Genomic DNA, 68,544 nt, shown 5'->3' on the forward strand with positions numbered 1-68,544 from the left:
AGAGAGTCTTGAAAGATATGAGGCAATTTTGACTCATGCCAAGGAGTATTGAAAAGATATGAGGCAGTTTCGACTCGTGCCAAGGAGTATCCTTTAGCTTCTTTCCTTTAAGATTTCATGAAGGGTTTGCCCCTATGGCTGTGATTATGACACTTCTATCGCTTCTGAGGCGAATTCAGTCTCAAATGCCAAGGTAGAAGTGTTTCTCATTTAAGGGTTGACTTTGTTGACTCCAAAAGATGGGGAGAGCTTGAATGAGGCCAGAAGAAGCTTGGAGGCATGTATATATGACATGCTTACCTTTAAGTTTTTCATCGACTGATGTTATTTTTCCTTTAGTCATTTTTTTTTTTTTGTTGCAAGACTGATGTTGTTTCTTTCCTCAACTCTTGATAATTGGATGCTTCTTATTTTTTGTGCTTGACTTTTAGCAAACTCGTACATCTTTGCTTTGACTTGTCGAATGATTGTCTTGATAAACCACTCTTGCAACATGAATTGGATTTTTTTTTGTTATGACTGAACTTAGATAATTTGATTTCTAAGCTGCCTACGTACTCCTATCAAGGAGATCAAGTCAAACGTAGTTCAAATGTTTTTTTTTAATAAAGTAGAGCCGTTCACAGTTTAAACTCATGCGGGCCAGGAGCGTCTATGATTTGGGCCCACCCATAGACAAAGCGGGATGCATTAGCAGTTTAACCACATGCTGCATTTTTGGTGGATCAGTCATTCATCACATCTTCATGACTTGTGTTGATACTCCAAGTTTAGGGGTGGTAAAGCTTTAGGAACCTTCCATTAATCGGACCGATCTTCAAACCATCTTCACTAATCAGCTTGTAAGCCCCACCGGTATAAACTTCTAGAATCACGTAGGGACCATCCCACCTTGAAGTGAACTTGTGACCAGTTTTTCTCGTGACGATGATGGGCCTGCGAACAGCTAGGACTTTGTCCCCAATTTGAAAAGAACGGGTCCTTACCCTTTTGTTAAAAGCTCTAGACATACGAGCTTGATAGCACTCCAAGCTTTGTTGCGCTTGCAGACGTTTTTCATCCAAGGCTTCTAACTCAGCCAAGCGTAGCTTAGCATTCTCTTCATCAGTAAGACCCTTCTGTATAGCCAACCTTAAGGAAGGTATTTGGCGCTCTAGAGGCAAGACCGCTTCTACACCATACACCAAAGAGTATGGAGTGCTTTGAGTAGGTGTGCGATATGTGGTTCTATACGCCCACAAAGCTTCTTCCATTCTGTCATGCCAGTCCCTTTTCGATTTTGAGACCACTTTCTTCAACAAATTGCATAGGGTTTTGTTAAAAGCTTCAGCAAGTCCATTTGCAGCTGCATAGTAAGCTGATGAGTTTCGCTGCTTAAAGTCAAAAAGCTTGCAGATCTTGTCCATCAACTTGTTGTCAAATGGCTTCCCGTTATCTGTTAAGATATATCGCGGGATACCAAATCGATAGATGATGTGGACACGGAGAAAGTCTGCAACATTTTCTTTCTTCACCTCCTTCAATGCCACGGCTTCCGCCCACTTTGAAAAGTAATCGGTGGCAGCTAATATGTATGCGTGCCCTGCAGATGACTTAGGCGTAATTGGGCCAACCACATCAAGTCCCCAAGCATCAAATGGCCAAGATGCAACTGTTGGGTGTAGAGGTTCTGGTGGCTGATGAATAAAGTTTGCATGATATTGACAAGCTTGGCACCTTCGAGCATAGTCTATGCAATCCTTTACCATTGTAGGCCAATAATATCCCATTCGCTTAATGTGGAAGTGCAACTTGGGACCGGATTGATGTGCACCGCAAACCCCAGAATGAGCTTCTTGCATAGCTTGTAAAGCTTCCTCTTCCCCTAAACATCGGAGAAAGACTCCCTCGAATGAACGACGATACAACGTCTCTTTATAGTAGATGAAGCGAGGAGCTCGACGCTTTATATCCACCCTCTTACGTGAATCTTCGGGTAACTTTCCATCAGCGAGGTAGTCAACCACTGGTTGCCTCCAGTCGTCCTTGCCTATATCATACACTGAGGCAGTAGGGAGTTCAACAGTTTCATCAACTGAGCCGTCTTCTTTGAAGATTGGTGGAACCACCCACCTTTGACATACTTGTATTCGGGCTGCAGGATGAGCAATAGTTGAAGCCAATGCGGCTAAGGCGTCAGCATGCTTGTTTTCTTTCCTCGGTACATGTTCAATTGTGACGTCCCCTAACCATTGCATGAGTATCTTTGCATAGTTGTTATATGGGACTAACTCCGCCTTTTTCACTTCATATAGACCCAACACTTGGTTTATGATCAACTTTGAATCTCCATAAATGTTAATTCTCAGTTGCTTCATGTCAGCCGCTATTTCGAGCCCGAGTATCAATGCTTGATACTCAGCAACGTTGTTTGAACATTGCTCGGTCAAGGTGAATGAATATGGTAACACCTCGCCTTCTGGAGTGACGAAGACAACTCCAGCACCTGCCCCTTTTCTATGCGAAGCTCCATCAAAGTACATCTTCCATGGGGGTAGGATTTCAATGACAAGCACATCTTCATCAGGCAAATCGTCAGACAACTCCCATTCAGCAGGTATCGGGTGGTCTGCTAGGAAATCGGCCAAGGCTTGTCCCTTGACAGACTTTTGCGGCACATATACAATTTCAAACTGTTGAAACAATAAGTACCACCTTGCGAGGCGGTCGGAGAGAACGACCTTCGCCATAACATACTTCACCGGGTTCGCTTTGGAAACAAGCCGGATGGTATGAGCCTCGAAGTAGTGCTTAAGTTTTTTGATAGAGAACACAAGTGCCAAACATAGCTTTTCAATTGGGGAGTACTTTAACTCGTTCGGGGTCATCATTCTGCTGAGATAGTAGAGAGCATTCTCCTTCCCCTTGTCATTTTCCTGAGCAAGCAAGGCGCCCATAGAACTGTCTTGGGCGGAGATATAGAGGATTAGTGGGCGACCGTGAACAGGAGCGGTTAGCACAGGCGGCTTCATCAAGTATGACTTGATACTCTCAAATGCGTTCTTGCATGCCTCATCCCACATGAATGGGATGCCCTTTTTCATCAACCGACTAAAAGGTTGACATCTTCCGGCTAGGTTTGATATGAACCTTCGGATGTAATCCAACTTCCCTTGTAAGCTTTTAAGCTCATGAAGGTTTCTTGGTTCAGGCATCTTCATTATGGCGTCAATCTTTGCTTGTTCAATCTCTATGCCCCTGTGTCGAACAGTAAACCCGAGGAACTTTCCAGCAGCAACCCCAAAAGCACATTTCAGGGGGTTCATTTTCAGTTGAAACTTTCGTAGGCGGTCGAAGACTTGCCTTAAATGCACCAAGTGATTTGTGCGCAATTTCGACTTCACAACCAGGTCGTCTACGTAGCATTCGACCATTTTATGGAGCATATCATCAAATATTGTCTGCATAGCCCGTTGGTATGTAACACCTGCATTTTTCAAACCAAAGGGCATTACTTTGTAACAGTAAATACCTTTCGGCGTTCGGAATGCAGTTAAGTTTTCATCTTCCGGCGCCATGCGGATTTGATTGTAACCGGAGGAGCCATCCATGAATGACAGGATCTCATGCCCAGTCACGGCATCTATCATTAACTCCGTGATAGGAAGCGGGAAGTCATCTTTTGGGCATGCCACATTGAGGTCCCGAAAATCTACGCAGACACGGATCTGGCCGTTCTTCTTGCGCACGGGCACAATACTAGATATCCAGGTTGGATATTTAACTTCACGAATGAAGCCAGCCTCAATAAGCTTATTAACTTCTGTTTCAATCGAGGGAATGAGCTCGGGGCGGAAGCGTCGTTGAGCTTGCTTAACCGGGTGACACCCCTTCTTCACTGCTAAGCGGTGCACAACTACCTTTGGGTCTAACCCTGGCATCTCCTTGTATGTCCATGCAAAGACATCAATATACTCTTTCAGCAATGTGACATAGATTTCTTCATCTTCGTTAGATATGAGTGCGCTAATGAAGATGGGACGAGGATTTTCGGGCGTTCCCAGATCAACCTCTTTTAATTCGTCCACCGTGGCTCGTACCCCTTCTTCTAACTCATGGGGTGCCTCTTCCGCATCTTCTCCCTCAATCGGGGTCTCATCACACAAAGTGATATGGAACGACGATGCCACCTCTCCCTGAGTGATTGGTGGTACGTCATCACTTGAGCCTACGCTTTCCTCATTCTCTTCTTTATATACCCGAGTGTGTACAATAGTCTTCGGTTGGACTTTCAACACTTCACCACATGAAACATGAATATATGTTTCTCGTCTCATACGAGAAGGAATCATGCTTCTGAGCCTTTTTGGAGGTTCCACTTCAGCAGGAACATTAGCACTGTCTCTAATAACTTGGACAGCTCCAAGTCGATCATGCATCGACTTTCTCTTTAGGGCTTTAGGACTTGACCCCAGTCTATCGAAGACTGAGCGTCGAGAGTCCGCCTTACCGATTAGGTCGAAGACTGACTTCTTTTTGTCTTGCCCATTATCATTGACAGGAGTGATTTTTGGATCATACTCGCTTCCCTCCACGGAGATACAATTATTTGCAGCCCTGTTTATAAGAATTCGCACTGGTTTAGGGGGAACATAGCCCAACCCTTTGCGCGTTTGAGGTTCTTGGTGATTTGCTTTGCCTTTACCGCCGGCTTCTGGGATAAGCTTTCCCAACTTCTGTGGCTCGTTGGGGTTATAGCCAGCCTTGGCTAGAAGCTTATAAGCATTAGGGTCGAAACCCTCGGTACGTTTGGCGGGGAATATTTGGCCCACTTTATCACCACATTTCTCTTCGAATGATTTTGCTGCATTTGTTTTGAGTGTATCAATCCTTGCAAGCGGGAAGATGAGTTTTGTGTTGTGTTGATCTCCCTCTACAACTTGTTTTCCCTTTAACTTTGATTGGGAAGGTGGATCGTCATTGCTTTCCTCAATATCTTCAACAATAACTTTCCTTTTAATGTAGAACTTTGCATCCGCAAAGTAAGACTCAGCCTCTGTGAAAGGGCTTTCATCGGCGACAACTTTTTCAACTACGCCGTTCCTTTCAAACATGAGGCATTGATGCCACGACGAGGGTACCACCCCATTTTCATGTATCCACGGCCTTCCAAGTAACAAGTTATAAGATGTCCTTGCATCTATGACATGACAGAGGACACCTGAACTTAGGCTTCCAATTCTTAAGTCAAGTCTGATGATGCCGATTGCTCTTTGCCCTCCCTGGTTGAAGCCTTGTATCATTAGACGACTTTGGGCAAGCTCATCTGTAGATATACCAAGGTCCTTCACAGCTCGGAGGGATAGGATGTTGACAGCTGAGCCTTGATCAACCATAATTCTTTTAAGCCTTTGCCCACGGGTGTAGCCTTCAACAAATAATGGGCGATTGTGTGGCGTGCCTCCAAGTAACAAGTCTTCATCCTTGAAGGTAATTTCCGTGGAGTAGGAAGTAGCCTTATGCATTAACACTTCCTCATCCTCGATGTGTTTAGGAGATGAACATTCACCTCCATCTTCTGGCTTGTCATTTGTATTTAGGCAGGAGCTAGAAGTGCCTGCCCCTTGAAGATCAAATCCCTTTGGCATATATTGAGCCAAAGGAACTGGTGCACGTGGTTGTTTGACATGTCCCTTCATCTTTGATTTGCGGGCATGGGTATTTTTTGAGGTTTTCTCAACCCAACTTTTCACTATGTGCTTTTGATGCTTCACAGGCTCGAATTTCTTCTTTCTATGAGTGACAATCACCCATTTACCTTCGGATGCGTTATCATTCCGCTGCGGTTCTGAACTTTGACCGACAGCGTGCTTAACAATGAAGGGGAGTGGACGTTTCCGTTGTTTCCCATCTTCCTTTTCAGTACACAGCGGAGCGAACCGTTCGGGTGTAATCGAGATTTGATTTTTGCTTGCTTTGGCATCAGCGAGCTCAATTTTCCCATCTCTGGCCAGTGCCATTACTTTATCTTTGAAGATAAAACACTTCTCAATCGGATGACCAAGAAGACGATGGTACTTGCAATAGTGTGGATCATCCACCCTTGAAGCTTCCTCAGGACGTTTCATTTCTGGCAACTCAATGAGTCTAAGTTTGAGTAGCTCATCAAACATGAGAGATACATCGGAATCCATGAAAGGATAAGTCTTCTCCTGCCTTTCTTCAATTGTCGGCCTTCTACCACCCCTTGACGGGCCAAAAAATGATCTTGACCTAGGCCTTTCAGTTGCCTTAGTGAAAAATGTCATAGGAGTAGCCTTTACATTCATCACTTCTTTCTTTTCCTGCTTTGGAAAAGGTTTGTTCCACTTTTTAACTTCTTGTTTTCCAGGTGCATTGGAGGAGCTAGGCAAGTTCAATATGTTGAGCCCTCCGCTGGCTTCGATGCTCAATTCCATGTCGTGAGCACGACTGGATAACTCCTCAAAGGACTTTGGCTTAATCCCTTGTAGGATATAGGAGAGTTCAAAGTGCATTCCTTGGATGCACATCTCAATTGCAGAACTTTAGGATATTCTTTCTTTGCAATTGATGGACAATTTTAAATATATAATGTCCTCGCAAGTGCACGAGTCAGTGTAGTGGTAGTGTGCAAAGGCAAGGGTCGAACCCAAGAGGAAGTTGATATGATGCAATTTAATAAATTGAAAATGATTAAAACGATTACTTAACAATTTAATGTGCTTAGAACCAATTGACGTTCAGAATGGACTTAACTAGCGAAATTGCAGTAGAAAACAAAGCAGGAAATAAAATAGCAACGAAATGAAATAGCAGGGGAAATCGATCAGATTAAAATAACGTGCTTGACAAATTAAAGTGCTTAAATCAAATGCCAAAGATTAATAAAACAGGAAGCTAAGGAATAAAACTCAATTGATTGACAACATTGAATTTATATTAACGCAGATTTCAGATGAATTGAAATAGAAAATGTAGCAAATACTAAAGAAATTGATAGCTAATGTAATAGAGTTGAGCAAATTGATACTACAAACTAGGTTCCACAGTAGCAATACATAAATTGGGTTTAGAGGAATTAAACAAAATAATGCACTGTGGCTTGAAGAAAGAGGAATTAAACAAAACTTTACTGTGAATTGACGAAAGAGGAATTAAACAAAATGTACTGTGATGTAATTAAATAAGCAAATAGGTTCTACCGTAACAATTCGACATAATGCAATGTAAATTGAGGAACAAACAGAAATTGAGGAAGTGACCATTAACAATTCACCAAAGTGCAATGTAAATTAAAGGGGACAAGAACCAGGAATATTAAGCTGCTGCCGACTGTCAAGGTTGCCGATCAGATTCTGCTATCGCCGCACTGAACAAATTGAAGAACAGAGAAATAGAAGAATTGGGAAGAAGCTGCCGAATCAGCACTACCAGCGCCAAACCGGAAACCTCCAAGCTCGCCTCCGGAATTGATCCGGAGTAAAATTGATGGTGGGTGGTAATTCGTGGTGAAATTCCGTTGTCGGTGATGAAGGTGATAAATGGCGGTGAGGAGCTTCGCTGCTTTATTTATAGCCTTCGACTGCTTCTCCTTACACTATTCAATTCTTGGCATAGATGTCGCAGGAGAATGAGGATCGGCTCTTCTTTCGGGTCTTTAGCTGACCGGACCGAATCTTCGTTAGCCGATGGGATGAAGCTGCGCCTCTCTCATATTTTATTAATTAAAGTCCTGATCCTAACAAAATGGACAGATCTAATCTAATCTAATCTGATAATCTAATAATAATAATAATAATAATAATAATAATAATAATAATAATAATAATAATAATAATAATAATAATAATAATAATAATAATCTTATTAAATTGGGGTTAAGGAATTATTGTTCTAATATAATTCAAATAATAGACAAATTTAATAAAAATAATCTTAAAATAGATTAATATTAACAAAACTACTTATGTCAATAATAAATAAAATTAGATAAAAATTAATCAGTTATTTGCAGCTTAACTATAAAAAATTATTTAAAATAACAACAAAAATAATGTTTATCAAATCTCCCCACACTTATTTATTTGCTTGTCCTCGAGCAAAAACATTATTAACAAGAAAAGAAATTAAAATAAAAGCAAGTATTAGATCGAGTTGTACCCAAATAGCCTTTCAAATTTATTTGCCTCATCAATGCAAAATTAAAGTCAACTCAAAGAGTGCATAAAATAATTGACTAGAAATTAAAATCTTTAGCAACTAAAATAAATATAAAACTTGTGCTCGTATGCTAATACCCCTTATATGAGCTATACAAAAACTCAATAAAGTAAATACGAAAATTTCACAAAATATAACCTAAACAAAATTCGAAAACATTCTATCACAGTGCAGGTACAAAACATGAAGGAAACAAGGATCGAGACATTTATTAAAATTAAAATGCAAATGCTCGTCTCTTTCAAAGTTCACTCATTATTTTTCTATTTTGACTTTTTTCCAAAGAGAACTTCCCCAAAAACCTCGCCATTTTACGCCAGACTTGTTTGGGTTTTCAATTTTGTCTGTACTCATAAACCAGACCACAACACTTATTGATTTATTTATTATACATGTGTATAGATGACTGATTCAGCGGAGTAGAATCTCTTAGATTTGCAAAATAAATAACTTAATAACCGAACACTCTCATTTATTTTTATTTTATTTTATTTTTTTAATATCTTTTTTATAATCTTTTCTTTTCACCTCACTTATGTCATAAAGATGATCCTTGAACCAACACACTACACCACAATTTATAGCACTCAAGAATTTATTTAAGAATTTGAAAAAGGAAAAATAAAGTGAAAGATGCATATAAACTACTAAAGAAATTGTACAGAACACATAAAGGTATTTCCTATTCTAATTATGTTTTTTTTTTTTTTTTTGATTTTTTTGGTTTTTTTTTTTTTTTTTGAAACAAAGATATTCAAAAATATAAGAATAGAGATTAACAACTAGTCACATGCACTATACATACTAAGAGTTGACAAAAACATGCATAATTTTCATCATAGGCTAGTCAAAAGGCTTATTGGGTAAAGGCTCAAGTTCTTATTATTTTTAAAAGTAAAATTTTTTATTTTTATTTTTTTTTAAAGAGATTGACAAATATTTCAAAATAGAAATCTCCTCCCCACACTTATTTCAAACATTGTCCGCAATGTTGAGAACAAACAAAAAGTATAAGAGAAACACAAACAACATGAAAATAAAGGAGAAAAGGGGAAGAGATTTGGGTTGCCTCACAATAGCGCTTCAGTTATTGTCTGTAGCTGGACAACATGGGCATTTAGAGTCCTGTAACTCTATCTGTTCAATACTCAAGACTGAGGGATCACCCTCGAGGTACTGTTTTAGTCGTTGCCCATTTACCTTAAATTTTTCACCTGTGTCTGGATTTTCAATCTCGCAGGCACCATGAGAAAATACTTCACGTACCACAAAAGACCCTGTCCACCTAGATTTTAACTTACCTGGAAACAATCTCAAACGAGAGTTAAATAACAAAACTTTCATCCCAGGTTCAAAATTTTTCCTCAAAAGAAATTTATCATGGTAAGCTTTAGCCCTTTCTTTATAGATTTTTGAGTTTTCATAGGCCTCATTCCTTATTTCATCTAATTCATTTAAATTCAATTTTCTTATTCCACCAGCCCGCTGCAAATCAAAATTTAAGAATTTAATAGCCCAATAGGCTTTGTGTTCTAACTCTACTGGCAAATGACAAGCCTTCCCAAATACCAACCTGTATGGGCTCATGCCAATTGGAGTCTTGTAGGCTGTCCTGTAAGCCCACAGTGCATCATTCAATTTGATGGCCCAATCCTTCCGGGAAGGATTCACCGTTTTTTCCAGTATTCCTTTGATTTGTCTGTTACTCACCTCTACTTGACCAGAGGTTTGTGGATGGTATGGAGTAGCTACTTTATGAGTAATGCCATATTTTTTCAAAAGACCTGCAAAAAGTTTATTACAGAAGTGGGTACCTTCATCGCTAATAATAGCTCTGGGTGCCCCAAACCTGGCAAAAATATCTTTCAGAAATTTCAAAACAACTTTACTATCATTTGTCCTAGTAGCTACAGCTTCAACCCATTTTGATACATAATCAACAGCCACAAGAATATAATTATAACCAAAGGAAGTAAGAAACGGCCCCATGAAATCAATTCCCCAAACATCAAACAGGTCAACAACTAGAATATTTGAGAGAGGCATTTCATGACGCTTACTTATATTACCAGTCCCCTGGCATCTATCACACTTAGCACAAAATTCATACGCATCCTTGAACAAAGTGGGCCAATAAAAACCGGACTGCAAAACTTTCGATGCAGTTTTCTTCCCACTAAAATGTCCTCCGCAATTTAAAGTGTGACTGTGATTCAAAATATTTTGTTGTTCAAACTCAGGAATACACCTTCTAATTATTTGATCAGGACAAATTTTAAACAAATAAGGCTCATCCCAAAAAAAATATTTTGCTTTGGAAAGAAAATGTTTTTTTCCTTGTGAATTTAAGCTTGGGTGAAATTGACCCGAGACTAAATAATTCACGATGTCAGCATACCAAGGTTCTGTATTCTGTAAAGAAAGCAATTGTTCACCTGGGAACATGTCATTGATAGGAATATCAGAATTAGAACAATTATTAGCTACTTTGGGTAAACGAGACAAATGGTCAGCTACCACATTCTTGCACCCTTTCTTGTCCTTGATAGTTAAATCAAACTCTTGCAACAACAAAATCCATCTTATTAGTCTAGGTTTAGCATCTTTTTTAGCCAACAAAAATTTTAGAGCAGAATGATCAGAATAAAAGAACCAATCAAGTAAGAACGAAATTTTTCTAATGCAAAGACTATAGCCAACAACTCCTTTTCAGTAGTTGTATAGTTAGCCTGGGCATTATCCAAAGTTCTACTCGCATAATGAATCACATAAGGCATCTTATTAATTCTTTGTCCTAAAACAGCGCCTATGGCATAATCAGATGCATCACACATTATTTCAAAAGGAAACTCCCAATTAGGTGCAGTAAGAATGGGAGCGGAAGTTAATTTTTCTTTCAAAAAATTAAAAGCAGATAAGCATTCATCATCAAATTTGAAAACAACATCTTTTGCAAGCAGGTTACATAAAGGCCTACAAATTTTTGAAAAGTCTTTTATGAAACGCCTGTAAAAACCTGCATGACCAAGAAAACTTCGCACTTCTTTAACAGATGTAGGGGGAGATAATTTAGAAATAACATCAATTTTAGCCTTATCAACCTTTATGCCCCTGTCAGAAATTATGTGCCCTAGAACAATGCCCTCTTTAACCATGAAATTACTTTTTTCCCAACTCAAAGTTAAGTTCATTTTAACACATCTTTCAAGCACAGAAGATAAATGAGCAAGGCAATCATCAAAAGAATCTCCAAATAGAGAAAAATCATCCATAAATACTTCAACATATCTTTCAATCATATCAGAAAATATTGACATCATACGGTTGTAGGTGCATTACATAACCCAAATGACATTCTGCGATAAGCAAAAGTGCCAAAGGGACATGTAAACGTCGTTTTTTCTTGATCTTCAGGTGCAATAGGAATCTGAAAATAATCTTGAAAGCCATCAAGAAAACAATAATAAGCATGCCCAGCTAATCTTTCTAACATTTGATCAATAAAGGGCAAAGGAAAATGATCTTTTTTAGTGGCGGCATTTAATTTTCTGTAATCTATACACATGCGCCACCCAGTTACTGTTCTCGTTGGGGTCAATTCATTTTTTTCATTAGTGACCACCGTAATTCCAGATTTTTTTGGCACTACATGAATTGGACTTACCCATTTACTGTCTGAAATTGGGTAAATAATACCCGAGTCCAACAACTTTAGAACTTCTGCGCGTACAACCTCCTTCATGTTTGGATTTAACCTGCGCTGAGGTTGACGGACAGGAGTTGCTCCTTCTTCAAGTAGGATCCGGTGCATACACACCGTTGGACTTATTCCGTTAATATCACCTACTGTCCAACCAATTGCACTTTTATATTTTTGTAAAACTTCTAGTAGACTTGTTTCTTGCTCAAGTGAAAGATTAGAAGCAATTATTACAGGATAAGTATTATTTGGACCTAAAAAAGCATATTTCAAAGAATTAGGAAGAGGTTTTAGTTCAAGCTTGGGTGGAACTTCAGCTTCAATTGAAGAATGGTATACTTCTTTGGTTTGCTCCAAACAGCTTGTAACTGAACCTCCTTCACCATTCCCCTCCTTTATTGGGCTTTGGCCAGGTTGGACTTCATCAGCCTCAATCTCTTCGACCTTCAATGGATATGCATCTAAAAACTCAGCAGAAATTATTGAATCTAAAACATCTACAGCAAAACAATGACTAGTATCGTTTTCAGGCAACTTCATTGATTTCAGAATGGAAAATTCAACAGTCTCATCAAGGACAGACATAGTTAATTTTCCATTTTGGACATCAATCATTGTTTTTGTTGTGGCCATGAAAGGTCGGCCAAGCAGAATGGGCATGTCCTGCTTATGATTACAGTCCTTATTTATGTCTAACACAACAAAATCAGCAGGAATTATTAATTTATCAACTTGGACCAGAACGTCTTCTACAATGCCCCTAGGATATCTAACAGAGCGATCAGCAAGCTCAAGGGACATTGTAGTAGATTTCAATTTATCCAAACCCAATTGCAAATAGACATAATATGGCATCAAGTTAATGCTCGCCCCTAAATCAAGCATTGCCTTTTCTTTCTTAGAATTCCCCACTGTAATAGTTATTATGAAACTACCGGGGTCTTCTAATTTTGGGGGCAAGTCAGTTTGTAAAACAGCGCTGACAGTTCTAGACATGAAAACTTTTTCATTATGTTCATACTTACGCTTTCTAGTGTTCAGTTCTTTCAAAAACTTAGCATAGGCAGGCATATTTTTAATCATGTCTAACAAAGGCAAATTCACATGCACTTTTGACAACAAATCATAAATTTCAGAAAATGATTTATCAAATTTTGAATTTTTCAATCTACCAGGAAATGGAACTGAGGGAACATAAGGCTTAGGGGGCACATAAGGGTCAACGGATTTATGCAACTTGGGTTCATCCTTATTAACATCATCAACATGTAAGTTTTCAACTATTTCGGCTGGTCGAGAAGTGGTATTCGCATTATTTTTAATAACTTTACCACTTCTTAAAACAACCATAACCTTAGCTTTCTCAGATTGACTAGGTAACTTACCTGGTACATGGCGTTGCATAGATTCGGCGATTTGCCCCACTTGTACTTCCAATTTTCTCATGGAAGCTTCAACTTGTTGAAACCGCTGCTCACTAGCTTCCTGCCGTTTATTGCAAACCTGTATAAAATTGTGCAAAGCATCCTCCACAGATGGTTTTTTTGGTTGAGGCGGAGCAGTTGGTTGAAAATTATTTTGGTTATTACCCCAAGATAAATTGGGGTGATTTTTCCAACCCGGATTATAAGAATTGGAGTATGGGTCATTTCTCGGCCTCTGATTAAAACTGTTCATTGCATTAGCATGCTCAACATTGTCATTTCCTTCAATCATAGCTGCATTCTTTTGGTTCATACTCATCATGGAACACATGCTTGTCATTTGTTTTGTTAACTCAGACATATAAGTCGTCAATTCAGGATTTGAGCTAACTTCATACAAACCTGGTGTCCGTCCCCTTATGCTCTTTTGTTGGGAGTTTGCTCCTAGCATTTCATACAAAGCTAAGGTTTCCTCCGCAGTTTTTTCTCCCATGGCACCTCCAGCCGCATTATCAACTATCGATTGACAGGCTTGGGTCAAACCATCATAGAAGGTTTGGTTTTGCAGCTCCAATGGGTAACCATGATGGGGGCATTGAATGAGCAACATCTTGAACCTTTCCCATGCCTCATGGAACGGTTCGCCCTCAACTTGCGAGAAAGTTGCAATTTTCCTTCTTAATTCCGCAGTTTTAGCATGAGAATAGAATTTACTTATGAATTTATTGTACACTTCTGGCCATGTTCGAAGGGAACCTGGTGTGAGAGACATGAACCATGTCCTTGCTGCATCTTTCAAGGTGTACGGGAAACACCTCATTCTCAATTCATCCTCCGTCAAGTCATTCAACGGAAAGTTTTGGACTATCCCGTAGAAATCCCGGATGAAGGTAAGGGCATCCTCGGTCGCCGAGCCGTGAAAAGAAGGCAATTTACTATAGTGGACCGTCTTAAGCTCATAATTTCTTCCTGCATTGGTAAGCACTATACAAGAAGGTGAATTGCCTACTTGGGGCCTACCAAAGTCTTTCATCAGATTAGGGTTGGGCCTGGGGTTGGGGTTAGGATTGGGGTTAGGGTTAGGGTTAGCTGGAGGAAGTGCATCCATAGTAGTGGTTGTTTCTTGTGGTTTAAAAACTGGATTTTCAAAAACTAATATTTTTTTCTTTTTCCTATTAATATGGTCGTCTAAAGGTAACAATTTAGGGTTTAAAGAACGACGACCCTGCATAAAATAAATAAATAAAATAACAAAGATAAATAAACTCAAACAAATAAATAAATAAGATAATGAATAAAGAGTAAAACGGAAATAGAGAAAACTAAACACTTATTAAGTACTTTTTTGTACTTTTTTTTTAGGTAATGGTAAGTAAAGGGGGAAAAACAATTACTAAGAAAAAGGAAAACAAAATAAAAATAAATCAAGGGATAGGGAAAACAAAAACAGATATAAAACAATATTTTATTGAATTGAATACTAAACAATTATTGAAAAAGTGAAAAGAGAAATGGAAAAAGGAATCAAATTGCACAGTAAACAAACTAGAATCAATATGAATCAGAAAGTCAAATAACAATCAAATCAAAAAAGTCGGAACATGAATTAGAAATAATTTCTAACTATGTATTTTAAGTCTAATATTACCAACCGATTAAAGAAATTAATACAAAATATTAACGATAAACAAATCGCGCCCTAAAATTAAACAATTTAGTAAAAATCAGTAATTAAAATTAATAAATAAAATAAACAGCAACTAAGCTTAGAATTTGGGAATTGATTAAATAAAAAGTGTTCACAATTTGGGAATTGAAAATTAAAGCAAAAGAGTACTGCAATTAAACGGAAGGAAACAAACAAAGACCAGAAAAATCAATTTGCAAAGTTTTAGAAATTAACCCTTCAGCAATTTGATATATATAAACTAATAAAAATCACTGCCAACATGCAATTGAATTCTAAACCCTGGGAAGTGAAAAAAATGCCAAAGCTAAATTGTTGTTGCTGCCGTTCAGAAAAGAATTTGTGCTGAAATTAGACTAATGAGCAAACAAGATTAAACTGTAAGAAGGAAACAAAAAATTGCAAAAAAAAAACAAACAACTACTAAAAAATAAAAATAAATTGCAACGTAAACAAATTCCCCGGCAACGGCGCCAAAAATTGATGGACAATTTTAAATATATAATGTCCTCGCAAGTGCACGAGTCAGTGTAGTGGTAGTGTGCAAAGGCAAGGGTCGAACCCAAGAGGAAGTTGATATGATGCAATTTAATAAATTGAAAATGATTAAAACGATTACTTAACAATTTAATGTGCTTAGAACCAATTGACGTTCAGAATGGACTTAACTAGCGAAATTGCAGTAGAAAACAAAGCAGGAAATAAAATAGCAACGAAATGAAATAGCAGGGGAAATCGATCAGATTAAAATAACGTGCTTGACAAATTAAAGTGCTTAAATCAAATGCCAAAGATTAATAAAACAGGAAGCTAAGGAATAAAACTCAATTGATTGACAACATTGAATTTATATTAACGCAGATTTCAGATGAATTGAAATAGAAAATGTAGCAAATACTAAAGAAATTGATAGCTAATGTAATAGAGTTGAGCAAATTGATACTACAAACTAGGTTCCACAGTAGCAATACATAAATTGGGTTTAGAGGAATTAAACAAAATAATGCACTGTGGCTTGAAGAAAGAGGAATTAAACAAAACTTTACTGTGAATTGACGAAAGAGGAATTAAACAAAATGTACTGTGATGTAATTAAATAAGCAAATAGGTTCTACCGTAACAATTCGACATAATGCAATGTAAATTGAGGAACAAACAGAAATTGAGGAAGTGACCATTAACAATTCACCAAAGTGCAATGTAAATTAAAGGGGACAAGAACCAGGAATATTAAGCTGCTGCCGACTGTCAAGGTTGCCGATCAGATTCTGCTATCGCCGCACTGAACAAATTGAAGAACAGAGAAATAGAAGAATTGGGAAGAAGCTGCCGAATCAGCACTACCAGCGCCAAACCGGAAACCTCCAAGCTCGCCTCCGGAATTGATCCGGAGTAAAATTGATGGTGGGTGGTAATTCGTGGTGAAATTCCGTTGTCGGTGATGAAGGTGATAAATGGCGGTGAGGAGCTTCGCTGCTTTATTTATAGCCTTCGACTGCTTCTCCTTACACTATTCAATTCTTGGCATAGATGTCGCAGGAGAATGAGGATCGGCTCTTCTTTCGGGTCTTTAGCTGACCGGACCGAATCTTCGTTAGCCGATGGGATGAAGCTGCGCCTCTCTCATATTTTATTAATTAAAGTCCTGATCCTAACAAAATGGACAGATCTAATCTAATCTAATCTGATAATCTAATAATAATAATAATACTACTACTAATAATAATAATAATAATAATAATAATAATAATAATAATAATAATAATAATAATAATCTTATTAAATTGGGGTTAAGGAATTATTGTTCTAATATAATTCAAATAATAGACAAATTTAATAAAAATAATCTTAAAATAGATTAATATTAACAAAACTACTTATGTCAATAATAAATAAAATTAGATAAAAATTAATCAATTATTTGCAGCTTAACTATAAAAAATTATTTAAAATAACAACAAAAATAATGTTTATCAGCAATTCAGACATAGTTCCCTCCACCTTTCGATGTAGGTACCGGCGCGTTCACCCTTCCATTGGCGAGTAGTGGTGAGTTCCAAGAAGCTGACCGTTCTCCTTGTGCTATAGAAACGAGTTAAGAACTCACGTTCCATATCATGTCAGCTATCAATGCAGCCGGGCGCAAGGTCAGTGTACCAATCAAACGCAGTTCCCATTAATGAACGGACAAACTGCTTTACCAACAGATCGCCATAAGTCCCTGCATCATTGCATGTCTCCACAAAGTGGGCAATGTGCTGTCGGGGATTTCCCTTGCCATCGAATTGCTGGAACTTAGGAGGTTGATAGCCGTAGGGCATTTTCAACTCCTCAATTCTTTGTGTGTAGGGCTTAGCATAGGAATATGAAGGTTGGCCTTCATCCAACTTGCCTTTGATGGCCCCCATTATGTAGTCCTTCAACTAATCCACCGGTATCATGCCTTCGGTAACTGGAATAGTTTTCTCAGTTGGAGGTAAGTGGGAAGCAGCTTCTCCTACCACATGGCTAACATGAGGTGGTGGTGATTGCTGACCAACCTCTTCTTGCCCTTCAGGTTGCTTTCCTGGAGCACGGCTTCCTTGCTCCTCCATGATGCTTCCTACCCTATTATCGAGGGTGTTAAGCCGTTTCTCTTGATTTTGGAGAGTGACAGCCATTCCTTCCAGAGACTTAGCAATTCTAGCTAATTGCTCCTCCACAGACTCTGTGTTTGTCGCCATGGCCGGCATGACGTTGTAGACATGCGACCACTCAGGTGCAGCCTTCCATAATGGATGTGGCGGAGTTACGGGGGAAGTGCTCCCGCTACTAGCATTCCCTTGCATAGAAGTTGGACTACCCCCATCGGTAGCTCCCTTGGGCGAGGGTGGACTTCCAGCAAAAGCAATTGCCTTTGAGGCAGCAGGGGCCTTGTCGAGCCTTCGAACCACCCGTCGTGCCATGGACTGAGGTTCAGGCACTTGGACCCCCAAATCCTTTGCGCGGTTCCTTGTCAGCGGACCTTGCGTTTTCTGGGTAGTGCCAGAGCTAGCTACGGGCGTAGACTTGGACTTGGTAACTTGGGCATAGGTCCTCCTGAACATGGGTTTGTTCGATGTCATTTGATGCGCAGGTAGAGATATAGTAGTAGTAGAGAGATGAGAGGCAGAGTGGTCCCACTGGGCGTGCCAAAATATGTAAACGCGAAAAACTTGAATTGTATATATTCAAAATTCAAAGTATCGGTTACAAGTAGTATCAAGTATATATCAAACAGAAAGGGGTACAATCTCTGTATGTGATAAGTCCTCTGATTCTCTACTAGCAGTATGCCTATTGGAAGTGTGCCGAATTTGGAATATGCCAAATTGGAAGTGTGCCGAGTCCAGAGTATGCTGAACTTGAAGTAGTTCCCTGTTGGAATTATGCCGAACTGGAAGTATGCCGAGTTCGGGAGTATGCCGAACCTGAAGTATGCCGAGTTCAAGGTATGTTGAACTGGAAGGATGCCGAGTTCGGGACTATGCCGAACTGGAAGTAGTTCCTTGCTGAAGGGCCTCCAGAGTTATGTAGCTTGTTCTTCAATGAAGGGCTAATATGCAGCTTGATCTTCAAAGAAGGGCTTCCGGTGTTCAAGTGGCGTATTCCTCAGCGCAATATACACAGTATATATATAACTGCGGGCGTGTTCCAGACGATATCCTGGCGAGATTTCGGCAGAGCTTCGATATGCAGATTTCCAGCCCCAATTCTTGAAAATGAAACCACTATTTATAGTGGTGAGGGTGAGAGAAAATCTCCAACCAACTCTTAATTCCTTATTTAATTTAATTTCTTTAATTAAATTAAGGAATGTATCGGGACACCATTGTGTCCAGGTTCATGATTTCATTAAAATTCCAAATAATATCAAATATTCAAATTCCTCAAAATTATATAACCCACATATAATTTTAGTGGGTCAAGACCAGGTCAAGCCCGCTAATTAGGCTACCCAATTCATCCAAGCAGCCTGGTCCAACTCGATTAAATATTTCATCATCTCGGGCCGAACAATCCAACATCCAATTACATTTAATTAAGTAATTAAACTAATTAATTATTTAATGGGCCATTTAATTAACCCAATTAAATAAATATTAATTCAATTAACCTAATTAAAGTAATTAATTTAATGATCAATTATCCACCACGGTCTAACGGTATTATTTAAATTTTCAATGCTTACAGAACCATTTGATTGGTCCAAATCTAGTGGTTTATATATATATATATATATATATATATATATATAGATAATTGTTATGGACTATTAGTTTAAGTTACACTGTTTGTTTCATGTTAAGTTTTCCTAAATACAAACTATACTTGATGATTTATAGAATTATTTTGAAAATAACCTCTTGAAAGCTTCGCACTGCTGCTTGTCTTCTACCTGTCAATAATTTCCAACACAACAAAAAATTATAAAAACAGTTTTAATTCTTTATTGTTTATTTATGGAAAATATACTACCCTTTTTCTACCAAGTATAAGGCAAATGATGAAACATAATTCTGATGCCCCATTTTTCACAAATCTTGATTTAATAGCAGTTCTGTTATTTGTTACATAGCCGGTTGAAACATCACTGTTTACCAAATTACTTGGTTACTCCGTCTTATGTAACCTAATCTTATTTAATCTATAATCTGTTTTCTTTACTGTATTCATGGTTTATAGAACTATAGAATCTAACCTGCTTCTTTTTCAATAGATCAGATACTGTAGTTACCGTCAAAGCACCACTCGTAAAGTCATTAATTCATGTGGATTGAGACAGCACTGTTGCAGTACTAATACTGCGTAAAGGACTGTTTACAGCAGTTAACCTAAAGGTAAAATTTATACACAGTTGTATTTTTTTTACATCATTATTTTGCATGTTCAAATGATTGAAGGTTCCCTACACATAAGATTAGTGAAATAAATAAAACATATATAAAACATTAGCATAAGGAAAATGAAATACAGTGAGCACAAAAAATGAAATGCTGTGTAGAGCAAAAATGTGTGTAGATCATAAATCTCTGTAGAACCTCTATTTGGTAGTGCATAAATCTGTGTAAACAATCTAATTTCAGGAGAATGAATACATTAACCAGTGACATAAAATACCTCTTCATCGTAGACCAAAAGTTCTCTATTCTTTATCTGTGTAGAGCCTCTGCTTTCAGCTATTTCATAACATCTCACACACCTTACTCTTATTGCTCTCTCCTAAATTCCTAATAAATATAGGAGAATCGATTTTCTAACTCTTTTACAGTTTCTCTCTAGGGCTCATCGATCTTCTTCCTGAATACACTCTAGATTCAATCGTCGTCGTCTCTGCTAATCATGGCTACTGCTTCAGGTTTTCTTTCTCGCCTTTTTCGTTCTTTTGTATGTATGCGTGTTCCTTATCACCTTATCAATTTGGTACCTCGATGCCAGTAGACCTGTTTGTGGACTGTGTTCTTAGTTGATTGTTCGGAAGCTCTTTACTTTAGGTTTACTTCAATTTTTTGATATACGCATAAATATCTAGAGTTAGATTTCAGTTTCGATCATTTGGTGAATCCCGTTCGTTTTTTCCAGCTTATTTAGCTTCTGCGATTAGTAGGATTTAAAAACAAAATACTACTATTGTTTATTAATTAATTACTGCGAAGTAACTTGTTAAATTGTGTAAACGTTATTTCCAAATTAATTTATTGTAGCTTATTTAGCATATGTGACTAGGAGGGTTATTATTATTAAACTACATACTATTGTTGTTGAATTACTCCGAAATAACTTGTTAAATTCTGGGAACGGTTTTTTCCAGGTTATGTTTTTGTAGTTTATTTAGCTTCTGTGATTAGGGCAAAAAAGTTCATTATTGTTGTTGTTGTTGTTGTTGTTGTTTTTGAATTACTCTGAAATAACATGTTAAATTGTGGGAAACGCAGTTGCATTCAAATCAAGAGAGGACCATAGGAAACAGTTGGAATTGGAAGAGGCAAGAAAGGCTGGGCTTGCACCAGCTGAGCTTGATGAGGATGGAAAAGAAATTAACCCTCACATTCCACAGTATATGTCCTCAGCACCTTGGTATCTCAATGCCGAGAAACCTGTATGTTTTCTTATCTTATGCTGTTTGTAATTTGACTTGGACATTTTTTTTCTTCCTTTGTGATATATGCATTACTTGTTATGGATGAATTATAACTTGCATACCTTTGACTTGAATGTTTTTTAGAGCTTAAAACATCAAAGGAAATGGAAGTCAGATCCTAATTATACCAAGTCATGGTACGACAGGGGTGCCAAGATATACCAGGCTGACAAATATAGAAAAGGTGCCTGTGAGAAGTAAGTCAGACAGCAAATTCTTTTGTTTTATTATCTCTTTTTATTTCCAAAATTGTGTTAAGCAGTGAGAACCTAGTATAATTCCCTGTTGGTTTTGTGAGGAGTTTAACGTGTTGTACTTCCACTCTTCTTTTGTTAATGCTTTCACTAAAATTTTGAAATACTTTCTGCAGCTGTGGAGCAATGACCCATACTGCCAAATCTTGTATGGAAAGGCCTCGTAAACTAGGAGCAAAGTGGACAGGGAAAAGTATTGCCCCAGATGAGAAAGTAGAGCAGTTTGAGCTAGATTATGATGGTAAAAGGGACCGCTGGAATGGTTATGATGCTGCTTCTTATGTCCATGTTGTTGATAGATATGAAGCCAGGGATGAAGCTAGAAAGAAATATCTGAAGGAACAGCAGCTTAAGAAGTTGGAGGAGAAGAACAATAATGAAAATCAGGAAGGTGATGCTAGCGATGATGAAGATTTGGAAGATGCTTTGAAGGTAGATGAAACGAAGGTTGATGAAAGTAAGCAGATGGATTTTGCAAAGGTCGAGAAGCGTGTGCGCACTACAGGAGGTGGTAGCACTGGGACTGTCAGGTGAGTTTTATATATATATATACTATCCCCTGACATGCATATTCTTAAAAATGCTTAACATCTCAACGCTCTTAATGTTTTTCTCTTTTCAGGAATCTACGTATTCGAGAAGATACTGCCAAATATCTTCTTAATCTTGATGTCAATTCTGCCCACTATGACCCCAAAACCCGGTCCATGCGTGAAGACCCCCTTCCAGATATGGATCCAAATGAGAAGTTCTATGCTGTAAGTTTTGTTTTAATAGTGTTATTTAAAAAAAATTAGTAATTTGCTTATATTCAATGATTGATCTGTGGTTTGGTTGTGTTATAGGGGGATAACCAAAATAGATTAAGTGGTCAAGCACTGGAGTTCAAGCAGCTCAATATTCATGCTTGGGAATCTTTTGAGAAGGGCCATGACATCCATATGCAAGCAGCTCCCTCCCAAGCTGAATTGCTTTATAAAAATTATAAAGTCAGTAAAGAGAAATTGAAGGGCCAGACCAAGGACACCATCATGGATAAATATGGCAATGCAGCTAGTGAGGAAACACTTCCTAGAGAACTTTTACTGGGCCAAAGTGAGAAAGAAGTTGAATATGATCGAACTGGCAGGATTGTGAAGGGACAGGTAATATTTGAAATAAGAGTTCATGAATATGTATTTGACATTTTTACCTTAACTGCATATATGGAAATTCATCTGCATAAACAGTACCAACCCCATTGTCTTATATGGAAAGTTTGGAATGAATAGGAATATGTCATTGCAGCATTTGTGTTCTGCCTGTTGTTTTCTTTAGTGAATAATCTTATTCGGGTCTAACAAGATCAATGCCATTTTGTCTGCAGGAGATGTCACTTCCTAGGAGTAAATATGAAGAGGACGTCTTCATCAATAATCACACTACTGTTTGGGGTTCCTGGTGGAAGGACCACCAATGGGGTTACAAGTGTTGCAAACAGACCATCCGAAACAGTTATTGTACAGGAACAGCTGGAATTGAAGCAGCTGAAGCTGCAGGTGATCTAATGAAGGCCAATATTGCTCGCAAAGAAGCTACAGAAGGTAAGTTAATATTGCCAGTTCAAAGTATTTTTGCTTTGAGCATTTGTTCCAAGTTTTATGTTATTTGTATATATGTGTGTCCATTTGTATATCATCTAAATTGATTATGAATCATCCAGATGCCCATACACCAACTGAGCAGAAGAAACTTGCTACATGGGGAACTGATGTACCGGATGATTTGGTTCTGGATGACAAAAAATTGGCTGAAGCACTCAAAAAGGTATGTCCTTTCACAACCAATAATTTCTCCTTACATGTGGGTTTTTATGAATTCAAAAACATCTTTTGATCCATGTTTTACGTTGTATAACCAGGAGGATGAACGGAGAAGAGAAGTGACAGATGAAAGGAAACGGAAATATAATGTGAAGTATGATAATGAGGTATGCTGCTCTCTTCATTTCATTTCATTTCTTGTATTCATACCCCATCTCCTCAATCCTCATCCTGTTGTAATCTGGACCATTCATGTAATTGCCTTCCAGGTCACACCCGAAGAAATGGAGGCATATAGGATGAAGAAGATCCACCATGATGATCCAATGAGGGATTTTCTGCATTGAGATGTTGATAATATGTTATCCTTTAGTTATTTCCTCAAGCCTGATGTGATATTGTCAAATTTGAAGTTGGTTCAAACTCTGTATCAGTGTCATAGGTTTGAGAATGTATCAAAAAGATTACTTGTTTCAATCAAAATAGTGAATGTACATATGGATCCTTGTTCTCATTCTCCATCTTGAATACTAAGAAAATGTCTGAATAAAGTAGGGGTTTATCCGAACCAAATCGATCTGAATCGAACCGAACTAGTAATAGAAAATCGAACGGTTTGGGATTTTGTAACCCGAATGGTTTAGTACCGAACCGAAATTGAACTTTTTGGCAAAAATTGAACCGAACTGAATGCTATATAACTTTTTTAAATAAATAAATAAATAAATAAATAATAATAATAATAATAATAATAATAATAATAATAAAGAAGTAAATTCAAGTTTCTTGATGCCTGCTCCGCCGTTCAGTTCTCATTCTTACTGGTATCGAAACTTAAATTTTTTATTTGATTTCTTTATAACTGGTTTTCTACATTGCACTTTTGTTGTTTATCGCAATTGTTTTTTACTTCAAAATTATATCTAACTTGAGTTATATTTACAATATTCAGTATTTTCTTTAGTTTTATGTTTTTTTTATAATAAATTTAATGTACTTTATAGTCATTCTAATTTTGACTTTCAGTGCACTATAATTATTTTCTAGTACTGAAATATATTTCGAGTGCACTAGCATATAGTAATTGACACTAGTTCTTTTAATATCAACTATACAGATAGATGGTTATTTGTCTTATCAATAAAAATATTTCAACTGAACCAACTGAAGAGTCGGTTGTGCAAAAACGTTAACTGAGTTTGGTAATTAGTACTTAGTATTGTGTTTGAATTTTAGATTGCTATTTTGTTATATAATGTTTAGAGTTTGAATTTGGATTATGTGAATATGTATTGTTTGGTAGTATGTTCGAAAAATTAGGAAATGTTAAAATTTGGGGATCTTAAATCGAACCGAACACCGAACTGAATTAAATCTGAACCAAAATCGAACCGTTTCAAACCGAACTGAAATCGAACCGAATGATTTAACTTTATTAAAACCGAAAAATCGAAACCGAAACTGAAAAAAATTGAACCGAAACCCGAAACGCCCACGATTAGCAGAGACGACGACTATTGTAATGAATCTAGAGTGTATTGAGGAAGAAGTTCGATGAGCCCTAGAGAGAAACTACAAAAGATTTAGAAAATCGATTTTCCTGATATTTATTAGGAATTTAGGAGTCAATCCGTGTCCTTCTGCATCTATGAAAGATAAGTCGGCGCAACCTATTGGGCTTACCGAATCCTAATATCTAAGAAGCCCAACTTAACCGGGCTGATCCGCAAATGAAAATTTTTCTTTTTTATATTGAAGGATTTCTATCTTTCTTTCTTTTTTTTTAGTACTATTGACTGGCAATTTATATCCTACACCACGGCACGCATTGCACTGTGCACCCAGATGCAAAACGATGTCGTTTTATTTATTTATTTATTTTTGAAATTTCCCGTCCCTGTTAATTTTTCTTTAAAAAAAAACCCATGTTCAAAAATGTACATAATGTTATACTAGAATACACATAATTGTATACATGAATGTACATAATTATATAACAAAATATACACTCTTTTTAAAAGATAATACACATAATCTAACATAATACATAATAAACATAAACTTTTAACATAATACACATCAACTCTTAACATAATACACATAAATTTTCTGATTCGGATGTACATAATTGTATAAAAAGAATGTATATAATTGTATAAAAAATGTACATAACTGTATGAACAAATATACATAATTGTATGAACAAATATACATAATTGTGTGAACAAATATACATAATCACAGCAACTTCCTACCGCGCCTCCCAAAACGACCCCAAAACGACGTCGTTTTGGGAGGCGCGTGGCACACAGTGCTACGCGCGCCGTGGTGTAGGGTATAACGATTGCTATTGACTCTATTACAAGGTAGTATATGTTCGATACTTTCTCTATCTGTTGTAGCCATAATGTTGGCTGACAAAGATTTCTATCTACTATCTACTATATTAATAAAAAGCTAAGAAAGTTGGGCCTATAATGGGAACTAAAAAATGTTCGTCCAACTATTCGATAAAATGAATGGTTCATATTTGTATTTTTTTATTTTCCTACTTTACCCTGTGGCGGTAATAATGTTTACCGGATATATTTTATGTATTAGTAAACATAGACAATTGTATTGCTATGGTTTGTGTACAAGAAGGAAAATATTTGGTATACTTCTATTTTATACTCTAAACTTGTACTCCCGCTCACTTGTTTTTTTATGTGGACACTTTTCTGTGGACCCACATGATGAAAATAACAAATCATGGTTTGCCACCTCAAGGAGTAAAAATGATGGAGTAGAATTTGGGAGTCCATATAGTAGAACTCGTACAAGAAACAGAGTGTGTCCCCCTCTTGATACATAGGGTTAGCATTTATACTATAAACCTGTAACGATTACAATAATGATAGCAACGGCCTCCTACTAAGTGACATTGTCATCCATAATTCTTATTTTTAATGAGGCGGTGCTCTTAATGCTTTGGCACTTCAAACTGTTCCATCTGTTCTCTGCCCCTGACTGTTGTTTGACTGCTTTGATGAGTCACGCCCACCGAATCGGATCTAGTACGTTGTCCAATTATTCCGTCACCAACCCTTACTCCTAAGTTGAGATAGTAGCGAAGTCAACTAGAGAGTAATAATAGTGTAAACTCATCGAATATTTTGTCACCATCCCTTTGCCTACAGACTACGCGCGTAGAGAAACATGTTGATTATAATTTTTGAAACATATATATTTTGTATAAATTAGTTTTTTTTATTTATTTATAATAGTTTTTTTTTAATTTATATATTGAATTTTTTTGTGTGTTCATAGCTCACTTTGGCCAGCTGTGGGCCCGGTCAAAGGTCGGTTCTTCTGTAATCTGTAGGGCAGTGAGCGAGGCCAGACCCTATACTGGTAGTAGGGGATAGCGTTTTCGTAATCAAGCCTTGAGCTTGACCAAGAAAATGTCCTTCCGTCGGGTAGCTAGCGTGATCGGATCCCGTGCCGACCCTTAGGGAATAGAGTGTGCTAGTTCTTCCTCTTTTTTTGGGGAACGAGGAGATGCCTCATTCAAATGAGTTCGAAGACACGGCCTCGGCCTCCCACTATGCTAACACAAAGGGCTCCGTGAACAAGAGTAGAAGCAATTTTTTTATTCAACAAAATTGATCACGGCGGACCATGACCAATAGTTACATCAATATTCTTATCGTGATCTTATGCCTTTTAGTTTTACCATTAACATGTTTTTTGCGTTATGCGGGTTCCTCTTCTAACTCTTTGTCTCCTTCTTCCACGATCTGATCGTATCCCCTCTTTTTTGTGTCAAAGGCAGATGGCTCGGGCCCCTCTCTCTTTCGCCACATTTTTCGGGTTGGCCTTGTTGCCGATGCTTTTGTTGTTGCTCTGGATGCTTCACAAACTAAGTAATGCCCTTTGTATTGAGTATATAATGAGATAAATTTAGCATGTCCATCTTCAAAACTCAACACCAACTTATACACTCATGTGTGTACAATGAGCTCAATCGAGTGGCAAAGTTCGAACTCCCACTATGTCGTTGGAAGCGACACCCAACACAAAACTATGAACTTTTATGTACACGAGGAACGTAACTCACCTCGGTGACAAGATTTGAACACTCACTTTACTGCTAGAAGTAATATCCAACACTAAACTATATACTTTTTGCATTCGCAATAATAATCCCAACCTAGGGTGCCAAGGTATAAAATTTAACTCTTAGGAGGCGTTTGGTTCAGGTTATATTACATAACCATGGGAATGTGACATTCCTGAGCTTAGATTCCTATGTTTGGTTCATACTATCTGAGGGAATATAACATTCCTAGGGAATAGAACATTCCCTCCACATAGGATTTTAGGGGTCGTTTGGTTCACGGAATGTCAGATTACCTTAGGGAATGTTAGATTGCTGGGAATGTTAGATTACTGGGAATGTTAGATTCCTGTATTTGGTTAAAATTGGGGTATGTAATATAATCATGTTTGGTTTAGGGTTATCTTTTATACACACTATAATATCCTTAAAGATAACCAAGGTTATCTTGGTTATCTTACATTACCTAAGATTTTGAAGGGAATCACATTCCCTTCAAAATCCTATGTGGAGGGAATGTGACATTCCTTGGGAATGTTAGATTCCCTAAGATAATATGAACCAAACACTGAAATGTGAGCTTTGGAATGTCACATTCCTTTGGTTATGTTATATAACCTGAACCAAACGCCCCCTTAAAGGAAATGTGATTCCCTTCATTTTCTTAGGTAATGTGAGATAACCTTGGATATTTATAAATTTTGCTATTTTCAATTCATTCTAATTATTTAAAAATATATATTTTATGTTAACTTTTATATATATATATATATATATATATATATATATATATATATATATAACCCTAAACCAAACATAATTATATTATATACCTCAATCTTAACCAAACATAAGAATCTAATATTCCCAATAATCTAACATTCCCTAAAGTAATCTAACATTCCGTGAACCAAACGGCCCCTTATCAGTGAAAATTAATTTTACATGCAATATATCAATCACTAGATTACTGTTTAAGCTCTTTTATCATTCTATCTGTTCAATCAATCATTAAATTTATTAATGTTAGATGACATGACAGGTTACAATGCAACATGACATGACAGGCAATACAGCGGTACGTGAATACATATCCTTTGTATTATTTCCTTTTGTCAGCATTCGATTAATTAATTATTTCATTAAACAAATTATATACCGTTCAAGGGTATGCACTGAGTATCATCATATATAATAGTTCATTAATTATGTAAAAGAGGTAAATTATATTATACTATGAAGGTCATGTGTAACGAGGTCGATAAAAAGTGTGTTGGCACAAATCTAACTCGTGTCATTTTGTTATTACAATGACCATGTATTGTTTTATTACACAGACATATTTTATAATGCTATCAGTTGCATTTTGAAATACAAGCAATAATACAATTGTTTGATGGGGTACTATGGCCCAGCAATCATTATTGTGTGGACCATGATCCACACAAGCTGTGTGAACCATATTTTGTATGTTATAAAATAATGTAAATTTAGTACAAAAATAATGTATTTTTAGTATATAAATAATGTACATTGTATTCAGGAAAAGTATATTATTTTATATAATGTACATTCAATACACAAATAATATATATTTAGTATATTAAAAATGTACTTTTTGTTATGGTCCACACAATAATTTGCCATGGCCTAGGCAATCGGCCCAGGAGTAGTCTATTTGTTGGGAGTGGCAGGTGTTCGATGAAGGCCCAAGTATGTGTGGCGGACCAGTCAAAGTTATGGAGTAATATTTATAGCAATCGTTATACCGTGCACCAGGGCGCACATAGCAATGTGCGTCCCTGTGCCTCCCAAAACGACGTCGTTTTGTATTTTGTTATAAAATTATGTGTTTTCAAGTATAAAATTTTGTACATTCGAAACAGGAGATTTTTTATCTTTTTAAAAAAGATTATGTGTTTTCAGGTATAAAATTATGTGTTTTCTATTATATAGTTATGTACATTCGAAACATGGGAATTTTCAGTTATAAAATTTTGTGTTTTCAGGTATAAAATTATGTGTTTTCTATTATATAATTCTGCACATTCGAAACATGGGAATTTTCAGTTATAAAAATGATGTGTTTTCAGGTATAAAATTCTGTGTTTTTTATTATACAATTCTGTACATTCGAAATATGAATTTTTTTAAAGAGGTTAACAGTAAATACGCGAAAAAAGTACAAAACGACGTCGTTTTGGTCCAGAGCGCACAATGCACTGTGCACCAGCACAGTATAATTTGCCTATTTATAGTGACGATCAGACATCACTAAAAGGAAGACAATTATATGACGTCTAACATTTATGGAAGGACAATCAAGTCAACATAAAATAGCTCTACTTTCCTAAATATTTTTTTTCTTCCCTAAACTCACCTACTATATACATTCTAAAATATTCCACTCTACTATAAATACTCAATTACCATAAGACCATAATTGGAAACAAGCAAGGGGCATCCTCTTCATTCTTCCCAAGAGGTTGAATCTCCAATCCTAAGGGTCCAACAGAACATCTGAGAGGATGTAAACCATGGTAACAATCCCTGATCATCTTTCCCAAACTTCACCCCTATAACCAGTTGAGCTGCTCATGCAGAGACATCTTCTTCATCAATCTACATCATAATTGATCATCTTCATCGACCCGACCAATATTGCAAAATTCCATAAAATAGCATGAACCTAATGGCTCTCTATACAAAAAATGTACATGTACAAGATTACTGCAAAGATAATGGATTTTGACTTGACACCCAAAAAAAAAAAAACACTGTGATTGTTACCTTTCAATTTTTCACATTAAAAAATATTGTGTCTAATTTATTTTTCTTTTATCTTATTTATTTATATTATATTTTGTCACCTGAACGGTTGTATTAACCCGTCGACAACTAGTCAAAACTAACCCGTAAAACTAACAACAACTTAACGATTTACAGGATGATACAAGTCTATTCACAACATTTTTTTCAACAAAACAAACCAAATCAAGACATGATTTTCTTTATTTGCAAATGAATTCCATGTTTCACGTACGCATTGCAAATGGCATGCCATCTTGGAAATTAAAATAATACGTAGTATTAGTCAAGAAATTGAATGAATATTTCTTGATTGCGATGTCGACAATGTTACATTCAATATCATTTGTTCAAACTTGTAAAAGTAATTCACCAAACATATTAAACCATGCATAAATAATTTGGGGCAACCTAACAAAATTGGTCAAGGAATTGACTTTGTAACCGCAAAATGTTATCTATTGGCTTTTTTGGTTAATTATAGACAATCTAAATTGATTTACCTTTTTCTAATTTTTTTTTTTTTGGCTAATATCACAACGAAGGCTTTCCCGATACACAAATAATTTTAAATGTAAATTGTTTAAATATCGATCGTCATTTTTATTTATACTATGACTCAATGTTGTAAAAATCCCGCCTAAGCACCGATTAATCGGCGCCTAGGCGCTAGGCAATGGCTGGCCGCCTAGCGTATCACCATAATCGGTGGTCTAGGCGCCTGACCGGCTAGGCGGCCGACTAGGCCGCCTAAGTGGCGTCTAGGACTCTAGGCCGCCTAGACACTGACCGCCTAAGCCTCCTAGGCGCCGACTAGGCGTCCTAGGCACCGATTAGGCTGCCTAGGCACCAAATAGGTCGCCTAGTCGGTCAATTAACTATTGTTCTATTCTTTTTTTAAATGAGTTATTTCATTCAAAACGACATTGTTTTGAGCCAAAAAATCTTAAATTACCAAGTGGTTTGTGGTGCACTGGTATCCGATTGCTCCTTTATATGGGAGGTCTAGGTTTTGAGTCTCAGTGTAGGCGTAGAAACCCTAAATTGTTCAAACTCAACTCTATAAGTTTTGTAGGTTAATATTTAATAGAGAAAATTTCAATTTTGGTCACATGACTATAGGGGCATTGTTAATTTCAGCACCTGACTTTTAAAAGTGTCAATTTAGTACCTTGACTATGTAATTTTTGTCAATTTTGGTCACTCCGGCCAAATTGACAGTCAAATTTGACCGGAAAAATTTTATCTAGCATTTAGTCTATAATCTGAGGGGCAAAATTGTCTTTTAATCCTTTCTCCTAATTTTGAAAATATGGTCCGAATTAAGCCCAAGTGATGTTGACCCGGTTCGTCTGTTTATGTACGGTCAAAGCATCAATCCCTTGCCGGAGAAGACGATAGAGAGACGCCGACGTCGTCACTCGTGGCGCCGCAGGCAAAGACTTCAAAGAGGAATGAAGTAGCCGGAATAGCAGAAAAAGAAAAAGATGGGAACGAAGTAGCGGAAATAGAGAATCCAACGCCGCAGGCTCCGATTTCGTCGACGTCATTCGTGGCGCCAGCTACCGCTTCCCTGCCAAGCAAGCTATCACTACTTCTTTATTTGACGAGCCGCAAGAAGACGATGGTAACGAAGCAGTGGAAATGGAGTATCCAACGCCACAGGAATTTGGCAACGGATGAAGTGTTTTCTGGGTTATTCCCTTAAGCTTGACATTGAATTTGGCAATGGAATTTTTTTAATTTTGAACATTGAAATTTGAAATTAATTCCAGTTCTTGACATGGTTAAGCATCGGAAATTGAAAAGAATTTACATGTATTACTATCAATGACTACCATTGTGTTTGTTGTTTCTTCATCAATCGTCATCTTCCATGGCTTCCGGCGTAGTCAATCGTCATCTTCCATGTAGCTTCCGACGACCATGAAGGATTGAAAATCGTCAGATTGCCGGCCAAATTAAATGAAGGATTTTCATGGCTTCCGACAATTTTCAATCCTTTCGCCAAATTGCAGACCATGAAGGGTTGAAAATCGGCAAACCGGCAATTTGACGATGGACTATTTCGACGGAAAATTTTGTGCTTAATTCGGACCACATTTTCACAATTAGGATAAAGGATCAAAAGACTATTTTGCCCCTCAGATTATAGACTAAATGTTGGATTATATTTTTCCAGCCAAATTTGACCATCAATTTGGCCTGAGTGACCAAAATTGACAAAAATTACATAGTCAAGGTACTAAATTGACACTTTTGAAAGTCAGGTGCTGAAATTAACAATGCCCCTATAGTCATGTGACCAAAATTAAAATTTTCTCATATTTAATATTTTAGTACTAACTATTAAAGTATTAAATAGTTTATAATTATTAAGTCTTAAAATATTAAATAAATTTTTTACAAATAAAAAATACACGGGCGCCTAAGCGCTGATTAATCCCCACTTAGGCGCCCTAGGCGCTCCCCGAGCGCCCGATGAGCGCCTAGCGATTTTTTCAACCATGCTATTTCGAGTCATATTCGTAAAATTGGACTCTTACTAGAGATGACACACCATTTACAAAATTACAAGCTTGTTTCTGATTTTTTATTTTTTATTTTTTATTTATATTTTGTTAAATTTTTTAAGATATTTAATATTACACCTATCGGTAACACCGGCGTGTCAAAGTTCCGGCAACACCGGCAAGTTCTCCGTCTTACTAAAAAGGCGATGCCAGAATTCTACGCTGGAATTGGTCTCGTACGTCTCGTTCTTCGTCGAATCAAAGCGGCTCTCTCCGTCAACCGTGGCCGGAAGATCACCGGCATCACTGGAATTCTCCGACGAAAATACCTGCGACCAAAAACTCTCGTCGACTTCCGGCAGATCACTCTGCAATAATACCGCGTCGGAGACCACGCAGTGGCTGGAAATGCTGCAGTAGGACGATGCGTGGACGTCGGTCGAGGTTGTCGTCGAGGAATGCGGCGGAGAGCTCGGGGTCTGGAGATCCATGGCGAAGGGTTTCAACGGTTGGGATTTGGATTTCAAGCTGGGCTGCGGCGGAACAAGACCGTAGTCGTTTAACCGTTTCTTCAAACGGGTGTGCCATATGTTCTTGATTTCGTTGTCCGTACGTCCCGGCAATCTTGCAGCAATCACGGACCATCTGCAAATCAATCACGGACAAACTTTAATTATTAATTACTCAGCTCCTAAATTAATCAATATAACTATAAATTTGAAACAAATTAAATATTAAGCGAGGAAGCATGCATTAGAAATGATATATCAAGTCCGTACATGTTTAGCTCACTGGTTTAGTAGACAGTATGAGAGAAGAGATCAAGGTTTGAACCTCGACAGCGGTGTGAAATTATGTCCAAAATGGACAAATCCATTTACATTTTCCCAAATGCTCTATCGGACCCTTAAAGTTGAGAATTCAGCTTTTTAAGAGAAGAAATGATATGATATATCAATTCTAGTATAATTTTTGTCGGAGGTTATTGAATATTTTAATTAGCTCAATACTTTGAACTTAAACTCAGATTTCAAATTGACACAACTTGGGTGCAATAAGCTAGCAAGTCATCACCCAACTTGCCTAGGCTAGTAGTGAACACAATTGGCTAATTAACTAGTTTTGCATGACATTTGACACAACGTGATACATAGCTTGACCAAAAAATCACCATTAGCAATTAGAAGATACTAAGGTGTTCGTTATTATGATATAGGTCAATTTTAACTTATTTGGCCACTATTAACTTGTTGATTTAGTTAACAAATCAATATAAGTGTTTGGTTAATTAACTTTTTGTAACTCCAAAATGCTAATAAAATTCAAAAAGCTACTCAAAGCAACTTTTTCAATTAGCTTTTTGAGAAAAGAAATTATACCAAATAACTAACAACTAACAACTAATTCACCAAACACTTTTCTACAACCAGCTAATGTTATCAACTAGTTATACCCTCTACTTAACTCAATCAGTTAACATCTAACCGCTATTTACCAAACAGGGTAAACAAGTTGAACGAAGCTAAGTATAAATAATTATATTCTATAATAATATTTCAGGACACCTGGCCCAACATCTCATTTAGTCATTTACACTAACTAAAGTTGCTTGTTTTTTAAAAAAAAAAACTAAAGTTGCTTAGTTTTTTCCGATCTTAGTGGTACTAGAGCCTCACAAGTCACAATGTCTATTTTGTATTCTAATCTAGTAATAAGGCCATACTCTTTACTTCTCGACATAGTATAAATACAGATCTCTATTAGTACTCTCAATTCAATTTAGACTATCGATATAAAATAACTAGAAAAACTTAATTACGAATTATTTAGAATATAAAAATATATATTATATTATTTAAACATCCAAGTTGTAATACAAAAACATCACTATTTTAATTTATAATACACAAATATTATACTCTGTATATGCTCCCCATTTAAAAATAATTGAAGTTAACTAGCTCGTGATCCACGTTTTTGAATTTTCTTGAATAATAATTATTTTGATTAATTGGAAAGTTTACTGTCATTATTTGAAAGTGAGAGATAAATTTAACTGGCTTAATTGAAAAAATATATCGTGATTACCAAATTAGCTTTCTGATTAACTCTGCTAAAGTTGCTGAGAAATATAATACAGAGTAATTATTAATTAAAGTATATAGTATATAAGCAATCACCTGTTTCCTAGAGCTTGATGCAGCTTGATAATGGCGTCTTCTTCTTCATGGCTGAAGTTTCCTCGTTTGATGTCCGGTCGCAGGTAATTTATCCATCGGAGTCTGCAACTCTTCCCGCACCTCAACAAACCTGCCGGCGGCCATCCAGCAACATATATAACATCAAAAAGAAATACATACATATATAAAAGCCGCTAAAACTACAGTACACATTTATAATTTTAGGAGTGTTTGGTAAATATCTGTTATTCTCGAGAGATCGGGATTAGGATCGAATCCCGGGCAGAACGATATGATGAATATGCGTACCGGCTCGTTTGGGAAGAGCTCGCCAGTTGCCATGGCCGTGTCGGCTGATGTAGTCGACGAGGATTTGGTCTTCTTCCTTGGTCCAGGGACCTTTCTTCAGTCCCATCTTCTCACAGCACGGAGATCTCCCCATCTTTTCACTCTCTCCGGCGACCGGCCGGCCACCTCACTGTGTCACTGATATTGCTCTCCGCTCGTCTTTCAACTGCGCCATTCAAACTTGTAGCTCACTATATATACAAGCACCAGCCGGTAAATAAAGGCCCACGTTTATTGACACAAACAATATAATAATATAATTAACTTTTTTTTTTTTTTTCACTAGAAACTAATTCAAACTTGGCTTAAGTCGTGTTTATAATTTGGCTATTACTCACGAATGAAAAATATAGTTCGAAATTCTTTAATATAGTGAATATGTACAATAGTTCGCAATTATATTGACCTTTCACTTACTTTTTTTTTTTTTTTTTTTTTTTATGACAAGAAAAACTCACAGTTATTATTTGAGAGTATGTACAAGGTAAATATCGTTCTGTGTAATAGCCTGTAACTTATATGAAGTGAAACTAAATATTAGACAATTATTTTACGTTTTCCTTGTTATATTGGGTTATGCAGTTGTATACTCTGTAATTTATATAGTGTATTACTCTGTATTAAATAAGTTTGAATTCAAGTAGCTTGTAATTCAATGACACCTCTGTGACTCTTCCAAATGGGAGGTCACAAGTTCGAACTTTAGTGATAATATTGATTCTTTGTGCTTCAATTGAATCTCAAACTGAATTACCTCTCATTATTTTTGCTTGAAGTCTTGTGAGTGAGGTAAAATTATAAATGTATTCCAATTGACTAACAAATTTCCAAATTATTATATATTAGCGTCGCGACATAGTCAAATTTATACATTTATTTTTGAATGTTACTAGCTCTATTACATTTATACATTTATATTTTATTTTTTGGTATGATTTTAACTATGTACACAATATATGTTATTACATTGCGTAATTTCAAGGAAAGTAGTGGACCACATGTGGTGCACCACCTTGTGAGACACAATTATTTGTGGTCGGAACATTCAAATAACACGTGAGATATGTGTATATATAAACAAATAAATAAATTTAACTGATTGAATTATGAAATATAAGGTACAAATTTTCGTTATTTGAAAAACCTTCGAAACATCAATTGAAACAATAAACGTTTCGTCGTATGATTTAAAGGTTATGACTAGAAGTGATAGTGTTGGATTTCAAATTTTACTGGAAGTATGTATGAGAAAAAAGTTTAAGAATGCTTGAAGGTCTGGATTGGATCTGGCCAATCACTAGTGGGCTAATTGCGTGACTCACAATTTACTTCTGCAGTGATTCTAGGGACATGGTCGTGTGGCCTACACTACAAATAATATTCTGACTTACCAAGTTACTAAGATGGTTATTCTTGTGAGAGTTGCCTACTAACTTTCTGAAGACCTTGTGGTCTAATGGCACCCGGGTTGCACTCCCATATGGAAGGAAGTGAGTTCGAACTTTAGTGGAGGCGGCATTGACTCTTTGTGATTCAGCTGGTTGAGAAAGTAGTTTATGAATAGATAGATACTACATTCTAATAGTACTACATTCTAATAGAGTCAGTAAAACCATAACACACTGACACCTATAACAGATACTACATTTTAATAGAGTCAGTAAGACCATAACACACCAACACTATAACTAAAGACACCTATTACCTATAACACCACCACCACCCCAGTTGACACCTATTACCTATAACACCACCCCAGTTGCTCCTATAACACACCAACACTATAACTAAAGACACCTATAACACCACCAGTTGCTCCTTCACCGCTGCAGCAATCAATCTCAGTCCACTCTTTCTTCAAACTCTCGCTGGCATTACCATCTTTCTTTCCTCCACACGTAAGGAAGCCCACTTTTTACACCAAGACCTAAATGATCACAAACACTACCTTAACACACATCCCGCTCCATATATCTTCCACACTTTCCCACCTCAAGTTAGTAGTTGTAGGAAGAATATCACAAATTGCTCTCCACAAAAAAGTCTTCCATTTTGGGGTACCTTCATCTTCTATATAGTAATCCCTTTATCAAACTCTCATGGTGTATGCTCATAAATTCCCATAATATTTCTATAGGCCTTCTTTACCATATAAACTCCATTGGGGTCACCCAGCCAATACCATGAGTCCTCATATCCAGGACTTATAGGAATTCTTATTATTCGACTCACATCCTCATCATTAAACAAATCTGCTAAAATATGGGGATCCCAATTATTCGTGTGCTCATCAATTAATCCCGTCACTTTGGCGTTTCTTAGCTCTTCAGGCATGTCAGTCTGTACCAGTGGGCTGGGATCATCTGACAACCATGGGTGTCCCCAAATTAAAATTGTTTTACCATTACCAATCCTTCTTCGTACCCCCGCAACTACCATATCATGTGCTGCCATAATACTTCTCCAAGCATAACTCGGGCAATTTCCCACCCTGGCATCAATAAATGAGGTATGAGGAAAGTACCGTGCCTTATAGATTTTTGCAACAAGGGAGCTGGGGTTAGTGAGGAATTGCCATACTTGTTTTCTGAGTTTTTTGCACTTTTGGTCCCACGACTATAGTGGCACTAGCAGAATTGATCCACGACTTTTGAACCTTGCAATTTTTGTCCACAACTATTGATTTTTTTTTTTGCAAAAACAGTCCTTCCGGTCACTTTTCCGTCAAAATTTCACCGGGAAAAAAATTCTTCATTTCTAACCGGGCTAAAATTGACATTTTACTTATCTAAAAAAAAAATTGACATTTGACTACATACTAACAATATTACTGAGCGTGCAAGCTGTGAGCTTCTCCATTTTCTCTCATCCTGATGAGTTTCCATCTCATTCTGAGTGATGAGCCCGGATAACCCAACTAGCCCGGGGAACGTCACGGCCGCTCCGCCGCTTACTGACAGCCCTGCCTGCTCCAGGAACTCCGCCGCCTGTGGCAGTAGTATGTAGTCCAGTAATATTGTATGTAGTCAAATGTCAATTTTTTTCTTTTAATTTTTTGAGATAAGTCAAACGTCAATTTTAGCCCTGTTAAAAATGAAGAATTTTCTCTCTGGTGAAATTTTGACGGAAAAGTGGCTGGAAGTACCATTTTTGCAAAAAAAAAACATTAGTCGTGGACTAAAATTGCAAGGTTCGAAAGTCATGGATCAATTCTGCTAGTGCCACTATAGTCGTGGGGCCAAAAGTGCAGAAAACTCATTGTTTTCCTAACATAGCCAAATTGAATCCCCTGAGATCTTTAAAGCCTAACCCTCCAAACTTCTTAGGAATACTTAATTTATCCCAGGCTCTCCAGTGAATTCCCCTTTCTAAACCAGAACCCCACCAATATATGTTCATAGTCATTTGGATTGATAAGCAGACTGTGTCAGTGTAACACTCCCATTTTCCAAAACCAAATTAATTTATTAAAAGGCATTTATTTGATTTAGATTTCATTATTTAATTGCGGAAGCTAAACAAAACAAGGAAAACGGGATGCTACCGCCACGTTTAGATAACAGCCTATATCCAAACGCACAGGCTAAAAACAACCCATAATTAATACTAGTTCATTAAGTGTAAAATTACAATTGTCTAGAAACAACTTCCAAATTTTCTAACAAAATAAAACTCCAAAGCTCTAAAAGATGAATCGCTCTCATGCTCGAAATGTCATACAAGACGTACCTGCAAAAGAAACTAAAGGGGGGACAAATTCAGCATACAACAGCTGGTAAGACTTACTCCACCCTGTAAAACATTTTACACATAACACATAACACCTTGGAGCACATAATTCCACATTAACCCCTTAATCGTATTATACTTGCAATATTCCCTCCTACCATTTCTTTACATTTAATTACCAATTACCAAGTCAACCACATAATAAGTATAAATTAAAATTCATATAACGTTCCAGAATTTACCATATCATCAATTAATTTAACACAAAATACAATAACTTCCACGTTTGACCACTTTTCCCAATATTAGGATTTAATCCTTTATTTACCACCCAAGTCAATGAGGAGGAAAAATACAAGGCAAGAGCCATTACTTCGGCCCCAGTGACCAAAACCAACCAACCAGAGACCAACCCAGTTGGCACGAGATCAATCCCTTAAGTATGCATACCCCCATTGAGAGACCAACCCCAATGGGTAGAACGAATTCGATTGTGAGAGACCAACCCCACAAGGTATATAAAAATAATCCAGAACCAAATGTGAGAGACCAACCCCACACTGGTATCCATAATCAAATTGTGAGAGACCAACCTCACGAGAAAAATCCAAGTATAAATCCTCCATGACCAAAATGAATTAAATATAAGTTTTATACCAAATAATTTGTACTCTCCACCATAATCAAATATATATAAATATATGTATAACAATACACCGATTACACCATTTATCATTCCATCTACTAAGTACTCATACCATGTACTAATATGTATTACTATAATATATAACCTACGCACAAACTAATTGATATGCTTGAAATGTACATATAAACAAGTAATATATGTATTGATACAGTACACCAAATACACATACATAGTAATGCCCTTTAACATCGTACAGATCAAAATTATATGCACATCCTAATCAAACATTTTAATCAAATCTATATTTCTTGAAGTTGAAATATACTTATATTATCGAACATGGAATTAATTCGAACAGCCCAACAACATACGATGCACTAATATTACATATACATACGAATTAACATATATGGATTATTAAACATATATTCACGAATTACGATCATATCACATGTACCCAAACATACAGATTAAAAGTCCGTTCTAACATCTATATTATTTATTCAAACAATTTACATAATAAACACGTTTTTATGAAGATCACGAGCCACATAACAATTATTCGAAAATAATAATGAAATTGATTTTTGAGAGATTAAAAATATTTTGCACATAAATATTTAGTAAAATCAGTTTTTGATTTGGGGTAAAAGGACTTTGAGTAGACATAAATCTTACCTAAATTCTGAAATCAACACAAAAGCCCTTGAATCAAATCCTACGGTCGCTCCTCTGTAAACTTTCTCCTTCAAATTGATAAGAAGATATGTGAATTGACTATGATGATTGGCGATGTTTTTTTCTGCTGGTGAAGCCGATTGAGAAAAAAAAGAAGAAGAGCGTAGGCTGACGAAGAGGGGAAAGGATTTGGAGTCGGCTGACCAACAATTAGGTTTTTTCCTTTTATCTTTCTTTCGTCTGCCATACTAAGTATACAAATATATATATATATATATATATATATATATATATATATATATTAAAACTTAATTTAACAAAGTTTTAGCCGTACTGGACATAAACATATGTACTAAAGGTTTTTTTTAAGACTAGTTACTATTTTATATTAGTATGGGTTTAGGAATATATTAGGACGATCCCAAGTAATAAAATAAAATTTGGATACAAGGATTAAGTGATACAGTGCCTAAAAATATGAGGTATCACAGTCAGGAATTAAGAAAACACTCATTGAAAAAGTAGGCATTGATTGTGCTACACTTTTCAATAAAATTTTCTTACCTGCCTGTGATAGCAATTTCTTGTTCCATGAACTAATCCTTTGCTTGATTTTATCCTCAATATAAGCGAACACCGCTCTCTTATTCCTCCCAATAAAAGAGGGTAATCTCAGGTATTTTTCAAAGTTGGGCGCCTGGTCAACCTGCAAACATGCCGCCACTACATCCCTGTCATCCTCCCTGGTGTTCTTACTAAAACAGATATTAGATTTATGATAATTCACTTTCTGTCCTGACAACTCCTCATATCGCCCCAAACATTGCTTTATCACACCTGCCTCCTGAATATTTGCCTTGAAAAACAACAGACTATCATCTGCAAAAAAAATAGATGGGATATTGGGGGGGTCCCTCTAGCCACTCTACAGCCATGTATAGAACCAGCCATCTGCAATAACATAGACAAATCCTCGGCACAAATAATGAATAAATATGGAGAAAGTGGACCTCCCTGTCTGAGACTCCGGGTTGGGGTTAATTCGCCACTTCTAACGCCATTTATCAAAATGTTATATTGAACTGTAGTAACACATTGCATTAGCAGATTAATCCAACGATCATCAAAACCCATAACCTCAAGCATCCTTCGCAGGAATTGCCATTCCATTCTATCATAAGCCTTTGCCATATCTAATTTCAATGCTCCCCAACCAGTTAGACCACATTGTTTTCTATTTAAATAATGCCCCACCTCCGCAGTTATAAGAATATTATCAGTAATAAGCCTACCAGGAATAAAAGTACTCTGGGATTCTGAGATCAGATTCCCCATAAGTGGTTTCATTCTATTGGCTATTACCTTAGCCATAATCTTATAAAGCACATTACTTAGGGTAATTGACCTCATATCAGCCACTGTCTGTACATTCTTCTTAGGGATTAAAATAAATCACATTTGTGTTATTTAATCTTTCAGGGAACGAACCAGAATTTAAGTAATCCACAATAAAGCCAAACACGTCCCCAACAACAATATCTCAAAACTGTTGGTAGAAATCAGAGTTCATACCATTCAGTTATGATGCTTTGTCAGAGAACATAGTAAATAAAGCACTCTTGACCCCCTCCATTTTAAAGCGTTGTAACAAAGCATTATTTGGACAGGTGATAATGTATTACGACCCAAATTTTTCAACATCACATGGACGGCGGATGGATTAATTAATTTAATTTATGAAAACTACATCTCAAGGGGTTCATTAGTTGCATCATTTTGATAACCTTTTTTCACATTAAATTATTTAATGTTCTTTTCTAAGTTTAAATATAAAATGTTACATTGAATATTTAAATATAAATTTATTCAACTTTTGATCTTATCAACTGCATTAACATTTTTACTTGAGACGATAATTTCACATTTAATTTTCGACTATTGTAACATTATCGCGTTTAGTTATATTTTTAAATTTTTTTTATTACATCTCTGATTTTCATTTGTATTTTTTTTCTTTTTTGGTGAAGTTGACTTACATTTGTTTGTCATAGAGAGAGTTAACATGTAATTTCATTATTAAAGATTATGAGAGTAGAAGAGAAATTATATGTTAGGGCAAAAGGTTAAAATGATAAAATTACACGTTAGGCGTTAGCCCTCTTCTGTCAAAGTTGAAAGTACAAAAATTTAAATGAAACACTAAAATTTTAGCAAGCAAATGAAAGTTAAAAGGGATAAAGTACAAATAAGCCACCGAACTATTTGGGAAACAGCAATTAAGTCTTCGAACTCAAATAATCTCCAAATAAGCCATTGAGCTCAGAAAAAAAAAGTAATTAACATTTTTAACAGGTTAACTCCAGGTTTTTGCTGACTGAATTGCCAAATGTTTCCTTTATTTATGTTTTTCTATTATAATCCACCTACATAGTGATATATTTTAAAATAAGTATAATCAAAATAGTTTTGTATTGTCTAGATCTAATTTATTTAATTATTATTATTTTTTAAACATAAGATTAAGTGAAATAATAATAATAAATAAATCAAATCTCAACAAGACAAAACTATTTTGATTATAATTAATTTAAAATATATTACTATGTAAGTGGATTATAATAAAAGAAACATCAATAAAATAAACATTGGGTAATTCAGTCAACAAAAATCTAAAGTTAACCTGTTAAAAAGGTTAATTGCTCTTTTTTTTTTCTAAGTTCAATGGCTTATTTGCTCTTTTTTTTTCGAGTTCAATGGCTTATTTGGGGGTTATTTGAGTTCGATGGCTTAATTGTTGTTTCTCAAATAGTTCAGTGGTTTATTTGTACTTTATCCCAAGTTAAAAAGGCAATGTAGTAAAATTAAAAAAAAAAAAAAGATTAAATATGACAATAGCAAAGTAGTTGATTACTAAAAGTAAATATTACTCTTTTTACTTAGGAAAATACTACGTAGACTCTCATTTTCTACTCACAAATTCTACTGTCACTCTCAAATTCTTATGTGAACACTTTTTTAGGGGTTCACGTGATGGAACTAACATATATAAAACTAACATATCTTTATTTATTACATCAAGGAGTAAAATTGAGAAAGTAGAATTTGGAAGTATACCTAGTAGAACTCTTTTACTGTTTAGTATTTCTTTGATTTAGGAAAACTCTTTAGCATGTCTAACTAGTGACAAAATGTGTCAAATGAATTAAGTTCTTTGTTTCAAAAAAAAGTTAATTCCAAGAGTGGTTCCTTAACTATTGATGCTTATCAATTTTTATTCTAGATTCTTCAATTGAAAGTTGAAGATAAAATAAAAATTAATAAATATCAATAATATAGTTAACGGGTCATTTATGGAATTAACAAACACACTAACCTTCTAGCAATTGCAAAATTAATCAAAACATGAAGAGAAAATATATTTAATTGATTTTACCAAGGACCTTGTGGTCCAATGGTACCAAGTTAAACTCTCACACGAGAGGTTGTGGGTTTGAGCTTCAATGATGCGCTATTAACTCTATGTGCTTTAGTAGGTTGAGAAAGTAGTTATAAATCGATACTGTGACTTGAATCAATGCATGTATTAGTAGGTTGAGAAAGTAGTTATAAATCGATACTGTGACTTGAATCAATGCATGTATCATGCTGAAAATTACCTGAAAATTATGGAATTTTCGACCAACAGAAAGTGATCTTAAATCAAGTCGAAAGCCTTGTTCTGACCATTTTTGGTATCTGAAAAAACCTCTGTTGCTATTTCCGACCACTTTTTGCTTTCGACTTGATTTAAGATCACTTTCAAATTGTCAGAAATTTCATAATTTCCAGCTGTGTATATAGAATAGATATAATCTTGCCATTGAAAAATGTTATGTTGTTCATGCATGTGCACTTACTTACGGTTATTGACTAGAAGTCAGGCCAGAGATTACAAAAGTTTGTAAATATTTTCAAGTCACACATGAAAATTAAATGTATAATCCACAACTAAAAATGAAATTGACATTATATTTATTTATGAAGATAATAACACATGATAAAATTTAAAATATAGGTGCAATTGTGCTAAGAAAAAAATTGCATTTGTGTGAGACCATCTCACCGTCTTAATCTGTGCGACGAATCGAATTTAGGACAAATTTTGTTTTACTTATGACAGAAATCATAATACATATTACAGAAAATTTAATATTAATTTGAAATAAATAAATTGTTACTTAAATAGATTTGTAATATTTATATGTGAAATTGTAATAATATTTAGGGTAAAATGATTATTACTAATGAAAAAAATATTGTAATATTTATAACTGAAATTGTGATACTTATACAGTTTAATTCTAATATACATATTGTAATAGTTATATGTGAAATGTTACTTTCAAAAGAAAGTGTAATACTTATTATAGATAATTTAATATCAATTTAAATTAAAAATAAATCTTTAATTATGATAGTTATTGTAATACTTATATATATATATATATATATATATATATATATATATATATATATATATATATATATATGTGAAATTGCGATATTATTAGATCATGTTTGGTTAGATGGATAAAGTTTATTTGATGAAAACAAAAATTTCCTCCTTTTGGTTCATTGAAATTTTTTTTCCACATGAAAATGTTTTCCTTAGTTTTGACGAAAAAGTTTTTCAATGGGAGGGGTGATATTTTTTTAATGCTACTAACTCTATTACATTGTAGTAGCTGTTCAAACATATTTTCTCGATCTCATGACCTCCCACATAGAAGAGGTCACTACATGCCATCTAAGCATAAGGTGCTTGGCGGGTGGTATTTTATTTTCCATGAAAGTTGGAAAAAAAGTATTTGGACAATTTTGCGCTTATTACTTTTATTACCATTATTACTATTTAGGTGCATTTTAGTCATTACACTCATTATTCCTAACTATTCAAACTCCAACCAAACAATAAAATCAATCCCAAAAATTCATTTTTCACCAACCAAACCATGAAATCAATCTTCTTGATAATTTATTTTTCATGAAATTTCAATTTCATTTTCTCTCAAATATTTTTCGTGAATCAGACAAGACCTTAGGGTAAAATTAATTGTTACCAATGATAAATATTGTAATACTTATAAATGAAAATGTAACACTTACACACCTAATTGTCTACAATCTAATCCATCTCACGGATCCTCGCCACAAGATTTTGCCTAAAAAAAAAATAATTACATTCGTGAAAAATACTTTAACTCTTCAATTTGCATTATGAAAAAGAAAAGAAAAAAGAAGATCCATATAACCATAATATTATTCTAAAGTCTAAACATTGTGTTGGCGTGTAAAATTTGTGCAATATGCAAAGAACAATCTTTCTATTCTAGGCGTTATAAATAAGACAAACAAACTATACTGGATGCCAAAATAACCCCTCCACAACCCGTTTATTCCTGTTGACCCACCGTAAGAACGCCTAGGTACCAAGGCTAAATCGGTCATTACACAGTCAACTAGGAGTATTTAATTCTCTACTGTGCGGAACCTTCGAAGACGTCCCGTCCCATTCAACCTCCTTCTTCTCCCTCCCTTCTTTGACCCAATTGTCTCTCTCCCTCACGCACTTCACACTCACTGCGTGTTTACTGTTCTCTCTCTCTCTCTCTCTCTCTCTCTCTCTCTTCTGTTTTTTAATATACAAAAATATGTATATATGTAACGGAATAAAGAATGTTCTTTCGTTTACTTTGATTCCGATATTGTTCGTTTTCATCTACGCTGACTTGCTGTTGATTTGCTGTGGTTCCGTTCAATTCACGCACGCGGCAAGGGACCGGAGATGACGACGGAGACGGCGTTGCTGGAATGCCTGGTGCCGTCGTGGTGGGAGGTGCAGGTCACCGTCGTCGCCGCGGCGTTCTTCGTCTTCGCGTATTGGTTGTTCACACTCGGCGAATACGCCGGTGTGGACGATCGTGGCTCCGCCGGGGACTCTGTCGACGTACTTGAAGATAAAGACGAGGTCAGTTTCCACTTCGCTTTCAATTATCCGTTTTAGCCGTATTCTTGTTAGGAAACAAAGTTTGTTTTTGCTCGGCAATTGATCGTTGAAATGGTTGTCATGCTTTAATTTCTGGTTAAGTCGATTTCAGAATCAGTTGGTTAGGTGATCAGGGGGGAGCGGAGTGGAAGTTTCTGAGAAATTGTATTGGTTTGGAACTGAAGAAAGTGGCCTTTCTGGTGATATAAAATTTGAGAAAAGTGAAGCCTGTTACTTTGTTATTGTGTACTGAAACTTAGGAGATGAATATAGAATGTTGAACTCTCTAAGAGATAACAATGAATAACAGTGTTGTAGTAATATGTTTTGTACAGTAGTTATTGACTTCAGTAATATCAATTTAATTTTCTCAACTTCTGTCGAGTTATGGTTCTGAATTTAAGTAAACTTTTCATGGTGGATGAGCAAGTTAGAAAAAGCTCTTCTCTCACAAGCATAAAACAAAGTCCATGAGATATGCAATTTCTACCACAAAGAAGGGGTTAGTTCTGTAATTTCTTCTGGTTGATCAGTGAAATGGTGGTAATGCTTTTTTTTTTTTTTTATTATTAATTTTTTTTTTTGAAAGGAGGTGGTAATGCTTTAGTTTAATTAAAAGTTGCTGTAGTATCATGTGGTTAGGTAATATTGTAATAAGGGGAGAACTGGGTGGAAATTGTTGTGAAATGTGTATTGGTTGGGAACTAAAAAAGTGGCCTTTCTGGTGATATGAAATTTGAGAAAAATTAAGACCTTACTCTTTTTTTTTTTTTTTCCAGAAATTTAGAAGATGAATATGGAATATCTAAAAATTGAAGCAATACTGATGAATAACAGTGTTGCATTTATGTTAGATTTTAAGTTTTATTGGTTTTTTAATACTCCCTCCGTCCCATTTTATATGTCTGATTCGGTTAATGAGGTTTGATTGAAGTTATTTTTAATCCAATTGTCATAATATTAAGTTTAGTATTTGTATATAAAATTTATATATTTAGAAACTACATTAAAAGTACTATTTGTTTTTGAAAACACAAAAAATTAAGTTTAAAAATAATTTAAAAATACTAAAGAAAATAAGCAAATAAGAAAGAGTTGGTTTGATCAATGAATAGTAAACATGACAGGTAAAATGCGACCGAGGGAGTAGCTAATAATAATATTATTATGTTATATAGAGTAGTTATTGACTTCAGAAATATCAACATTTGATTTTCTAAAGTTATATTGTGTTATGGTTTTAATTTGAAGAAAATTTTTATGGTGGATGAGCAAGTTTAGAAAAGGCTCCTCTCCTTGGAAAGCATAAAATCAATGTCCATGAGAATATGTAGTTTTGTGTTGAAAATACTTTTCCATTTTCTTATTCATAGAGAAAAAATAAGAACACTGGAGTAAAAAGAAAACTTAGAAAACTCAACCTTGATTTTGGACAGAGTATGATACTCCGTACATAATTGATCATTTGATTGTCATTTTATATTACAGTCTAATGGCTCTGATCATATGCCCTACAATTTCCTATTAAAAGATGATGCATAACATCAAGAGTTGTAGTTAGCTTTTGGTATGGAGCAGTTGGTTAATATTCAAGATATTAAATGAATCTCATGAGGTAATATCATTCCTCAAAATTTGTCAATTGTTAGCAGCAAGTAATCTTTTTAACTTAAGTTATTTGTTGATACCTTACCTTGTCATAGAGTTTGAAATAAGTCCATGATGGTTTATGTTTAGAAGTGGTGTAAATTGTGAGTGATATAATGTTTAATTGCTACTAGCTCGCACAGGTATGGTCCCTTGAGTAAATTGTGTGCCATAATATGATATTCAGATGGCTGGTCGATTAAAATTTTTCGTTACCATTTTTCATGAAGTAATTTTCCACTTGTTTGACATGCAGTCCTGCACTTATTTTGTAGATGGGCCGGTTAACAGGTGATTACCAAAGTAATTCTGCATATGTAATTAAGGTACCTTTCAAACTTTGATAATACTTTTATGCCTTCTTCTTTCATGCATGAATCTATGTACCAAGATAAATTTAATTTGATAATCTGTTAGAAATTCATTAATTGATTACTTTTAACATTGCTATGCACGAAGGTGGAACTGTTAGCTGCTAAAAATCTTGTTGCTGCTAATCTCAATGGCACATCAGATCCATACGCAATCATAACTTGTGGTACACAAAAGCGTTTCAGGTAAAATATTTAATGTTCAGATCTTAGTACAGATGGAGTAGTGCACTGCATAACCTAGAATTGAAACTATGTAGAAGACAACTAGTCACCTTTACTTCTGAGTCCTACTACAATTCTGATTATTTTTCTGTACATTACGACATAAAGAGTAAGCATGTGGAGAAGGTAATTTCAAGATCTACTAATGTTATCTATATGGAAAAATATTTAAGTATCTTCATTTATGTCAACTTAAGGATGTTAAGGTGTTCTATATTCTGGGACTCCAGTTTGAGAGTGTGATTCAATTAGAATGTAAATGAGCCTGCTTTTATTTGTTTGTTCTTACATTTGAAATATCCATGAATATTATATGAAAAGTCAATACTTTTTAAAATCCCTATAATAGCTGACAGTTAGCTTCTCAAAAGATTGTTTTGCAAGGCTTGCCCAAAGCATCTTCACTTTGCAGAAGTTGTATGAGCTTTGTGAAAGGAAAATTTTAAAGATTCCTTCCATCCTCTGAAATGAGAAGAAAATTATACTCATGGATAATGCATAAACTTTGTGGGGCTGATAGTTAATTTGTGGTGTACCAATTGGCTAGTCACACTAAGATATAGTTTTACCTGGTTTGCAAGTTCAAAGAGCAGCAAAAATAAATTAAATAAGGTTTAAACTCTTTTAGAGTTTTAGTGCGATGGGAAATTAATAGATGGGCAGATCAACATATGGGCCTCTTAAGCTTTGTCAATCCACATTGTCCACGTAATTTGGGGGTCAGTGTGTTTCAATGTATGTTGCATGTAGTAACAATAATCAGCTTGGTGCTCTGTTTTTTGGATAGTACATAACTTCTTAAAAAATCAGAATGTTGCACTTTTATGTTGATTGACATTTTAGGGTAGTATGATTCTCTTATTTTCATAATTTCCTCCTGCCACTTTACTGGTTTGTTAGGCATCTATATTTAGAAGGATGTGATAAACAGGTTATAAAAGTGTCACAGACTCACAGAATGATAGAGTATTATTTAACTGAATATATATGGCTTCTAGTTCTGTATTGCTTGGTGTTTTATTCTTTATAGGAATCATCTCTGGTAACTTTTTCTGCCCACTTAATGTTTATTAGTTATTAAACAAATATGTGTTAATATACATATGATGAGATCCCATGAGAATAGTGCCTAGTGTGAGAAATGAGAATAAATCTCAGTCACTGAAGATAGTAGTCGGATGACATCTATACTTAAATGAACATAGCTTTTATTACATTATTTAAGAGAAAAAGAACATCATTTTGGGAGAAAAGGCGTTGTTTTGGATAAAAAAAAAAACAGCATCATTTTGGGAAAACCTGTTAAACATATTCAGAAGGGTGGCATTTTGTAAATATGCAGATATTTTTTATTTATTTATTTTTTATTTTTTGCATTATGTTGGGGAAAATCAGCATTATTTTTGTTTTATTTTATTGTTTTGGAATAAATAGGCATGGTTTCTTTTACATGTATTATTTTAGGTTAAATACACGGTATAAACATGTATTATTTCAGTCAACTTGCATTGTTTTGGCCTAAATACGCATGAAAAGATTAGGAAGCCTAACCACGCATTATTTTGGGATAAATACGCATGGTTTATTAATTCAAACTTCTATTTATTTACATAAATGCCACCTCCTCTTTTTTGGCCTAAATCTCACTATTCATTGTTTTAGATGGATGGCCAAGATTCCCCAATTGTTGTATCAACTTTAGTTGTAAATATGTGTGCTTAATTGATGCTTTTGTTACTGCTGCAGTTCAATGGTTCCTGGTTCTAGAAATCCTTTGTGGGGAGAGGAATTTAACTTTTCTGTTGATGAACTTCCTGTCAAGGTATTTTCTGTTGTTGGTGTTGATCGACATAGTTGATTATCGTAACTGTCAAGTCCATTTCCTAATTTTTCAGATTTTTTATGTCCATGTCATGTACATGTTGCCCTGTGCATGCAACATAGATTCTAGTTTATCAAACTGAGCTTCATAAGAAATCTGCTTTATTTTTATTTTATTATTTATTGCAGTTTCTGTATTATGTTTTCAATATAAATCTTTATTGATTACTGAATTCATGGCAGATCAACGTGACGATATATGACTGGGATATAATTTGGAAAAGTGCAGTTCTTGGTTCAGTGACTGTTCTTGTTGAAAATGAAGGTCCTACTGGAGCCATATGGCATTCATTGGATAGCCCATCAGGGCAGGTAGCTGTTGTTTATTTATATTCAATGCTTTGGAATAATAATATATCTTGTCTTTAAAGGACGTGCAAAGATTTCTTTGTACTGGAATTGAATCATGTCTTATTTGTTTTCCAGGTATGTCTTCATATTGAAACAATAAAATCAAATATGAATTCTTTTAGGTAAGTCTATTGCTTTTGCTGTTTTTTTGTTGAGATATTTTTGGACAAGACTTGCCTGTTTAGCCATTCAGATGTCTGGTGCTGCCTGGTTTGTTGTATTGTATGTTTGGGGCGGTCTTATGTTTAGGCTCTTCTCCAGAATGGCTCACGGGATTGCTGCTTTTCTATCTATGGAATAGTCAAACTATTTGAAGATGATGTGAGTTTGGGTTTAAGGGAGAAAAACTAAAAAAGGCCATGTGGTAGGCAAACACTTACAATTTGTGTGCAACTTTTGAATAATAAATAGCAGATTAACCTTAGTTCTTATGAGGCTGGTTTCATTATCATATCTATATACAATAGAACAATTTATTTGGCTGTTAATTAATCTTTTGAATCTTGATATTTTGTTCTAATAGTTACTATCATGCATGTTGCAACTCTATAATATATTGATGTGCTGCCTTAAGTTATTCCTTTTTATGAAGTTATTTATCTCTATATTTTTCTTTTCTATCATCATACTTGTTATATTTGTACTTTTAAAAAATTTGTTGATTTGACTTGTAATTATGGCCATAGGAAGAATACTTATGAATGAAAATAACTAAGTGAAGTAACTGCTAAGCAACTGAGAAATTTGTATCCCTAGTTACCTACTAACTAATTGATTTGGGACTTCTTAATAAGCAATTGATTGCTGGATTTTGTAAGTTGAAATGTAACCATCAAAATTGAACCTAACCATTAAAAAATTAATGTTTATAAACAATTGGGTGATGATTTTTCTTTGTTCTTTTCTAGGGGTTTGAATGGCTTTGGTGGTCCTAATACTCGAAAGAGAGTTAATTTGGATAAACAAGGGCCCACAGTAGTTCACCAGAAACCAGGGCCACTGCAAACAATATTTGAACTTCCTGCTGATGAGGTAAATTATTTTTCTTGAATTTATTCATCTTCTTTTAAATTATGTCAATGTTTGTAATTGTAGGATTCGGATAAATACCTACTTGGAATTGCTAGTGTTTACTACAGTCTAGTTGCTCATCTAACTTGAGGGAGATTCCAGGTTGTTGAACATAGTTATTCTTGTGCACTTGAGAGATCTTTTTTGTACCATGGGCGCATGTATGTCTCCTCATGGCACATCTGCTTCCACTCTAATGTGTTCTCAAAGCAAATGAAGGTTGGCATCCTTCCCTATTGTACAATGGTTTGTGTTTCACTTTTGGAAAAAAAAAAATGTAAACAGTTCATATTACCTACTCTACAGCTTTTTATCTGAACACACCTGCAAGATCTTTTGAAAATTTTTGTTCTCTTCATCTTGATGGACTTTTAGGACATGGTTATGCCATTATGGATAGTTGAAATGTAGAGTACTAATACTGTAATGGGCAACATGAACAATAAATATTGAGCATAAGGAGCCTCTGTGTGTGCACGCGTGCGCAATGGAACCAAACATCATAGGACTGTAACGTTCTTTTACAATGTAAATAACTAGACAGTTGAAGGTTTTTAACTTTTATTCCTTTTCAGGAAGTGTGTTTCCTATACGTTCTTTATCATCATCTCAACATCTGGACCAACATTTTATGTAATAAGATTACCAATTTCTTCCCTGTTTCAAAATATACTAAATGTCTTTGTGTTTCTTGTTTTCAGGTAATCATTCCTTTTGGTGAAATAGATGAGGTATATATTTTCTTTCACACCTCATTATGATTGTGCCTGTTTGGTGTTAATTTGATATGAGTCTTTCTGTTGGTGGCTTCTGGACTGTTATTGTATTTCATCAATTCTTTATTTTGCATTCCAGATTAGGAGGAGTCAGCATGCATTCATTAACCCTGCCATCACAATAATTCTCCGTGTGGGTGCAGGTGGCCATGGTGTGCCACCTTTAGGAAACCCTGATGGTTAGTAATTCAAGTTACAAGAAATATTTTCTTTGCAACAGCTGCTTGCCTGTATTTCATTTTTCCATTGCATTTGCTGAAAAGGTCAACTTGCATTTATTTAATTCACATTACCTTCTTTTAACTGTTTGTTTCTACATCAGGTAAATTCCATGCCTATTTTTATTATCCTTACAAAAATTTGTTTTATGGAGTTCGATTTAGGATTTAGATTATATTTGCTCTCAATATCACAAGGTTCTAGAATATATTTCTTCTCCAAGATGTCTGATGATTACATTCCTCATCCCATTTCTGTATTGGGTCCTATTTATGCTCATATAGTTTGAAAACAAGGATAGCCTATCGAAAGAGAAATTATAAAATATGGTGTGCATTCAAGAATACTTACAAGGAAAATCACTGTCTTTTGATGGTTAATTAATGGTCTAACTGATCTATGTTTAATTCATCAATGCTTCAGTGACTACTGGCTATGTATTTGTTCCCTAACTTTTAGGGAATGGGAGAGTAAAATTAGTCAAATTTATTGGTGAATTATGAAATGACAACCCAAATATGTTCATTCTTAGTGTGAGCATATTTTATTACACAATGCACTGATTGAGCACAAGATACTATTTGTGCTAATTTTTGTTACACCGTGTTGAGTCAGGATGGAAACGTTCAGTCTTTTCATTTTGGTCCCTCTTTTATGTTATTTATTATCTGAGCTTATTTGATCATGATTACCTGTAAAGTGAAAGCAGTCAGCATGTAATTCATCATCTCAACTTGAAGTGGTGTTAGAGCTATAGTATTTTTATGGACCTATATAGAATTTTTAGATACTAATTTTAAGCTGATCCATGTTTATGTTTGTAAGGATGCCAAGGAATGAATCACTTGTCCTTCCTCTATTTTCAGGTAGGGTCAGGTATAAATTTGCTTCCTTTTGGAACAGAAACAATACACTGCGAGTTTTGCAACGTGCAGTAAAGAACTATCATGCAATGTTAGAAGCCGAGAAAAGGGTTTGTTTTCCAGATGTTGATTAGTCTTTCTGCATTATATGTATCCATAATTTACTTGGTCATGATTTTTAAAAAGTGGAACTAGGCTTTTCTTTTTGGATCTAATATTCTCATTTAACACTCCAGAGAAGAATAAAGCCATAATCCATATGGACTCAAAGCGTATATGTTGCTTTGTTGGTCAAGCTTTATCTACTTGGGTTACTAATATCAATGGAAAACTGTACTCATTTTTTCACCATCCACTTTTACACAGGAGAGGGAACAATCAGCATTACGTGCACATAGCAGCTCTATTAAGGGAGGTAATCAACTAGCTCAGAGTCCAGAGGAAAGTGTGCCAAAGGCAGATAAGTTCCAATCGTTCATTAAAGAGGAAGTGCTTTCTGGTATATATAATGTATGTCTTATATTCAAACTCATCCTTTCTTGGACATAAATCTATTGTTTAAATAACAAATAGTTTATTTATTTCTTCTGATAAATTATGAAAAATGTTAGGATATTTTCCCATCCACTGCTGAGGAATTCTTTAGAATACTGCTGAGTGATGGCTCAAATTTCACACAAGAATATCGTGCAGCACGAAAGGATTCCAATCTCACTGTAAGTTCCAAGATTGATGATAAAATGTACTTGAATATCTATTCATAAAATCATATGTGCTGGTCAGAAATTAGGCACTTAGTATACATTGGGAAGGTTGCATTATGTTCATTCCCATATTGTTTAGAAATTTATTCCCATATTGCTGAGTTTCTGAAGTAATGAAATGTAAACATGATACTAATATTTAAGGCTAGTCATATGGCTTTGTTTCTTTTTAAAGATGGGTCAGTGGCATTCTGCCACAGAGTATGATGGTCAAGTCAGAGAAATTAAATTCAGATCTCTTTGCACCAGCCCAATGTGTCCACCGGATACAGCCATGACAGAATATCAACATGCTGTTCTATCACCTGATAAAAAATGGCTGGTAAGTATTATTATCATAACCTTTCCATGAACAGCCGGTGCTGCTGTAATTTTTCTCATAATTCCACTTTGCATTTAGAAATTTCCCCCTTTTATTTTTCTTTTTTGATAATATTTTTACTATTCCAGGTGTTCGAGACTGTACAACAGGCACTTGATGTACCATTTGGATCCTACTTTGAGGTAGGCTAAGCTTGTATCTATCATGCTATGGGTTTCATATTGTTGTTCTCAAATTTGTGGATTTTTGCTCAAAACTACAACTGTTTTTATTTTTATTTTTATTTTTATCCTATGTTTGTGAACTCAAATTTGTGGATTTTGCTCAAAACTACAAATTTGTGGCCCTATGTTTTTATACTACTTGAAGTGTCTTTATGATAATTAGTTATGAGAGCCACACTGAAACATGTAGAATTGTCAATGATTATCTCTTTACAGGTTTTTTTCATCCATCTTGCATCTTTTGAACCAGGATATATAGCTTTAGAAGTTGATAGAAAAGTGGATATAGAAAATTTCACAATTTTCATTTGATTTCTGATTCCCCAAATATGATTGTGTTTTCTTGGTTCTCACATTTATTGGTAACCAGCTCTTTAGTATGGTGTATTGGCAAGATTCTTCTTGTTATATAGTTTTAAGATTGGGTTAGAGTCTCTCAATTAGGCTATAATGCACATAGGCCAAACTACACTAAAAGATTGAATCCAACCAATTAGCTAGTCTAACCCATGACCTTATAAATCTATATATTCTCTCTTATTTTTTCAATGTGGGACTCTTTAACACTTCTGAAATAGTATGCTAGTTGCAATCTACTGACTTGACATGAGTGAATTTACTTCTATGCTTCCTTTCTGTATTTATTTTTGGTAGAAACCTGGCCATACTTATGAAAAAAAAAAAAAAGAGAGACAATATAGAAGAGATACAAATCGTACTTCCCAGCAAGAATATATCCTGCCCCTTAACTAAAGTTGCTTCCTATTTCCTCATGCCCGTGGTGACTACTTTTGTTAGTTTTGTTGTTTTTCCGGGGCTCCGCCCTCCCTTATTTATTTTTTTTTTAAAAAAAAAAACTTAAGTTGATTCCTATTAATAATTTTCTGCATACATACCTTTGAAGAGAAGGTGTTATTTATAGTCCATAAAAATATTTTTTTTTTTAAAAAGGTAAGAACCAATCAAACATAAGTACTCAATCAAGGGTAGTTAATCGATCTTTAAATCCTTGATTTTAGCTCCTCAAGATCATGCAATTTGGATACCTTAGTTCCCTATCAGAACCTCATTTATTTTAACCAACCAACCCATGTATTCTGATTTTTGACCAATAGAGTTATTTTGAGTTGATTTTTCATAGTGTTGAATTGGATGTGTGAACTATATCTGAACTCTCTCTATGCAGAAATATTCTAATTTTTAGTGTGTTTATTCAACTTGATTGCTGAGTACATTTGCTTTCATCAGATTCATTGCAGGTGGTCTTTGGAAACAAATTCTGAATCCTCTTGCTCTATGGATATAAAAGTTGGTAAGTTTCCTCTATCCTACACTAGAAAGATTTTAGGGGTGTGTTTGGTTTATGGGTTTACACATTAGGAATGAGAATCAAAATCATAGTTAGTGTTTGGTTGACAACTTTTTACAACACAATTATGAGTTTTGATTACCCCTTCAATTAAAAATTTTATTATTTAATTAAAAAAAGGTATTATTCCATCTTACTGGTAATCTAACTTTTAAGTTTGGATTAGTACTTTTAGATTTTAGTTTTGATTTTTTTTTTTTTTCATATTGATGCTTTGGATGTCATTGTATTAGGATCAATTGCCTTGATTTTTTGTTTTCGTATTTTTAAAACATTTATTCCCATTATAGGGTCATATAACCAAACATCAATTCGGAAATCATTCTAATTCCACCATACTAAAGTGCAAAATACTTTCACCAAAAGACTAGGGGGTGTGTTTGGTTGATAGGTTTAGTTCTAAGGAATGAGTATCGAAGTGATTGCTATTGTTTGGTTGATAGATTTTTAGAACACTACTTTTCTCTCAAAAAAAAAAAAAAAAAAAAAAGAACACTACTATGGATTTCAAATACCCTCTTAATTGAAAAACTCATATCCAAATAAAATAGCAGTATCATCCCCTTTCATTCCCTTATTCCTTCTCATCTCATTTGATTAGTGCTTTTAGATTTTTATTTATTTTTTATTATTATTTTTTTTGTTCATATTGGTGTTTTGGATGTCATGATATTTAGAATCAATTGTCTTGATTTTGTGTTCTTGTATTTTTAAAATCTTTATTCCGATTGTTGAATCATACATAATCAAACATCATTATTGATAATCATTTCCATTCCACTCTACTACCAAACATGCAAAATACTTTCACTAAAACTCATTACCATTACCAAGTATTTGATACCCATTCCGATTCTGATTCCCATGTGCGAACCAAACACACCTTAGGTTGCCTCTTGTGTTTTAAGGTACTGCTATCTGTCAAACACCTAGGCTAATGAAATCCTTCGGTCAAAGTACCTATAAAGTCTCTGTACTATAGTGTTTTGTTCAATTTAGTATTTGTATCTTTATTCTGTTTCATTTAGTCCCTTTATTCATAGTTATCATGGCGTCGCCTAGGCGACGCCTTGGCGTCCTGTCGGTGGAGATAGGATGCCTGGAGGCTTCGCCTCGCCTGAAAATGGTGAGGCGAGCTCCGGCGTCGCCTTTGCATCCCAGACGGCGCCAAGGACGCCGATTCGGCATCCAAACCCATAAACCCTACCCATTTTTAACTTTATCTTTTTTAAAAAAAATGGTATGAGAAGAAGAAAGCCAACCCAGTTACCCACAGCCACCGCCGTCGCCGTCCCACTGCCGTGGGTCGTCATCGGTGCTTCTTTCTTCTCCCACCGCCGTCGTTGACTGCCATTCTTGATTTTTTTTCTTCCTTTTCCTTCTTTCTTTCTTCTTGGCTTCTTCGTTTAGACTTATTTACTTTATATTTACTTTATTACTCCTAGAAAGTTGTAGCCTTGAGAAAATGAATAGTTTTCTGCTTCTGTTTTGTAATGAAAGCTACTGCAGCTACAACTTCCTAGAATATAATAAATAAGGCTGCCTATTTCCACTGCCTATTTTCACATATATTATATATAATTCTTCCCAATATATATTCTCATATTATTATTATTATATTTATATAATATATATAATATATAAAATATGATGACAGTAATTGTTGTATAATATGAGAATATATATATATATATATATATATATATATATATATATATATATATATATATATATATATATATATATTACTCATCGCCTAGGCGACAAGGCGGTCGGGGAGCGCCGCGACTTAAAAGGGCGCCGTGATAACTATGCCTTTATTTTAAAAAGTAGTGAAATTAAGGATAATAATTAACAGTGTTAATATTACCGTTAGCTTAGTTTATGTGGCGCTGACATCATTGTTGCCACATCATGATATTTATATTATAACTCATATTAGAGTTAAATTCCATTTTTGGTTCTAGATTTATAGGTGATAATCTATTTTTAGTCCTTTTTCAAAACATCCATATTTGGTTCTAGTATTATTCTGGCATGATCATTTTTTGTCCTCCGTCAACAAAATTGTTAAAATATCGTTAAATAAAAGACAATTTCGATCAATAAAAATATTGTTAACCCGTTATATATATATATATATATATATATATATATATATATATATATATATATATATATATATATATATATATATATATATATATATATATATATATATATATTTTAATGTTTTTGAAAAACTTCATAATTGAAGACCTAAATGTCGTTGTATTTTACAAAATTTAAACGATTTTATTTATATAGGACAAAAAATAGTCATGCAACAATAATACTAAGACAAAAGATGGATGTTTTGAAAAAGGAGGACTAAAAGTGGATTATCGCATATTAATCTAGGTAGGACCAAAAATGGAATTAACTCATATTATTTTATAAATATTTAAAATTAATTATTTTTTCCACTAATATATTATTACATTAATATGTCCAAAAAAATAATTACAAACATACTAACATTAAGTGTTCAAATCTCATTAGGAACATGTGCTTGTAATTATTTATTTTGTATATACTAATTTAATATATTGGTGGTAATAAAATGCTAATTATAGACTTGCCCAACATTGTTAAAACTGCTAATTGAAATCTGTTCATATTGTTAAGTGACTGCCTGTTGAAATCTTCACTTCTACCTACTTTTTACCGGGTTTCTATTTTCTTCATTACATCCCTTCATCGCATTTTATCAGTATACCCCGTCTGTCCCTAAAATAGTTGCAAGTGTGATTTTGTTTTTTTTGTTTTTTTTTTTTTAATTCAATGAATAAGGAACTCTTTCTTGATATTTTCAAAACACTCAATTTTAACAGGTGCACATTTTAAGAAATGGTGTGTAATGCAGTCTAAAATTAAGGCTGGTGCAATTAATGAGGTATGTCTTGAATATGGTAAGCTGTTTCCTTCAAATATTTTGCAATTCTCAATCATTCTCCCTACCTTTTCTCACTTGTCCAGTATAAAAAGGAGGTGGAGCTAATGTTAGATGTTGCTCGTTCATATATTAATAAATCCAAAACTCCTGTCAATGAGAACGACAGTTTTGCGTCCGTGCCATCAGTTACCGAAGAGAGATAAGTTCTGAGTACATAGAGAGAGTTGCAGTCTGTTGTAATTTTTTTAATTGTTGTTGAATTTATGTGTTGTGTTCGTTACCCTATCTCCATATGGAGATAAGTGGTGCGCGGTGTAATTCTTGTGCCAGCAAACTGTACAATTTTGTGTTAAATTTTATTAAATAATAATTATATTAATGACTATAAGAAGTAGAATTTATTATATCTGTTCGTTTCAAATCTCGTGAATTCCTCATTTCGTCTAGATTAGGGCACTATTAGCATGTTGAAAATAAGTGTGTTTGCCTGTTTGGTTCGCAAATGGGAATTGGAAACGGAATGAGAATCAAATACTTATAATGGTAATAAATTTTGGTGAAAGTATTTTGCATGTTTGGTAGTATGGAGTTGAAATGATTATCAACATTGATGTTTGGTTATGTATGACTCTATAATAGAAATAAATGTTTTAAAAATACAAAAATAAAAAATCAAGTCAATTGATCTTAATATAATGACATTCAAAGTATATATAAATAAATAAATAAATAAAACAAAAATCTAAAAATACTTATTCAAATATAAAAATTAGATTACTAATAAGATGGAATGATACCTCTTTTTTAATTAGGGAATGAGGTTTCTTAATTGAATGAGTTATAAAATTTCATTGTTGTGTTTTAAAAAATTGTCAACCAAACACTAGCTATAATTTTGATTCACATTCTTAATGTGAAAATCCATGAACCAAATACACCCTAAATTTTATTTTTGCTTACATGTTTTAATTGGAGAATGTTGAATTTAAGTTGAAAGAAGAGGTAGCAATGCAATCATTAGTACATGGATCGTGGTCCACACAGTTGTATTTTAAGGGGTTATTTGGTTCATGGAATAGATTATCTTCGAAAATATTAGATTGCTGAAAATATTAGATTTCTGTGTTTGGTTAAAATTGAGGTATACAATATAATCTTGTTTGGTTTAAGATTATCTTATATTTATGGTCTACAAAATAATTTGCCATAGCAATGTGAGTTAGGGCAAATTATTGTGTGGACCATTATCTACACAGTGTTATATGAACCATAACAGAAAGTACATTTTTAATATATTAAAAGTACATTATTTGTGAACTGAATGTACATTATATAAAATAATGTATTTTTAGTATTCAAATAGTATACTTTTCTTGAATACAAAGTACATTTTAATATACTAAAAGTACATTATTAATATACTAAATGTACACTATTTTATAGCATAAAAATATAGCAATTTTATCATTTTGGAAAAATTAAAAAAAAAAACATAATATCATCAATCGTATTTACACATTATTGAAAACCTCTTTGTAGACGACATTGGTTGTCGCAACACAATCTTGTCTATCCTCGTCTAGAGTTAACACCTCCAGGCCATCAGGATGGGTAACTTGGGAGAAAACCACGTACAATTGTCTGTGATTAAAGACCGATTTTTTTTAGCAATAACCCAACGTGAGTTAGTGTTTGGCTTTGGCTTTTGTTGATAGTCATTACATATGCAAGCCCCATCAACGGGAATTATTTACGCTGAAACTTGAAGGGCAATATCGTATTAGAAGGAGTGAGAGACATTCGCGGGATAAGAACTTTGGTTCCTTCACGTGTCCCATTAACTATTATTGCTTCGACAATGTGATCTGTCAATCTTGTGATGATGAGTCGTGTCTTGTTACAAAGACCAAGAGAGTGGTCTATGTTCCGCAATAACATAATAGATGCACCGACCTTTAAAATGTCAATGAATGATTAGAAAGACCCGACAATCTCAAACTATTTAAGAATTCAGGAGTGTGTACTTCTGATAGATTTTCGCTGTCTGATTCTACCTTACACAAAGAATCACAACTTAAAAACGTTCGTCCTTCTGCAGTATTCATGTTGCACATGTACTGATGAATTTGATCAACGACATCTAAAGTCGGCGAGAGGATCGCTCGGCCTTCTAGATGCAACTCATTAAGCATGCAACATCTCGAGCTTGTTAACAAAATCTGCCCGAATATCGATCTCAGATGAACCGCCGTTTACAACCCCTGCAATCCCATCTCCGATGTTTGCAATCCATTTTGAAAGCCAATCAATCGTCTGTCTATCTTCCTCTAAAGCTAAGGTCCGTAGTCTCAAGTTATTGGTGAGCCTTAATACCTTGCAACTTGGTGTCGACCCTTCTGTTGGAACCAATCTTCCAATCCAGTGATAATTTTGACCACTAATCCTAAACACTAGAAGAGCGTTACCGGTGTTGAGTGACCTATCGACTCTACTGCCCAGAGACGTGAAGTAGAACATGTTGTTATACCTTCGAATATTACTGAGGAAGAGCCTACTTCTTCACTATCACCAAAGTAATGGCTCTGGAGCACATGAGGAAGATCCTTCATGCGAGGTAATTAGATTTTGCTCTCATAGCAATACTTTGTGTATTTTGGAAATGCACGTGTTACATTTTGATTTGAGTGCTCTTGCCACCAAAATAAAGTCCCACGATAATTACACGAATGAGTGGCATCTCCAAAGTCAAAATAACAATCTGACAACGTAAACAACTTACAATTAACACACATTATTTATATTGTGAAAAAAAAATGAACAGAACAAACATTTGTATTTAAAGGAAAAAAAAAAAAAAACTGACCATATCCATTATTTTGAGACTCGACCTATTTGAAATCCATGTTTAAATTCCTCCAATTTGTTCGTGACGATGACTTACTGAAATTTCTTACAATTGACTGCGGAACACGATTACGCCGACGATGCGATTCTCTTTCCACTTTAATAAAATAGAATAATGAATTGTATACTATAAACCAAAATTTGCATATAATTTAACCTATTATGTTATATTATATTTTTGAATAGTAGTACCTTTGATGGGTATATTAATAGGTGTTGAGGGAGAGCAAAACGTAAATCCACCAAACAATGCTTCATTACCAGCTACTACAGTTATTTATATTGAGGAAGAAAAATTTATGACTGCATGCATTTCATACAGAAGAAAATAGGCGCGTAGGCTATTAGAAAAATAAATTTGCTCACCATTAAATCTTGGATGAACTGGATTAAATGCTAAAGAACCAACAGTTGTTTGCAATATCGGCGCATTTTCTATAATAAAAAAAAATACAAAAAAAATCAGTATTTAGACAATTCTTATAGAATGATTCGTATTTTAAAATAAATACACAACTATGAATGCATCTCCTATTTGCAATATTAAATCTTATATATTAATTGGATGTATATTATTTGGTTTGCTAACCATTGCAATATTTTTGAGAAATAATAAAATCAAATACTTACATAATAATTAACACATTAATTATAGTAAATCAATAATTTAAAACAACTAATAATCAAAATTTGTATACAATAAAATGTTAAGATTATGTCTCTATTTAGATAAGTAATTAATTATATTGCAGTAAGTCAAACAAAATTTGTATAGCAGTATTAGTCATTTAGTCATGTGTACAACCCTATAGGTTGGCACTATCCGCCAATTCAACTCTTCTTTATCAATGCTAATATGCTATAGACCAGGCTGTTAGTGGCAAATTCATAAAAATAGTGACATAATATTACGCAAATCTAAGTATTATTTTTATAATTTGCAGATTTGCAAGTATTATGGGGATGATTCGATTTGTGTTTTTATACAAATTGGAGTAGTGCCAGAATAATATTGTTGAATAGAAAAGTAGGAAATAATATATTCTATTACGAATTAAATTACACTATTTTACAATATTAGAATAGGAATTTTAACGTAGGATTGTAGTACAAATAGGAAAGTATAAAAGAATATATTCTATTACGAATTGTATTACAGTATTTTACAATATTACGCAAACCTTAATAGTATAAGACTGTTTTGGGCGGGAAGTTAAAATTGAGGATTTTGTTTTTATTAATAGTATAGATATAGATTAGATTAATAGTAAAAATAATGTGTAGAAATAATTTTAGAACATTATGGCTTCTCGAATAACGGATTCTTTTATATTTTTTCTACTTTTACTGCTAACCTTATTATTATTAACAGAACGTTTGGTTGGAAGTAAGGAATTAGAGTGGAAAGGAATTACAATTCGGTGGGAAAAAGAATAAGGTGAGAATAAAGTATGAATTCAAATTACATTGTTTGGTAGGGATGAATAGAATTATTGGGTAGGGAATGAAAGAAGTTATATAAAGACTAAAATGTCCTTGTGTAATAATAATAGTAGTAATAATTAAGGGTACTTTTGTCATTTCATCCATTTTTCCTTTCCCACAATCACCGAATTGCAATTCATAGGGGGTGCCCATGAATTGCAATTCAGCAAAAGGAGGAAATTGCAATTCTGTGGAATTGCAATTCCCTCCAACCAAACGGCGTAATTGTGGCTTCCACTGAATTGCAATTCAACTACAGCCAAATTACGCCCAACCAAACAGGCCATAAGTGTTTGGGCGGGAAGTTGAAAAGGGAGATTTTGTTTTAAATAATAGTATTAATTGATTGGAGTAGTGACGGAATAATATTGTTGAATAAAAATATGAATTTTAATGTAGAGTTGTAGAACGAATAGAAAAGTATTAAATAATATATTCTATAAAATTGTATTGCCAAGCACATTGTGCTTAAATGGCATGTATTGATCTTTTTCATGTGGGAGGTCATAAGATTAAGCCTCAGTGGAGGCGTTGTTGACTCTGTGTGAAAAAATTAAAAGGAAAACATGATTGTTTTTATTTAATAGTATAGATTTTTCCTTCTAATGTGGCTTTCATTCATTGGATACTCATGAATTGATTGACCCCTTTGAGTCACCATGATTTACATCCTCCCAAATGCTCTGTCGGGCTGGAGTGTGAGGGACCCTTAGGGTTGGGGTTCAACCTTTTGAAAGAATGAATTGATTGACCCCATAACTAATTAAAAAATTAGTTCATTATAAAACCAACCAGATATGTCAAGAGGGAAAATTTGTAAGAAAAATAAAGGAGAGTATATATCATTATTGTATATAAAATAGATGAATAGATTACATGGAGAAAAAAAAAAAAACAATATTGATGAGAAATGTTTAACAATGTTCTAATTGTACATTATATTATTAACATTCATGTTGATAGTACTTGGTATAACAAATATATATATATATATATATATATATATATATATATATATAAAAGAGCGATCATATGTGGTCATGCCATTAGGTGTGGCGGTGTGGTCGTATCTGTGTCGTTGAATCAATTAATCTAACGGCAGTGGCTAATGTGAGGATTTGAGGATTTTCGCGCGTGGGGGTGTTATGGTAATTACAGTGGCCATTTATAGCGGCTAGGTTCCAGTATACACCAACAGTGTTGACAACATGCACCAATAGTGTAATAAAACACACCATAGTGAAACACACCAATAGTGTATTCCCGAACACTGTATGATGTATTTATTAATATCTAATGACGCGTTTTTGGTGATGCGGCGTACCTAATTTTTGTATGTTTTTTGTTGTGCATTTCATAACATGGATTGTGTATATTTGTATAACAATTGGTGCGACCGCACTGACCACATGGGAAGGTGTTGCCGCACCTAAACTTGACACCAATGGGAATCTACAAATACACCAGAGTAAGGCTAATAATGCACCAATTACACAAATAAAACACACAACAATGTGATTTTCCCTATTCCGGTGCCTTATGACGAGTTTACCCTTGCAGTTCGCTGGGTAGGAGAATGTGCGTAAAAATACTGGAAGAATCTTGATTAATGTGATTCATTGGATCTATCTAATCTAATCTAATGGCTTGTAATTGACCATATGACCACACCTAACAACATGGTCACATGTGATCACCCCTATATACAGGGACGGAGGTACCTTAGGGGGTAGGGGGGTCATGGCCCCTCTCCCCACCCCTACCCTACCCCTACCCCTACCCCACCTTAAATTTTTTAGTAAATATGTATGTATATATTGATATACTAGGGATAAAATACACTTTTGGCCCCCCTCTAATTTTTTTTTTTTAAAAAATAATATATTATGTTTATATTAAATGAACTCAAAATATATATTAAAGTTCAAATTCATTAAACAAAAAGAAATGAATCAAATAATTAAAGTGATCATTTTTCTTTATTATCTTATTTCTTTTATCAAGATTTTAATAACGAATGGCATCAAGTATACATTTTAATATAAAAAATTCTCCAAATTTGAGATAAATGCTTTGGTTTTATTAGTTATATATGTTGATTAATTAATTAGTGATTTATTGTGTGTTTTAATTATTTATTTACATTTTTAACATGTACATTTGCTAGTTTAAATGATTAGTTTTAAAATTGACAAAAATTAATATTGATTATTTAATTGGTCTTGATTTTTTTCTTTATCTTTCAAATTTTGAAATATTCAGTTCACCAGTAAAATGAATATAAGTTAATTATGAACAAATTTGGTGACAAAATAATTGACAAAACTTTTTATTTGATGTTAAGTGACAATCTATATTTAAATAAATGTTGTTATTGTTATTATTATATTTTGTGTTATGTGAAAAATTTCTAAAGTAATGATCGACACTTGTATCGATCATACGCATATAATTATGTATTTCATACTTTATTACACATAGTATAATTAAAAATTATTATCAATAATAATCACAATAATGTATAGTATATATAATAATATGGTGCGATTAGTTATAATGTCGACTAACATTGTAAATTTTCTCTACTACATCGGCCCCCCAACTCTAGTTTTCTGGCTCCGTCCCTGCCTATATATATATATATATATATATATATATATATAGACACACACATACACACACACACAGGGTCAAGATCTTGTGTAGTTATTACTTCTCATGTGGTCGTGCAAACATGTCAGAGCTGTAGAATGAGTCGTAAAATGCAAAGGCATTTAGGTCTTCAATTATAATTTTTAAAAATATAAATAAAAATAAAAATATAATTTTTGTATTAAAAAAAAAAAAAGATAGAAATATCCTTGTCGAAATTTCAATGATTTTGTTGATGAAGGACCAAAATAATCATGCCAAAATAATATTAGGATCAACGAGGATGTTTTTGAAAAAGAAAGACTAAATGTGGATTGCCACCTATAAATCTAGAACAAAAAATGTAATTAACTTTATAGAGTTGTATCATGCTAAATTTGATGTTATGATGCAATGTGACCATCATACTCTATACTAGAAGTGGCCACGGGACGGTTCAAGGTTGAACCAACCCTGAATCAGCCCAGAAAAAAGTGGGTCTGGGCTTCACTAAGCCTGAGTCGGGCTTAGCTCGAATCGGAAGCGCCTTGTTAAGGGCCGGTTCAGGTCCTTTAAAAAAAATTCGAGGCCCAGCACGGAACTGGCCCATGGACCATGCCCCTAACCGGCCCAAGCACGGCCCAGGCACGAGCCCAGTCCAGGTTTGGGCCTAGGCCCGGGCAAACACAGCCATGGCAGCAATGCATGCCAGCTTTGCTTCCATGGCTAAATGCCTAAAATTCTAAAAAAAAAATAGTAATTTTGATTGTGGCAGCTAGACTTATTACTTACTACTCAGTCCTGCAACGTGCAACGACCAAATATATTTGACCGTTGCATGTAGCCTTTGTCGGAGGCTAGACTAGGCTTGGCCTCCGGTAGAGGCTACTCCTGTTCTCGCCTCTCGGCCAGTACAACGGCTATTTTTTTTTCTTCTTTTTATTTACCATTTTACCCTATAAATACTCTTATCCAATTTATTTTTATCACACAAAAATTCTTAACCCGACACTTTCTTACTTCTACTCACAACAATTTTCCATAAATTAAAAGCAAATCCAATTTAAAAGTCTTTTATAAATTTTTAATTTATGATCTATTCATAATTTAGTGAGTAAAAATCAAATGAACTTTATAAATTATACTACATTTTATAATATTTATAAGTTATCAAATAATATTAAGTCAATAAGTCTTATATAAAGTTTTAATAGTACAAGACTACAAGTTTAAATGTATTTAACGTAATTTATAAATTTTAATTTAGTAGAAAATCATGTTAATTTTAAATTTTGAGATTAATAACAAAAATATTAATTTTAAAAAAGTGTGCATTCAAAAAAAAAATATTAATTTTAGAAAAGTGTGTGACTGTGTGTAATGTGTATATATACATTAATTATTATTAATGTATTAAGAGGTTATAGTAGCTTAATTGGAAAGAACTTAAATTGGTAATTAAGATTATAAGGTTAAGGGTTTAAATCACATTTCAAACAAAAATAGACCATTTTATATATATAAAAAAAATTATATATTTAAAACAAAATAAACAATATAATAATTTGTGGGCCTAGCCCGGGATCTGCCCACAAGAAGCACGGGCCTACCAATCGTTATGCTATGGACACGCGACACTGTTATCTTCCACTTTTTTTTTTTTAAAAAAAATTCAGACCGCTTCGTTATAGGAGTATATGTTCATTATTTTATTACTACATGTTCATAATTGTAAGTTCATAATGTCAGAGCTCTATGTTCATAATTCAATAACTGTACATTCATACTTCCATAACTGTACATTCATAATTCCGTAACTGTACATTCATAATTCTGTAACTGTACATTCATAATTCAATAACTGTAATTTCATAATTTTCGAAGCTCTATGTTCACAATTTTAGAGCTCTATGTTCATAATTTTATCACTATATGTTCATATTGTAAGTTAATAATGTCAGAGCTCTGTGTTCATAATTTTATAACTTACATTCATAATTCTGTAACTGTAAAATCATAATTTTCGAAATTCCATGTTCACAATTTTAGAGCTCTATGTTCATAATTTTATCACTATATGTTCATAATTGTAAGTTCATAATGTCAGAGCTCTGTGTTCATAATTTATAACTGACATTCATACTTCCATAACTATACATTCATAATCACATAATTGTACATTCATAATGGCACAAACGAATAACGCTGTTAATGGCGAGACAAAATCAAATTT

At 34.6% G+C, this 68,544-nt stretch overlaps 6 protein-coding genes and 1 long non-coding RNA gene across 10 annotated transcripts; 3 read left to right on the top strand and 4 right to left on the bottom strand.

The window, feature by feature from the left end:
* Nucleotides 1-770: 770 nt before the first annotated feature.
* LOC109183499 lies at nucleotides 771-3,083 on the bottom strand. The gene has a single exon (XM_019333602.1). The coding sequence runs from the start codon at nucleotides 3,081-3,083 to the stop codon at nucleotides 771-773; it is 2,313 nt and encodes a 770-aa protein (XP_019189147.1).
* Nucleotides 3,084-9,399: 6,316 nt separating this feature from the next.
* Nucleotides 9,400-10,221, bottom strand: LOC109183542 (uncharacterized protein K02A2.6-like). Its single transcript, XM_019333647.1, has 2 exons — nucleotides 9,794-10,221; nucleotides 9,400-9,521 (listed from the first exon to the last, which is right to left on the bottom strand). The coding sequence occupies exons 1-2, from the start codon at nucleotides 10,207-10,209 to the stop codon at nucleotides 9,518-9,520; spliced, it is 420 nt and encodes a 139-aa protein (XP_019189192.1). The 5' UTR covers nucleotides 10,210-10,221; the 3' UTR covers nucleotides 9,400-9,517.
* Nucleotides 10,222-19,781: 9,560 nt separating this feature from the next.
* LOC109183541 (pre-mRNA-splicing factor SLU7-like) lies at nucleotides 19,782-23,697 on the top strand. Of its 2 annotated transcripts, XM_019333646.1 has the most exons (11): nucleotides 19,782-19,890; nucleotides 20,322-20,408; nucleotides 20,986-21,149; nucleotides 21,276-21,388; nucleotides 21,562-21,975; nucleotides 22,068-22,203; nucleotides 22,291-22,590; nucleotides 22,812-23,028; nucleotides 23,148-23,251; nucleotides 23,346-23,414; nucleotides 23,517-23,697. In XM_019333646.1, exons 2-11 carry the CDS (start codon nucleotides 20,393-20,395, stop codon nucleotides 23,592-23,594), a joined length of 1,611 nt encoding a protein of 536 aa, XP_019189191.1. In that variant the 5' UTR covers nucleotides 19,782-19,890; nucleotides 20,322-20,392; the 3' UTR covers nucleotides 23,595-23,697. The 2 variants fall into 2 exon arrangements, with proteins under 2 accessions (XP_019189191.1, XP_019189190.1); XM_019333645.1 differs by lacking the exon at nucleotides 19,782-19,890 and having other exon boundaries at nucleotides 20,294-20,408.
* Nucleotides 23,698-32,538: 8,841 nt separating this feature from the next.
* On the bottom strand, nucleotides 32,539-35,368 carry LOC109183503 (myb-related protein Myb4-like). Its single transcript, XM_019333608.1, has 3 exons — nucleotides 35,157-35,368; nucleotides 34,848-34,977; nucleotides 32,539-33,312 (listed from the first exon to the last, which is right to left on the bottom strand). Exons 1-3 carry the CDS (start codon nucleotides 35,287-35,289, stop codon nucleotides 32,826-32,828), a joined length of 750 nt encoding a protein of 249 aa, XP_019189153.1. The 5' UTR covers nucleotides 35,290-35,368; the 3' UTR covers nucleotides 32,539-32,825.
* Nucleotides 35,369-40,658: 5,290 nt separating this feature from the next.
* LOC109183500 lies at nucleotides 40,659-41,619 on the bottom strand. The gene is made up of 3 exons (XM_019333604.1): nucleotides 41,305-41,619; nucleotides 40,813-41,104; nucleotides 40,659-40,717 (listed from the first exon to the last, which is right to left on the bottom strand). The coding sequence occupies exons 1-3, from the start codon at nucleotides 41,617-41,619 to the stop codon at nucleotides 40,659-40,661; spliced, it is 666 nt and encodes a 221-aa protein (XP_019189149.1).
* A 4,189-nt stretch (nucleotides 41,620-45,808) lies between these two features.
* On the top strand, nucleotides 45,809-59,682 carry LOC109183530 (BAG-associated GRAM protein 1-like). 3 transcript variants are annotated; one of them, XM_019333629.1, is made up of 18 exons: nucleotides 45,813-46,255; nucleotides 48,196-48,246; nucleotides 48,380-48,477; nucleotides 50,263-50,338; nucleotides 50,581-50,709; nucleotides 50,824-50,870; nucleotides 51,657-51,780; nucleotides 51,922-52,038; nucleotides 52,521-52,550; nucleotides 52,675-52,774; nucleotides 53,681-53,787; nucleotides 54,044-54,187; nucleotides 54,289-54,393; nucleotides 54,617-54,763; nucleotides 54,892-54,945; nucleotides 56,236-56,299; nucleotides 59,230-59,291; nucleotides 59,375-59,682. In XM_019333629.1, the coding sequence occupies exons 1-18, from the start codon at nucleotides 46,073-46,075 to the stop codon at nucleotides 59,492-59,494; spliced, it is 1,758 nt and encodes a 585-aa protein (XP_019189174.1). In that variant the 5' UTR covers nucleotides 45,813-46,072; the 3' UTR covers nucleotides 59,495-59,682. The 3 variants fall into 3 exon arrangements, with proteins under 3 accessions (XP_019189175.1, XP_019189174.1, XP_019189176.1); XM_019333631.1 differs by having other exon boundaries at nucleotides 46,158-46,255; nucleotides 48,177-48,246; XM_019333630.1 differs by lacking the exon at nucleotides 51,922-52,038 and having other exon boundaries at nucleotides 45,809-46,255.
* Nucleotides 55,667-55,919, top strand: LOC109183532. The gene is made up of 2 exons (XR_002054567.1): nucleotides 55,667-55,741; nucleotides 55,851-55,919. It is a non-coding gene; the product is annotated as an uncharacterized LOC109183532 (long non-coding RNA).
* Nucleotides 59,683-68,544: the final 8,862 nt, after the last annotated feature.

Source organism: Ipomoea nil, unplaced genomic scaffold, assembly GCF_001879475.1.
Source record: "Ipomoea nil cultivar Tokyo-kokei standard unplaced genomic scaffold, Asagao_1.1 scaffold1129, whole genome shotgun sequence".
In the NCBI taxonomy this organism is placed as follows: Eukaryota; Viridiplantae; Streptophyta; class Magnoliopsida; order Solanales; family Convolvulaceae; genus Ipomoea; species Ipomoea nil.

Bases quoted from the DNA above. Each gene is read 5' to 3' on its own strand.
- LOC109183541 (XM_019333646.1), top strand. The intron at 21,389-21,561 runs GTAAGTCAGACA...TACTTTCTGCAG, and splicing joins AGAAAAGGTGCCTGTGAGAA to CTGTGGAGCAATGACCCATA. The intron at 21,976-22,067 runs GTGAGTTTTATA...TTCTCTTTTCAG, and splicing joins GGTAGCACTGGGACTGTCAG to GAATCTACGTATTCGAGAAG.
- LOC109183503 (XM_019333608.1), bottom strand. From the start codon at position 35,289: ATGGGGAGATCTCCGTGCTGTGAGAAGATGGGACTGAAGAAAGGTCCC. The intron at 34,978-35,156 runs GTACGCATATTC...GGCCGCCGGCAG, and splicing joins AGCTCTTCCCAAACGAGCCG to GTTTGTTGAGGTGCGGGAAG. The intron at 33,313-34,847 runs GTGATTGCTTAT...ATTGATTTGCAG, and splicing joins CATCAAGCTCTAGGAAACAG to ATGGTCCGTGATTGCTGCAA.
- LOC109183542 (XM_019333647.1), bottom strand. From the start codon at position 10,209: ATGGGGCCGTTTCTTACTTCCTTTGGTTATAATTATATTCTTGTGGCT.
- LOC109183500 (XM_019333604.1), bottom strand. From the start codon at position 41,619: ATGGCTAAGGTAATAGCCAATAGAATGAAACCACTTATGGGGAATCTG. The intron at 41,105-41,304 runs GTTAGAAGTGGC...TTGTTTTTCAAG, and splicing joins ATAACATTTTGATAAATGGC to GCAAATATTCAGGAGGCAGG. The intron at 40,718-40,812 runs GTAAGAAAATTT...TCATATTTTTAG, and splicing joins GAAATTGCTATCACAGGCAG to GCACTGTATCACTTAATCCT.
- LOC109183499 (XM_019333602.1), bottom strand. From the start codon at position 3,083: ATGAAAAAGGGCATCCCATTCATGTGGGATGAGGCATGCAAGAACGCA.
- LOC109183530 (XM_019333629.1), top strand. From the start codon at position 46,073: ATGACGACGGAGACGGCGTTGCTGGAATGCCTGGTGCCGTCGTGGTGG. The intron at 48,247-48,379 runs GTACCTTTCAAA...CTATGCACGAAG, and splicing joins ATTCTGCATATGTAATTAAG to GTGGAACTGTTAGCTGCTAA. The intron at 52,775-53,680 runs GTTAGTAATTCA...CTCTATTTTCAG, and splicing joins ACCTTTAGGAAACCCTGATG to GTAGGGTCAGGTATAAATTT.